This window comes from Cynocephalus volans, chromosome 8, assembly GCF_027409185.1.
Source record: "Cynocephalus volans isolate mCynVol1 chromosome 8, mCynVol1.pri, whole genome shotgun sequence".
Classification (NCBI taxonomy): Eukaryota; Metazoa; Chordata; class Mammalia; order Dermoptera; family Cynocephalidae; genus Cynocephalus; species Cynocephalus volans.
The window spans coordinates 117,131,116-117,203,204 of NC_084467.1; the positions used below are offsets into that span (position 1 = coordinate 117,131,116).

At 36.7% G+C, this 72,089-nt stretch overlaps 3 protein-coding genes and 1 pseudogene across 3 annotated transcripts; 3 read left to right on the forward strand and 1 right to left on the reverse strand.

Annotated features, from left to right (window-relative positions):
* Positions 1-775: 775 nt before the first annotated feature.
* FCER1A (Fc epsilon receptor Ia) lies at positions 776-6,293 on the forward strand (the record flags this gene model as incomplete). Its single annotated transcript, XM_063105876.1, is given in 6 exon segments — positions 776-831; positions 1,258-1,278; positions 2,391-2,645; positions 4,212-4,469; positions 6,126-6,273; positions 6,275-6,293. Coding segments are annotated over 6 exon segments (756 nt in total), but the record flags the coding sequence as incomplete, so codon positions are not given.
* A 6,722-nt stretch (positions 6,294-13,015) lies between these two features.
* LOC134384339 (olfactory receptor 10J3-like) lies at positions 13,016-21,624 on the reverse strand. Its single transcript, XM_063105877.1, has 2 exons — positions 21,578-21,624; positions 13,016-13,967 (listed from the first exon to the last, which is right to left on the reverse strand). Exons 1-2 carry the CDS (start codon positions 21,622-21,624, stop codon positions 13,016-13,018), a joined length of 999 nt encoding a protein of 332 aa, XP_062961947.1.
* A 20,634-nt stretch (positions 21,625-42,258) lies between these two features.
* LOC134384761 (olfactory receptor 10J1-like) lies at positions 42,259-43,188 on the forward strand (annotated as a pseudogene).
* A 25,463-nt stretch (positions 43,189-68,651) lies between these two features.
* Positions 68,652-69,569, forward strand: LOC134384342 (olfactory receptor 10J1-like). Its single transcript, XM_063105878.1, has one exon. It carries the CDS (start codon positions 68,652-68,654, stop codon positions 69,567-69,569), a length of 918 nt encoding a protein of 305 aa, XP_062961948.1.
* The last annotated feature ends 2,520 nt before the right edge of the window (positions 69,570-72,089 follow it).

The following is a 72,089-nucleotide window of genomic DNA, read 5'->3' on the forward strand; positions in this document are numbered from 1 at the left end:
CTCTGAAAATGTCTCCAATTTGGCTGGTCAGATAGGGGAGCATCAGCGAATCAGATGAAAATTTGTAGATGTGTAGACTCGTAGATCAGCAGGAAATAAGTAACAAGAGGGTTGGTAGCTCAGGCTCATCCCAAAAGAATTTCAGCAATTGCTGGTTGTACTCCAGAACATGCACAAACAATATATCATAATGATGAAGAATTTGACTCTGGGGTTAGATTTTATGTGTTTGAACCCCAAATTAGCCATTTACTAGGGGGTACCTGAAGCCAAGTTACCTAACCTCTCTAAGATCCAGTTTTCCTATCTATAAAATGTAGATAGTGATAGTACCTACTTCATATGATTATTGTGAGAAATGAATACCAAATGTATTTAGCAGAGTACCTGGCATATACAAGGTATTCAATAATTAACTGTTGTTTTATTCTACTCTCCCCTGCATCCCGCTTTTCTAAGTCACAAACTAAATAGTTGTTCATTGATTGACAGTTTAAGAAAGTCTTGTGACTTCCTAGACCTATGCCTTTCTCCCACCCAGTTCCAGGTGTATGTATGTCAGTGATATGAGGAGAGGAGTAAGGGGGTTAATATAAAATTGCCCAATTTAATACCACCCAGAATATTATCTTCAGAGAAAGAGGCAAACCCAGGCACAGCTGATGAGTTAACCAGATATGATACAGAAAACATTTCCTTCTTCTTTTTGGTTTCAAGTCTGTTTGGGGGGCTGTAGATCTCTCTAGCTCAGTTGGTACTTGGAGGCCACAGAGAAGATGCCTATTCTGATGGGAGGGCCTGCCCTACTGTGGATAGCTTTTCTGCTCTTCTGTAAGTAGAGGTTCAGTTATCCCTTCTGGAGGGGCCAAAATGGATCTGTGGAGCAGCTGGGGTGGGAACTTTGACAGTATTGATGGTGGCCTTTTCTAGGTCATGTGCAAACCATGGGGCATTTCCCAGGGACTCTGTAGTGGAGACAAGTTGGAAAGCAGAGGAAACTGGGCTAAGCAACACCTAAGGGGAAAGCCAGACTGAAAACCTGCTTCCTTGTGATCAATTTCTCTGGCATCTCCTAGAGTGCAAAATTTCTCCTAAGGAAGGGAGGATACAAGCTCCGTCTGGGTCAGATTCCTGAGAAGATGGTTAGCCCTTAAAACTTCATGGATGTAGATCTCATCCCCATACCCAGACCCCAGTCCTACAGAGTCCCAGAAGTCTGAGGATAGACACTAACTTATCCTCTCTGGACTCTTGCAGCTCCGGATGGCATGTTAGCAGGTGAGTCCTCTGTCCTTGTTCCCTCAGCATGTCAAAATATCTGGGCATTGCTCTCCCCTCACTATTTGCCTTCATCCCATCACTTCTGTTTCCTAATGAGTATGAATCTGCTCCTCCCTGACCAAACTACTTCCTATCTCCATCTTACCTAGTCTTTTTTCATTTTCCCTATTCAAAAGCTTCTCACATACCATTGCATTCTCTCAAGTCATCCCCTCTGTTTAGGTCAACAACCATACCTGTTGCACACCAACATATCTCAGCCTCTCTCCCAGTTACTTTTACATAATCTCATTTAGTTCTTACATCATCATCACCATCATCATTATTGCTATTTTATAATTGAGGATGCTGAAACTCAGATTAAGTAATTTTCTGGAGGTTACACAGCTAACAAGGGACTGGATTCCAACATAAGTAATTTGGATCCAAGTCCAGTTTTCTTTTGACTATGTTACTCTTACATTACCGTCTAACTACTTCCTTGGCCTCCGTTCAAATTTGCACCACACCCCTTTGTTCCTGGAAGCCATTAAAGACTGACTTTCTCGGTGCTTCTCACTACCTTCCAGGATTGACATGTATTTTGCACTCCATACACACTCATAATTTAATAGGCATAAAAATTTAGAGGTTGGAAAGACCTTGTATTTCATCTAGTCCAACACCTTTTTCCATTGTACATGCATTTATTCACTCAATAAATGTTTAATGAACGTTTACTATGTAACAGCTATGGTGCTGAGCAATCATTGATCATGACAGATACTGTCTATGCCTGATAAAAGATTGCAGTCCTCATGTGCAGACACAAGAGAATTAGAATAATTATCCCAAATTACATAGTACGTTTGTTTGTTTGTTTGTTTTAAAAACTCCTGCGTTTGTGTCCTCTTTCTCCCCAGGCTGGGAGCTCCCTGGGGCCACAACACTATTTCCTGCATCCTTCAACTCTTTCCCTAGGAAGCAGGACAGAGTCTTATCACCATCAGTATAAGGGTAGACTGACCATTGACTGTCTGACTATTGGTATGTTTGTACTTTTGAGCCTAGACAGTTTTCAATAATTGTTTTCCCTCTATATCTCTTTCTATAATTTTATCTTCTTGAAGTCACCTGGAAATCTGTGATATCCTTGAGACCCCCATGGAATAGAATATTTAAAGGAGAGAATGTGACTCTTACATGCAATGGGAAAAATTTCCTTGAAGTCAACTCCACTAAGTGGACCCATAATGGCAACCTTTCAGTAGTGACAACTTCGAGTTGGGATATCTTGAATGCCAGCATCCAGGACAGTGGGAAATACAAATGTCAGAACCAAAATTTTAAAGAGAGTGAACCTGTGTACCTGGAAGTCATCAGCGGTAAGTTCCAGAGAAAAGAAAATATAGATTTTCCCATGTGAGGAATGGCCTATCTGAAGATGGGAAGAAAGGAGGTTATTTCAAGGCTTAGGGCAACAGGGTGGGACTCAGAATCTCTTATTCAAGACCCCTTCTTCTCTCTTCTTCTATTTCCATTCTTTCTGCCTACCCTTATGATTTCTTTCAATATTCTGGTCAACATTACTCCTCTATTTTCCTCTGACTATCTTTTCTGCATAGTTGCAGATGTATAATATATGGTCAAATGACATGATGGATATGTGGACATTGCAAAGAGCTGTGTATTTGGAATAGAATCAAAAGGTTTGATCTAAAGATTTTCTCTGCATGATCCATGTGCCCTGACTTGAATATTGTCATATTGTCAAGGTTGTACTGTTCCTGATGAAAGATATCTGTGTACATTCCTATGTTCTCTATTGTTATTTAAGATAAAATCTTATGTCTGTTTCATCTTAGTCACTCTCCTACCACCAATGATTTACATAACATGCTTAGGCATACGCGGGTACTTCAAAAAGTTCATGGAAAAATAGACTTAAAAGATAATGCTAATCTTTCTATGAACTTTTTGAAGTACCCTCATGGTGGGTTAATCAATAAATGTTGAGAGAACAAATGAAAGATTTCATTTGGACGGATAGGTCAATGTTATACTTTGTATTTTCCTCTTGAGTGAAAAGAGATGTTTCAACATTTCATGTTTCAGGATTTTATATGTAAATTCTAAATACAAATGAAAATAATGTAGAATAGCTTCTTTACTTCTTTGCAATAGATTCTAGATTGCTCCTAAATAAAATATGCTTGCACAAGCTAGCCATATTTCCATTTGATTTTTATAGTGACATTAGCCATAGAACCTATTCTTGTCTTATACTGTGTTATTATTGACAAATATCTGTTGAGTATCTACTGACTCCTACGTATTTTGTTAAGCACTGGGTATGTAATATAGAACCAGACATGGCCTCTGATCTCCTGGAGCATAAACCTAAATGGGGAAGAGGACATTAATTTAAAAATTATACAAATAATTCATTAAAATTTTGACACATTTTAAGGATGTTTGGGGGCCAACTATGATTAATAGTAGAACTGTGAAGTGCCTAGGAGGTAACAGAGGACAAAACAGGCACTCTCCTAGGCTAAAAGTCCCCAGATAGAACATTTTTATTTCCCTTAGTGATTAGAACTAGGAATAATTGTTCTGAAGGGAATTATGGGTCTTAGGCCTTCCATGCACGCACTCAACAGAAAGGTCTGAGAGACTTTATGGCCCCAGACTGGCTTTTCAGGAGGAGAGAGGATTTATCAATATAGAAGACAAGTTATAAGCACTATTTTGTGTTTCCTTTTTATTGGCCATATGAGCCAAGAAATGAGTTAATGATAATTCCTGGTTTCTGATACAAATTCTATGTGTGACCCCTTATTTTATCTATATACCTCCCTTCTCTCTCTCTCTCTCTCTCTCTCTCTCTCTCTCTCTCTCTCTCTCTCTCCATTCATTGTTAAGTAAATAACATAATGTATGTGCTTCAGACTGGCTGCTACTTCAAGCCTCTCCTGCGGTGGTGACCGAAGGCCAGTCTCTCCTCTTAAGGTGCCACGGTTGGAAGAACCGGGATGTCTATAAGGTGATCTACTATAAGAATGGCAAAGCTCTCAAATACTGGTATGAGAACCACAACATCTCAATTACAAGTGCCACAATTGAAGACAGTGGCACCTATTACTGCAAGGGCAATCTTTGGCAGTTGCCCTATACCTCTGAGCCCCTCAACATTACTGTAATAAAAGGTGAGTTAGTAAAGGAAAGGGATGGAGTCCATAGCAGGGGAGGGAGGAGAGGACATCTGAGCCTGAAGTGGTTGCAACTTGTAGAATGGAAGTAGCTGTGATATCTTGGAAAGGCTACTAGACTTGCAATGAGGAGACCTTGGTTATAGTATACATCTCAGTCTCCGTTGTAGATTTCTTATTTGTTAAATGGTGATAATAATGCCTGCTCACACTATGGAATTTTTGTGAAGATTAATGTGGTAATATTTATGAAATGGCTTTGTAAACTGTTAAGTACTACCCAAGCATAACAGATTGTGATTGCTATTTTGATCTCAAAGTCATCTCTTGCTCCTGGGGAGAGCACTTAAATTTATCAAATTGAAAGGGAGTTTCAAAGTTGAAGAAACAAAGGATGAGACAAACTTGAAGAGTCCATTCCGGCTTAGGCAGGCCAGGAAAGGAAGCCAATGAGTCAGTAAACTGTGTGCCTATGTGTTGTGGGATGAGGGAATGGGCTGATGAGAGAGAGGGTAGGCAGCTGAGCTGTCTCCATGACACAGATGGAACTGGAAACCATCATGTTAAGTGAAGTAAGTCATGCACCCAAAGAAAAATGCTGCATGGTCTCACTCATATATGGAAACTAAAAATAAAGCAAAATAAAATAAAAAGTGGCTCCCACAGAAATAGAGAGTAGAATATTGGTTACCAGAGCCTGGAAGGAGAGAGGAGTTGGGGGATGACAACTGGTGAACTAACAGGTACAAAACTATGTTATCTATCCTATGTGAATCATTGTGCAGTGTGTACATGTATTGCAAAAACACACTGTACTCCACAAAAATAAACAAATAAAATGGAAAAAAAAGAAATTTCCATTAAAAGAGAGAGAGAGAGAAATATTTGCTATTTAATTGTTTCTGGGCTTCCAGTATCTGCATCTGCAAAGTAGAAGGTTTAGTCTAGACTTCATTTGGATCACTTAAGGAACTTAAAAAAATATTATTGTCCCTTGTTCATCTCTTGGGATTCCTATTTAATTGGTTTGGAGTGAGGCTTGGGCATCAGTATTTTTAAAAGCTGTTTCAGGTTATGGTAATTAGTGTTGATGACCACTTGTCTAGGTGATCTCTAAGTGATTTCTAGCTATAACATTCTGGAGCTCTATAATTCTAGAATAATCACAAAAACCAATACCATATAAATAGAATAACAGAGTCACAAAGTAGTAGAATCAAAAGGCAACTTCATTTCACCCAACAGGCATGTATGAAATGATTGATTGATTGATTGATTGAGAAATAAGGCATTGGTGACCCCCTGGCCTCATTCTGTCTCCTTTCCTCCATGAAATTATATAAGTATGTGGATGCTGGTTTTGTCAACTCCAAGAAAGGTGCCATCTTTCCTGTGACTGTCCCCCTTGGACACACTGGCTAGAGGAACTGACAGGGTTATCAGGAAATACTCAGGATTCCCTAGGGCCTCAGGTAGTACAGACTGAGGAACCCAATATCCCATGAGTTTTTTTCTCTCTCCTCCTGCATGCCATGTTATGCTAAAGATGGAGGATTACAGTTGGCCCTTCTCTTAGGGAGGGTAAAGCTCTGAACCTCATTTTTCAGTTCCTAATATAAATTGTGTTTTTCTTGCATCTATGTTCCACTGTAGCTCACCAAAGCAAGTACTACTGGCTACAATTTTTTATCCCATTGTTGGTGGTGATTCTGTTTGCTGTGAACACAGGATTATATATCTCAACCCAGCAGCAGTTCCTATTTCTCTTGAAGAGCCAGAGGACCAGGAAAGGCAACAAACTTCCCAGATCCTAAGCCAGACTTAAAAAAAAAAAAAAAAAAAGTGATGTCTCTGCTCAAGAAATATTTAAAACAGCAATATTTTTCCAGCATCAGCAATTGCTTCTCAATTGTCAAACATAACTCACAACATAGAAAAGTCTGTGTTCAAGGCTTTATAGAACTGCTGCATTAAACCAACTGAAACTGGTTAACTGGCATGTACTAGTAAGTCCTCAATAAACATTGGTTGAATAAATGAAAGAATGAATAGATTTATTTGTTAGCAGTTGTAAAAGAGAAGTACAATGTGAATAAAATAATGATGAAACTATGTAACATGATGTTTCTAAGTATTCAAGACTTGCTAGTTTGTTTTCTTCTAGAGGCAAGAACCATGAAGTTCTAGATTATAAATGTCCTCTCTTGACCATTGTAAGTATGAACTAGAAATGAGAAGAGGGGTTGATAATTTTTATACTCTCTCCAACTTATTATCTATGAGCTTCTGGTTCTTGGCCAAATCTGGAGCAGTCTTGGGCCATAGGATTTTTTAAAAATTTTATTTTATTTTGTCAATATACAATGTGGTTGATTATTGTAGCCCATCACCGAAACCTCCCTCCCTCGTCCCTCTCCCCCCTCCCTCCCAACAACCTCCTTTCTGTTTGCTTGTGTATCAACTTCAAGGAATTGTAATTAAGTGGGATTCATCTCAGGGATGCAAGGTTAGTTCAACATATGCAAATCAATAAATGTGACACACTGTATCGATAAAATCAAACACAAGGACCATATGATCATCTCTACAGATGCTGAAAAAAGCATTTGATAAAATTCAACACTCATTCATGACAAAGACCCTCTATAAGTTAGGTATAGATGGAAATTATCTCAGCATAATTAAAGCCATATATGATAAACCCACTGCCAATATCATCTTAAATGGGGAAAAGCTGAAAGTTTTTCCTTTAAGAACAGAAACTAGACAAGGATGCCCACTCTCACCACTCCTATTCAACATAGTGTTGGAAGTACTACCTAGAGCAATCAGAGAAGAGAAGGAAATAAAGGGCATCCAGATTGGAAAAGATGAAGTCAAACTGTCCCTCTTTGCAGATGACATGATCCTATATATCAAACAGCCTAAAGCCTCTACAAAAATACTCTTGGAGTTGATAAAAGATTTCAGCAAAGTAGCAGGATACAAAATCAACACACAAAAATCAGTAGCATTTCTATTCTCCAATAGTGAACATACAGAAAGAGAAATCAAGAATGCTTGCCCATTTACAATAGCCACCAAAACAATAAAATACTTAGGAATTGAGTTAACCAAGGAGGTGAAAAATCTCTATAATGAGAACTACAAACCACTGCTGAGAGAAATTAAAGAGGACACAAGAAGATGGAAAGATCCCATGCTCTTGGATTGGAAGAATCAACATTGTGAAAATTTCCATACTACCCAGTGATATACAAATTCAATGCAATTCCCATCAGAATTCCAATGACATTTTTCTCAGAAATGGGAAAAACTATCCTGACATTTATATGGAATAACAAAAGACCACACATAGCCAAAGCAATTCTTAGCAAAAATAAATAAATAAATAAATAACAGCTGGAGAAATAACACTACCTGGCTTTAAACTATACTACAAAGCTATAATAACCAAAACAGCATGATACTGGAATAAAAACAGACACACTGATCAATGGAATAGAACAGAGAATCTAGAAATAAACCCCCACATCTACAGCCATCTGATCTCTGACAAAGGCACCAAGCCTATACACTGGGGAAGAGATTGCCTCTTCAGCAAATGGTACTGGGATAACTGGATATCCATATGCAGGGGAATGAAACTTGAACCATAGGATTCTGAGAATGAATTACAGTCTAGGATTCTTCTGTGATTGTTTTACCCTCTAATAACTACCAAATTATATCTTGAGTTTACATATCTTAATTTCTATATAACACCTGAACTAAGCATTTTGGAGAAATTGTAGCAAAAAATATCAATCAGTACACTCAGCTCTGAAAACAGCCCAGTACTGAAAAAGTTCTTAGGCAAAGGAACTACTCAGTTTTAGTTTGTTTATTTTCCCTTTCATTTTGTGTCCTCACAACATTCACTGGAGGTTCAGACTTTTCTCATGGCGTAAATGGAATTAATTTTCTACCTCTTATAATGCTACCCATTAGAAAGTGTGTGAACCAGACAGGAGAAGGCATTGATCAAAATCCTGACTCTTCTACTTTCTAGGTTTGTGATTTGAGAGAATCTTTTTACATATCCATGGGCCTTAGTATTTCATTTGGAAAATAATACTAATTATAGTCATCCCATCTACCTCTTAGGGTTCTTCTGAGAATCAAGTAAGAGGCTATATCTGGAACTTCTTTGTAAATTACAAAGAATTATAAAAACTTAGGAATTTTTTGTATCAATACAAGACCCAGTCATTGCAAACACTACCCCACACTCTGTCCATGGAGGTAGTTATATACTGTGGGCTTAAGGAAAGCACTAGCAAGAGAGGCAGCATATTGTCAATACTCACCCTGAGCTCATAGCCATCAGTGAGAGATCAGAATGCCTATAGTTTACCCATGCTTTAGAACATCAGGATGTGCATTCAATAACATGAAGTGTATTTGGGGGGAAAATTTGTAACTATCCATAAGACCAAAAAGTCCTATTTTCTCTAAAGAATGTCTTTGGGCCACAAAACAAAGAAGAGCTTCCCCCCCCCACCACCACCCTTTGTGTATTTATTTATTTATTTACTTACTTACTTAAACAGGTATCTAGTACGCACCTCCTTCACACTCTTCTCCACTTTAAAAAAAAATCATTTCAGAGAGGTAAGAAATAACCAGATTATCAGTGAATGGCCTGTCACTTGGTTTTATGTAAGAAAATTGATGAATGGAGAAGAGATTTATCTTGCCACAATAGGCCAGAAAAAGTTTCTGTAGGAGGATCCCTGGTGTTGCTCTAGTACACTTCTGCCTATTTTAGGTTATAGCCTTGGGACCAGTCTCGCCACCGCACTTATAAACAACACCTTGTTCCACAGTGTCCCATACAGTGCATCAGCATCATAGACATCAGGCTAGAGAGCAATCACTCTTTTATTTCAGAAAAAGGTCTGAGGCCAAACAACTCAGTTGGTAACTGAGAGGTACTTGGCATGTGTAGAAAGTTTAGACTTGATCGACTTGAGATACATCTTCTGAGAGATTTTCTAGGTTCTTGAGTGTCACAATTTACTTTTTCCTGCCCTTTTATCTTCACTTTAAGTTTGAAGGGCTATGGATAGATCACAGGTCTGGAAGATCAAGCTGCTGCTGACCAGCCGTGTGACTGGGCCAAGTTACTTGCCAGTCTCTGAGATTCTATTTTCTCTGTGTAAAAAGAGAGGTTTAGACTAGGTGGTTTCTAAGGTCCCTTTGATCCCAGGAATGTTGTCAGTCATTCCTTTGTCATTCAGTTCTTATGTAGTGATCATATAGGCACAAAGGCTCTGAATGTATTCCTCAGGAAGCTTTAGTGTGATTTTTTTCCTTCATCCTCCACACATTGGCCCCTTTCTTCACTGTGTTCTTCCATGTGTCTAAATTCTAGGTTTGCCTCAGACCTGTGTCTACCATTTATTTCTCTCCATTTTCTTCTTGATAGTCTTACATCTTCAGATCCAAAGGAAATGTGGAAGACAGAGTTAGTGATTGCATATTTTGTGGACTCCTAAATTACAGCATTTACAAAGGTGTCTTTTTACTTTAATATGCATGAAATATTTTCTATCTCTGCCAGAGAAGGAGTATATATGTTATAAAGATGATTGGAATAGAAATAATTTACCCTAAATTAACCTTTGCCCCCCCATCAACATCAATCTCTTACCAAATTGGTCTAGGCCAGTCCACAGAGCAAAATGTATTCTCTCATGATTGCTGTTCCAAATTGCAGACACAAATCATCTTGAATTTCTATAGTTAGAGGTTGGTTTTCTGAATACCAAGTCAGTAGCTCTCTACTGGTGGCCAACAGAAAACAAATTCCCTTGGCCACCTTCAAAGTAGAGACTCAGACAGAAATACGATCTTGTCAGTATGTTGGGGAATTAAGTACTTGAAGAAAGGTTCTGCTCTTATCCTCTTTTCATTAAATGTGAAACGGTGACAACAGGAGTGGTTCCTTAAACCCAGAGATGGAAGCTTTATGTTGAGTATGGTAGAAGCACCTGCCAGCCTAGGTTTCTAGATAATCCCAGAGAGTGGAGCTGTTTTCCTGCCATAGATTTTCTACCCAGCTTCGGAGAGTTACTTACCAAGCCCAAGTCCCCACCTGCATTTCATCAACCTCTGCAACATTCCCATCATAAATCATTTACTCTATAAATGTGCCCAGGATCACTATCAAGTTCACTTGTATATATTCCTTACAGCACTCGTACTCTTTCCCTTGGAAATTGGAATGACATAGACCTACTTTCCTGTTATTTTCAGTTTTTCAAATATCACTGACAGTGGTCAGCAATCTCACTGTAAGGTAGTGGCACCAGGATGTAATAAAACTGAAATTGCTCACAGAGAAATTTTAGAAGACAAAAGAATGACTTCTTGTGGATTCTGAGAAAAATTCAGATTTTTATTCTTTTTAATCAGTTTCCAAGAAGATAATACTATACTGCTGTAACTAAATTGAGTCACAGTAAATACAGTTCAATATATAGAATAAAACTATTTTTAAAATTAAAATATAGGAGCCACTGATCTGCCATTACTAAAATATATCAAGGCTAAAAATTTGGGTTCTCCACTTAGGCCAATTACTTTTCTAAAATAGGATCATAAAATTGTTGGAAACCCCAAGAAACAGACTTTGAGACAGAGGTTTGAATGCAGCAAGTTTATTAGAGAGCGCTTTCAACACCTACACCTGTGAAGGAGTGAAGAAAGCAGAACTAGGCAGAGAGAGAAGTTGAAATGTGATACAGTCACAACAAAAACCTCAGGCTACCTCACAGGGTGAAAGCTTTGGAGCTGGAAGATCCCCGCATAAGTATCTCAAAGTGAGGCAATATCCTGACATAGACAAATCACTGGAAGCAGTATACCCCTAGAAAGGGAGGTAACCATGGAGAAAGGAGCTCTTCAGCAAGGACAATTTCTGAAGAGGACCTCAATGGAGAGCTGACAGCCCAAAGCACTACCAGCTGCTGAGGGAATGCATGGTAGGGTACTTAGGGGTGCAACCTTGGACGGACACCACAGCACCCACCAAATACAACTTCAGGTAGAAGACAGTGTGGCATTGGACATCGGACCTTTCCCCAACAGCTTTTACCTAGATTAGGTAGAATTACTAAGCAGATTTTGTTTTTTCGTTTTTTGATGAAACTCACAGAAATGAACTGACTCTATCATTTCTAGAAATCTGGACACTAGCGCAAGGATTTCTTTTATCCCCAGTCAGGCTTCATGTGCCAGTATTTTTTGCAAAGCAACCCAAGTTAACTTAATTTAAAGGATTTTTCATTTCCACAGACTTGTCCCATCCTCAGCACCCACATACCCCATGACATTCTTACAAGTGATATCTTGCCCCAGCACGGTCACCCCATTTGATCAGATGGATTCTGGATACTATAGGAACTGTTTGAAACTCACTGTATGCTTGTTCCTCAGTATAGAAGACTATGGTGGAGTGGAAGGATGAGAGAGAGAGAAAGAGGATTCTTCCTTGCACCAGAGCATACACTGCTTTCACCTTCTGTGATGCGCAGACATGAAATGCTGTTTGTAACTCAGTTTTAAAGTTGGAAGTATTCAAGAAGAAAGTTCTAAAAATTTACCCCTGCAACCTTAGGAGCTCACTGGAAAACTTTTGGTCAAGTTTCAGCTTTCTGTTCATTAATAAATATTTTCAGAAGTTGAGGTTAAAGTACTTATGTTTATGACACTATTTCTGAAAGTTTAGGTCTATCTTCCAAAGGAAACTATGCTTTTGTTTGGCTCCTTCCAACCTCTATCCTCTTTATTCCTGTGTATTGAAAGTATGAAAAGTGTTGAATTTTTCAGCATATTCTAACATTCAATCTGAGTTTTTTCATCTGGGCATCTCAGGACTATGGACAATTCACCTCTGTGTTCTCCATAGCCAATGCTTTTTTGCTTTCCCACATTGGCACCACTTATTCCCAGGTCAGTTAGAGCAGTTCCATCTACATGGAAGTTGTGCCTCCAGCCTTTTGAAGCTTCCTCAGACTGAAAGCCATCAATATTTACAGAAATGTAGCTTTGTCTCTTCACTTACCTGTTTAAAAGGTTGCATAAATTATTTTGTGACACTGTTAACAACAACAAAAATGTATTTCTGAAGTGGTTTCCGAACTGTCTGCTTGTTAGCTTTTTAGAACCCTGCTGGACTTTGTGTCCTTTTAGGGTTGTGTAACTGCCCAGGGTGTGTGTAGCTTTGTGCATGTATGTATGAGGGCACCTGGGTATGAATGACCCAGGCATGTAAATATTTCCCCTACATTCTTAAGTGCATGCCAAGTCATTTTCTAACTGCTCTGGAGCAGAGCACAGAGAACCACAACTATCTTAAAAGGAAATTTCCAGTTTTAGCAACCAATTCAATTTAGTCTAGTCTTCTTGATCCCAAACTTAAAAGCATTATTGAAATAGCATTAAAAATTAATGCATACTTATAAACTCAATGAAAAGAACTTTACAACCTCTCCTCATTAAGGAGAGAGGGGCTTTTGCCCTATGGCTCTGCACAGAGCATCTCTGACCTCCTTGTTCCTTAGGCTGTACACGACAGGGTTCAGCAGGGGAGTGATGACAGTGTAGGTCACTGAGATGAGTCTGTCCTGCCCCAGGGAACTCTGAGACTTAGGCTTGAGGTAGATGATGGAGGCGCAGCCATAGTGGATAATGACCACTGTGAGGTGGGAGGCACAGGTGGCAAAGGCCTTCTTCCTACCTTCAGCAGAGGCAATCTTGAGGATGGTGGAGATGATGAGGACATAGGAGATGAAGACCAAGCCCATGGGTAGGACAAGGACACAGACACTGACTACAAAGTTGATGATCTCATTAACAGTGGTGTCTGTGCAGGCCAGCTTCAGCAGGGGCCTCACGTCACAGAAGAAGTGGGAGATGACAAAGACATCACAAAAGGGCAGGCCAAACACAGATGTCACCTGGACAATGGCCATGACCAGGCTAATTCCCAGTGACCCAGATGCCAACTGGACACAGGCTGTCTTACCCATGATGACTGAATATCGTAGGGGGTTGCAGATGGCCACATAGCGGTCATACCCCATGGTCATAAGCAAGAAGCAGTTGTTGATGCCAAAGGTGAGATAGAAGAAGAGCTGGGTGGCACAGCCTTGGATGGCAATGGGCTGGTGAGGATCCAGGAGGCCAGCGAGCATGCGAGGAATGATGGCCACAGTGTAGCAGGTTTCAGAGAGGGACAGCATGCTCAGGAAGAAGTACATGGGAGTATGGAGGTGACGGTCCAGGTGAATAATTGTCACAATAATCATGTTTCCAGAGAGAGTCAGCAGGTATAAAGTTAGAAAGACAACAAAGAAGACAAGCCTGTGCTGCCATCCAAAGCTGGAGAAGCCTTCAAAGAGGAACTCAGTCACAAAAGTAGAGTTTGGGTTTGGCAGTAAGGTAGATCTAGGTTTTTAAAGAGCGAAGTGAAGAAAAGAAAGGTGTGATGAGTTCACTGAGAAGTAGAATAGGCTGGATCCAGGCCTCAGTAAAGACTTTATTTGTTCTCTGAGCAATGCCCTGGACCTAGGGACATCAGTGTTCAGCTGCTGCCCAATTGCTCAGAATTATCCCCTTTGCCCACCCTCTTCTTTGGTACTAGAAAACTGTTACCCTAGGACTCTGGGACTGAGGGCAGAGATAGAGATGAGAGACAAAGTAGAAACAAATTAAAAGAGATTTGTAAAAACAACTACCTGATTTTATTTTATTTTATTTTATTTTTGATTATGTACCCAGAAGTGAGATTGCTGGATCATTTGATAGTTCTATTTTTAATTTTTTTGAGTAGCATTCATACTGATTTCCACAGTGCCTGTTCCAGTTTACATTCCCACCAATAGTGTGCAAGGGTTCCAATTTCTACACATCCTTGTCAACACTTGTTATGTTTTAATGATAATTATTTCAGTAGTAACCATTCTAACTGTTGTGAAGTGATATCTCATTGAGGTTTTGACCTGCATCTCCCTGATGATTAGTGATGTTGAGCAACTTCACACTCCTAAATTGAAATCAGGATCGCAAAGAGATATTTGCACTCCCATGTTCATTGTACATTATTCACAATAGCAAAGTTATAAAAACAACTCGGATGTCCATTGACAGATGAATGAATAAAGAAAATGTGGTGTATGTATATAGAAAATGAAACATTACTTAGCCTTAAAAAAGAAAAAAAGATTCTGTCATTTGCAACAGTATGGATGAACCTGGAGGGCATTATGCTAAGTGAAATGAACCAGTCACAGGAGGACAAATACTGCATGCTTCCAATTATATGAGTTACCTAAAATAGTTAAACTCATAAAAGCAGAGAATAGAATAGCAGTTACTAGGTGAAACAAGCCAGGCACAGAAAGAGAAATACCACATGTTCTCACTTATTTGTGGGAGCTAAAAATAAATAAATAAATAAATAAATAAACGCACAAACAAAGGGGGGGAGGAGAAGACACAACAATTCCTTGATCTTTTTAAGACAAGTAAACAGATATGACGTAGGGGGAAGAAGAGTGAGGGAGGGGGGAAGAAGAACAGGTAAGGGGTCATGAAAATCAACTACAATGTGTATTGAGAAGTTAAAATAAATGAAAAAAGAAAAAAAGAAGAATCGTGGTTAGTAAGGCCAGGGAAGGGGAATGGGGCACTGTTGGACAATTGGTATAAAGTTTTAGTTATACAAGATGAATTAGCTCTAGAGACCTGCTGTACAGTACAATGCATATAGTCAATAATTGTTAAGAGGGTAGATTTTATCTTAAGTATCTTACCACAAAACAAAACAAAAAATGAAGGGACTCAAAGAAACTTTTGAAGGTGATAGATATGTGTATTATCTTGATTGTGGTCATCATTTCATAGGTACATACCTTTGTCTAAACTTATTAAACTGTATAGATTAATTACATGCAGTTTATTGCATATCGATTATTACCTGGCCATTGAAGAGGTGGGTCTAGGTCAAGAAAGAAGTAAGTGATACATCAAATGTCCCCAGTTCCATAGATCCTTCTCAACGCACTTTTAAATTAGTCTTCCAAAGATCCATTGAGGAACAGTGACCTAGTGAAAGACAAAAGATACTTGAGACTAATATCCTTTCAACACTGTCAGCAGCATTCAAAACCAAATGCCCTGTGAGAGTCCCTAGAATGACTTCTCCTCTGCAGAATCCTAGGTCCTAGTCTTTACTACGCTAAGCCTTGCACTGAAAATCCCCTGTGATCATAAAAAGCTAGAAAAGGGAGCACTTATACTGCTCTTCTTTCTGGAGACTGTGCAACAAATATCCTCTAAGATCATGAAAAATTATTTGATAAAGTACTGCAGGTATTTAGCTTATCTCCTTGAATTCTAGCCACGGGCAGGGAAGAGGATGAAATGAATCTGAGGATGACCCTTCAAAACAGGAATGGGTTTTCCTAGTGTGAGAGCAAAGATAAATTTTACTTAATCAGGGAAGGACCAGGTGTCCTCCTCTTCCCTTTAATTATACAAATTTCAGGCTGTGTTGGGGATAGAAATGAGCTAGCCCACCTTCTCTTTGTCTTACTCCAAGTGAACCCAGCATGGGAAGATTGCAATGGGGCAGATTTAATGTTGCCCCTGAAAGCCATATCTACTACTGATAAAGCCCATCATGTTTAAACATTACCTCCATTCAGAAGGCTAAGAACCATACTAATTACCTCCCTTCTTTTTTTCACCCCGAAGACAAAGACAGTAACTCCTAAAATTCGCACCTCTCTGTTCCCTCCTCTTCATGCTTACTACTAATGCCCAGCTTCTGACTGTCATCATCATTCTCTATGGTTACTGCAATGGTCCCCTAACTATTCTTCCTCAGTTGACTAAGTCTTTCCCCTGAAGTTGTCACTATGCTTTAAAAAAAATCTTCTCACAGTGCTCTCCTGCATAAATTACTCTAATAGCTCCTCAAAATTTTAAGCATAACATTCAAACTCATTTGTAAATTGTGCATGGTGATACTCCATAGAGTTGCAATGAGAATTAAATGGGTAATATATGTGAAGAATTTTACCTAGCACTTAACACATATGATGGCCTTAATAAATAGTAGTTTTATTAATAATTATTCCTTTTAATTTTCCACAAATAAGCCAGTTTAAATTTCTAAGAGGAGCAGGATAGGAGTGGGGCTTGAAGTGTGGAATATACTATAAAGCATATGTACTTCACAGGGCCTGGTTTTCCAAAGTCTTGCAGTTTCAAATATTGACCTTGCAGAGGACTGGAAATTATCCTCAGGCTATAAGTCTCTGGTATAAGATAAAAATTTGTGGCACAGTTAGGTTGCTGGCTCAAGGACAGACTAGTTACTGATTGTTGTGTAAAGATACTGAGAAATTGCTGTAAGATCACTTAATTGTCTACTGGAATGTCATCTGGCTTGTTTCACTGAAAGTTACCAGCCTATATTGTTAAACTATAACCCCACCTTTGTTCTCTTCCTGTAACTTCCTGGTCTGGAAAATAAATGCAGGAAGAGAACCCCAATTTGGCATTGATTTCTCAAGGAAGGGTTGCCTCTTGCTGGAGGGCCCCAGGGAAGTTAACCACTTTAGGGCTTCTCACTGCTCAGAAGAGATGGGCTTTGAGTAATCCTTTGCATCTCCATCACCCAGGGGAAGATGGGTGACAAATCCGGGGGGGGGGGCAAAGCAACACAAAGCAACAAGGGAGGGCTTCAGTCTAAGATTCCTAGATTTGTAGATAAGCCTTGGATTACTCCAGCCTTGACTTTATAAGTTTTATCACTTCCCTTCCAATTGCTCATGTGAACCTTTTTAGTCTTAATTTTTTTCTTGAGGTGTGTTTACCACATCCATGCACTGCCTCATGTACTATCCTAATACAGGTATGGATTAGGTAGACTACAATTTTTGATTTTGCCTCTAATCCCCTTCCTGAAGATGTCCAACATTTTACTTCTCCCTTGGGTTATAGTAGCCCATCTAACTAATATATCCGGAAACAATCTGCAGTGACAGCTAGATCCCTTGCCTGCATTATAATTGATAGTTTGGAGTCTATCACTGTGAAATCACGGTTTCCATTACACTTTCACACATTGAAATTTATCCACATTATTCTTATAACTTAATTCAATTCTATTGTTGCAAAGATCTTATGCATGCCTGTAGCCTAGAGTATTTCTGTTTTCTTCCTCCTCCAGACCATTAGTCAGCTCCAAATTGCTAATGCCCTAAAAGATTCTTTCCTAGCACCATTATATGAGAAAGTCTAACAGAAAGAATAATGAGTAAAGGGTGCAGAGTGAGTAGCAGAAATTTAAAATGTTGGCAAGAATAGGATGACTCATCTAGGGTCTAGGAAATGAGGAAGGAAATATAAAAGATAAAAAAGTAGAGAGGGTATGGATGGAAAGAAACCTCAAAATTTGGATATCTTTGACATTGGAATTTTCACTGCCTTTCCTTTCTTTCAAATAGATTACAAAAAAAAAGTGAAACAAGTCCTGTTCTACCCAATCCTAGACGAGTGTACTGTTTACAGTTTTCTCTAAAGAAGGGAATGTACTTATCCTGTTGTTTCCTGAAATTTGTTTTAATGTCCTGTGCATTTTGGGTTTCTCAAACCAGAATTTTGCTTGGTTTTACCAAATAAAACCATTTCTTTGGTAGTTCAGTGTGTTAGGTAGTCACAAAGTGTTAAGTACCGTCTAGTGTTAGGAAAACAACAATGATCAAGATGGTCTTTGCTCTCATGGAGCATAGATTCTTGAACAGCCTTCAGTATATGACCCAGTTAAAAGCCCTTCAAGTGTTCTATGTCCCTCTTCTCTACATTAGTCTATTCGTCTACCTTCTCAAAATCTTAGAAATCACACTATTTCCTATGAGAGACTATGTTACCCCTTCTTCTATAGACTATCACTGGTTATGTGTTAAATAGGTATATGCTATAATAATCAGTTTTCATCCTAACACATAAGAAAATAAAACTCACCAAGCAGCCTGTTTCTTGGGTTTTCTAAAGAGTTGTGCTTATGCCTGAGTCACATCCATCACCCTGGAAAATTGACTGCCTGCAATAAAAGATTATGAACTTTTACTACTGGTTATAAAATGTTTTCCCAATTTTTGCCAATACTTTTCTTAAAATTATTTAAAACCTATCAGTTTTTTAGTTGTAGATCACTTTGTAGAACTATGCTATTTTACCAAATCATCTATGAATTTCCTTATCAGACGGTTGCTAATTTTGTATTGAGCAGAGCTATGGTTTAATAGAAATTCCCTCTTTGCTGGCAAATTTAGACACTGCCCAGAATGTGATACCTAAAAGAAATGACTTAGAAAGGAAGGAAATAATGCCTATCTTAGTCTTCTAGTGTTGAAGACGAGGAGTGAAGGACAGAAATAGTCACGCTGACTTTCTTTAGATTCCCATAGCCCCACCCACTGGAAGAAGCTCATCTTTGGGTAACAAAGAAGTAACTCTAGTTTGAGGTTCTTAATAATAAACTGTTTTTCCCAAATGCTGGATCTCTCTCCTCAAAACAGCCCTTACTACTCCCAAATGATCAATGGCAAAATACACAACGCAAACAGCAGAGTGCCTGGAGACCTCATTACTGAGGCAGCTCATTTTCTAACAACACTGAGAATAACACTTTGGAGAACAGAGCTGGCTTGGCTATTAGGGACAATCTCTGGGATACAAAGGCTGAATTCCCTTGTTAGGGTGGTCCTGCTGAGATCCATGTCACATTTTCTGTCCATTTCTCCGGTGACAAGAGAGGGGAGTTAAGGCCTTAGGGAATGACTCTGCACACTTGAGAGAATGAAAGCAATCTTTACCAAGTAGGGTTTAACGTGGGTCCCTGCTTCCAGCACACAGAGAGCAGACCTTCAGAAACTCTGACCCTTGAAACCAGTTTAAAGTTTCTGGGTGGATTCATCAATCCTGTCCCCAAAATCTGTTGTATGAACTTGTATACTTTAAAATTGATCTGTATCATGTCTACTATGCTCACTACACACCTCACATTCATTGTGGAGCTCTCAGCTCAGTTTGGCACAAGGCCTTAGCCTTGCTAGGTCATCCTCCATATGCTTATCCATATCCCAAATAGATGTTAATGAGTGTCGATAAAAATATGTAAAAGTTGGCATTCAATTATACACATTTTTAACTCTAATCATTTCTTTGCATTGATCTTCTATTCCTCACTCGATTGTGAGCACTTTTAGATAGACTCTGTCTCATTCACCTTTTGTTCTCTCAGTGTACCTACAGCTGCTACTTCTAGAAAAATAATTGCCAACATTATTCTATGTTTTTATTATATGCTAGGTACTAAACTAAGCAATGTATGTATATTAACTCATTTAATCCTAACAGTAAACCCATAATCTAGCATTCTTACATTCTTTTTTCAGAAGAGAAAATAGGCACAGAGATGTTTTATAATTTTCTTTAATATACTGATCTGATAAATGAGAAAACAGGACTTGAACACAGGAAATCTAGCCTCATAAGTTATGCTTTACTGGTTAGGTTAAACTTAACTTGAAATTGTTTTCAATGATGGTACTGCTAGTGGTAATAACCTAAGAAGGCACCTTAGTGATAGTGAAAAAAGCATTAGACTAGTAATTCGGTTTACCCAAGTTTTAGTCACATATATACCACTTACTTGATGAGTGTTAGGATGGGCACTTATCTTTCATGGGCCTCTGTTTATTCATCTATGAGTAATGATATAACAATACGGTGGTGCTAGTGATGATGATAATCCATCAAATTTTGTATTCTCCACATTGTATTCTCCATCATTGTTTTATGTCAACATGATGAAGTAGATATATGTGTAAATATGATTATCCCCACTGTACAAATGAAGAAACTGAGGGAAAGTGAGAGAACTGGAATGAGTGACTCCTTACCAGGGTTCTTTCTACCCTACTACTCTTCATATTCATATAAAGTAGAAAGGTAGAATTACTTGTATTTCTCCTACATCTCTATAATGATGCTGCAATGACTATAATATATGGGTATAGCTACTAAGTCAATGAATAGTTCAGGAACCAAGATTCCAGAGAGAAAGTATATGCAGAAATGTTAGCCTGACACTCACTTCATTGCAGTTTCCCTGAAGAACAGAAATTTGTTTGTGGTCTTTGGTCCAAAGAACTAACAAACTGAGCATAGCATCTGGCACTCTCCATATGCTTAAGGGCTATAGCCTATATGAAAGAGTGAAGTGAAAATGAATTAACCTTCACCGGACTAAAATCAGCTTCAAATTAGCTTAATCCCTAGTTCGGTTTATATGATCTTGCCGCTAGTCTAACAATCTGCCAGGAAGCAAAACAAAATCTTCTTTGGAGACAGATAATAGAATCTAGAGCCTCAGTTTGTCTTTATAATTGTCTTCATATAGAACAAGGGTAGGCAAACTATAGCCTGCCCACCCACGAGCCCACCACCTATTTCTGTACAGCCTGTAAGCTGTATAATAGTTTTTATATTTTTAAATGGTTAAAAACAAATTAAAAAATGAATAGTATTTTATGATGTAAAAATTATATGAAATTCAAATTTCAGTAACCACAAATAAAGAGGATTTTTTCTGAACCATAGCCATGCTCACTCACTCACATATTATCTATGGCTGTTTCTGTGTTATTATGGCAGAATTTAACAGTTGCAACAGAGACTTAAGCCCACAAATCCTAAATTATTTATTATGTGGCCCTTTTCAGGAAAATTTTGAGGACTCTTGATGCAGAGTGACCAGGATGCAATAAAAAATGCACCAGACAAACCAAGAGAAAAGAGCAAAGGGCTAAAAATCAAGGAAAAAAAGTGCTCAATATAAACATACCCATAAAAATAATCATATTAAAGTTATAATATACAACTTTAAGATAAACATGATTGTGGCAATATAAGGTGACCCACAAAGAGTGACACCCATGTATAATTCCTTTTCTTTGAGAGTGGGAAGAACTGAGACCTACCTTCCAACCAACAGAATATAGCAGAGGTGATGAGATGCCACTACCATGCTTACATTACATTATATTATCTTAGTGGACTGGAGCAAGAGATACTTCCTTGTAGGCTTTGAAGAAGTAAGCCTCCATGTTTTAAGAGGGCTTGGGAGAGAACCATGTGGCAAAAAATGTGGACACCCTCTAGAAACTGAGAGCAGTTTCAGTTGGCAGTCAGTAAGGAAACAAAACCTCAAACTTATAATCACAAGAAACTAAATTCTGGCAACAACCACGTGAGTTTGAGAGCCAAGACCCCAGAAGGAATACAGTTCAACGGACACTTTGATTGCAGGTTTGTAAGCCCCTGAGCAGAGGACCTAGCTAAATCATGCCCAGAACACCTGACCAACAGAAATTTTGACATAATAAATTTGTGTTTTTTTAAGCTACTAAACTTGTGATAACTTGTTATGCTGTAATAGAAAACTAATGTAATCATTATTCTGAAGAAAATAGATGACAAATTTTGGAATCACCATAGAGAATTAAAATATATACCAATGAAACAAACAAATTACAAAGTGAAAACACCAGAAGTAAAAAATACAGTAACTGAAACTAAGAATCTAATAGAATGTTTTAACAGCACATTAAAAACAACTGGATATAAAAATCAATGAATCACAAGACACGTCAGTAGAAACTATCCATACTGAAGCACAGAGAGAAAAAAGTAATGCAATATGTATAGAAGAGCATAAGATGCATAGAGAATCCTGTGAAAATGTCTAGCATATATGTAATTAGAGTAATAGATTGATAGGAGAGAGAAAATATATCAGAAGCAATATATGAACAAATTACAGCCATGAATTTTCCAAACTTGAGGAAAACATCAAGATACAGATTCAAGAATCAAGCTGAGTTACAAGCAGGATAAATATGCATAAGCCACACAAAAGATGCATGCAAGCATACAATATAGAAGAGCTAAAAAACAAAGTTGAAAAAAAAAGTTTTAAAAGCAGTTAGAAAGAGATATATTATTTTCAAGAAATAACAATAAGGTGGACCCTTAGCAATAAAGGAAAACAGAAATCAGTGAAATGGTATCTTCAAAGTGCTGAAGGAAAATAACTGTCAAGCTAGAATTCTATACTCAGGGAACACATCCTTTAAACATAAAAGCAAAGCAAAAACAGTTTCAGAAATGCAAAAAAAAAAAAAAAAAGAGAGAGAGAATTCATCAGCAGCAGATCTGAATTAAAAGAAACATAAAAAATAGTTTTTCAGGTAGAAAGAAAATTCATCTTAGAAACGAAAAATAACCAAAGTGAATTTTTTTAAAAAACAGAAAAGGTAAATAAATACACGATCAAGTGTAAATTAATATTTATTGTACACAATAAAAAGTGTAATGTAATGTTTTATGGATTTAAAAATATTTACAGAATTAAAATACGTGACATTTAACCATCAAAATGGACAGTATTTAAATGAAGATTTTATATAGTCTTTACATTGTGCTTGAATTATAATCTCTAAAGTAACCACTAAAATGATGTGTAAGTAACAAATTAACAAAAGGGAAAGAAATAATAAAAACATGATTTAATCCAAAATAAGCAAAAAATAAGACAAATGTATATATAAAATATGGAAAAATATGAAACGAATACTGGTAAATTTAAACCCAAATATATCAGCAATTTTATTAAATGTGAAATAAATAATAGTCTAATTACTAGACAAAGATTGTCAGACTGGATAAGAAGATAAACTTTTATTTACATGACACGCCTTAATTATCAGCATATAGAAAGACTGAATACAAAAGAATAAATATATTATGCAAACACTAAGCAAGAGAAAGCATTGTTTTAAGTATTTATTGAGGTTTATTTTGTGGCATGACATACGGTGTTGCCTGAAGAATATTCCATATGTATTTGAAAAGAGTGTGTGTTATCTCTTTTTGTATGGAGTGTTCCATAAGTGTCATATCAAGTTGGTTGATAGTGTTTATTCAAGTATTCTATCTCCTAACAAATTTTCTGTTGTCCTGTAAATTACTGAAATAAAAACCACCAAATTCTCCAACTACAATTTTTTTTTTTTTTGTAGGTGGCCAGTACACGGATTGAACCCTAGACTTTGGTGTTATCAGCACCACACTCTAACCAATTCAACCTAGCTAACGGGCCAGGCTCCAACGATAATTGTTTAATTGTCTATTTCTCCTTACTCGTTTTTCTTTATGAATATTAGGACTCTATTGTCAGGTGTACATACATTTACAATTTTATATCTTCCTAACATATTGACTGTTTTATCATAATAAAATATATTACTTTGTCTCACTATTCGATTTCTGAAAGTCTATTTTTGTTTGATATTAATAAAGCTATTTCAATTCTCTCGTGTTTACTGTTTGTGTGATATATCTATTTATAACCCATTACTTTCAAAGTATTATGAGTTTGATTCTAACGTGTATCTCCTGTAAATAGCATATAGCTGGATCTTGCTTTTTTAAAACTTAATCTGACATTATTTTTCTTTTTTCTTTTTAAAATTTTTATACTTCATTATTAGCATAGTCATTAAAAATCATGATTTTTCTTTATGCCCTTTACTCTGCCTATCACTCCCCAAACCTCTTCCCTCCCTCCCCCATCTCTAGTATCCTTAGGTTTGTTCTCTCCTTCCGAAAGTTCAACATACTGTTGTTGTCTTTTCTTTCTTTCCTTCTGTCCTTCCTTCTTCCTTCCTTCTTTGCACCCAGTAATGAGTGAGAAAACGTGGTATTTCTCTTTCATTGCCTGGCTTATTTCACTTAACATAATTTTCTCCAGAATCATCCATTTTGTGGCAAATGACAGAATTTCATCCTTTTTTTTTTTTTTTTTTTTTTTTGGCTGAGTAATATTTCACTGTGTATATATAACATATTTTCCTTATCCAGTCATCCATTGTTAGACACTTAGGTTGGTTCCATATTTTGGCTATTGTAAATAGAGCTGTGATGAACATGGGAGTGCAGGTATTCCTTAGACATGATGATTTCCATTCCTTTGGGTATATACCCAGTAGTGGGATTGCTGGATCATATGGTAGTTCTATCTGGAGTTGTTTGAGGAACCTCCATACTGTTTTCTATAATGGCTGTGCTAATTTATAGTCTCACCAAAAGTGAAGAGTTCCCCTTTCCCTGCATCCTCACCCACATTTGTTATTCTCAGTATTTTCAATAATGGCCAGTCTAACTGGGGTCAGGTGATATCTCAATGTGGTTTTGATTTGCATTTTTCTGATGATTAGTGATGCCAAACATTTTTTCATGTACCTGCTGGCCATTTGTATGTCTTCCTTTGAAGAATGTCTATTCATCTCCTTTGCCCATTTTTTAAGTAGATTATTTGTTTTTTTACTGTAGAGTTGTTTGAGTTCTTTATGTATTCTGGATATTAATACCTTGTTGGGTGTATAGTTTGCAAATATTTTCTCCCATTTTGTAGGTTGTCTTTCCACTCTGGCGATTGTTTCCTTTGCTGTGCAGAAGAATATTAGTTTGATATAATCCCATTTGTTTACTTTTTCTTTTGTTGCTTATGCTTTGGGGATGTTATTCATGAAGTCTTTGCACAGTCTTACTTCCAGGAGTGTTTTCCCTTAGTAATTGAATGAGTTGGGGTATATATTGAAGTCTTTAATTCATTTTGAGTTGATTTTGGTATATGGTGAGAGGTACAGGATCAGTTTCATTCTGCATATGGATATCCAATTTTCCCAGCACCATTTATTGAAGAGGCAGTCTTTTCTCCAATGTATGTTCTTGTTGCCATTGTCAAAGATCAGTTGGCTGTAAGTATGTGGGTTGATTCCCAGATTTTCTGTTCTGTTCCATTGACCCAAGTTTCTGTTTTCATGCTAGTACCATGCTGTTTTGGTTACAATGGCTTTGTAATATAATTTGAAGTTGGGTAGTGTAATGCCTCCAGCTTTATATTTTTGCTCAGTATTGCTTTGACTATTTGTGGTCTTTTGGTGTTCCATATGAATGTTAGAATTGCTTTTTCTATTTCTGTGAGGAATGTCATTGGTATTTTGATGGGGATTGCATTGAATCTGTAGATTTCTTTTGGGTAGAATGGACATTTTCATGATGTCAGTTCTTCCTATCCAAGAGCATGGTATGCCTTTCCAGCATTTAGTGTCCTCTTCAATGTCTTTCAGTAATGTTTTGTAGTTTTCATTGTAGAAATTTTAACCTCCTTGGTTATATTGATATCAAGGTACTTTATATTTTTGTGATTATTGTAAATGGGGTTGCTTTCTTGATTTCTTTTTCTGCTAGTTGATTACTGGAGTATAAGAATGCTACTGATTTTTGAGTGTTAATTTTGTATCCTGCAACATTAATGAAATTGTTAATCAGCTCTAAGCATTATTTGGTAGAGTCTTTAGGTTTTTCTATATATAAGATCATGTCATCTGCAAACAGGGACAGTTTGACTTCATCCTTTCCTATCTGGATGCCCTTTATTTCTTCTTTGTGGCTGATTACTCTGGCTAGTACTTCTAATACTATGTTAATAGGAGTGGTGCAAGTGGGCATACTTGTTCCTGTTCTTAAGAAAAGCTGGAAGCTTTTCCCCATTCAGGATGATATTGGTGATTTGTTTGTCATACATGACTTTTATTGTGTTGAGATTATTTCCTTCTATACCTAACTTGCTGAGAGGATTTATCATGAAGGATGTTAAATTTTGTCAAATGCTTTTTCTGCATCCATTGAAATAATCATATGGCTTTTGTCCTTGATTTGGTCGATGTGGTGTATCAGAATTATTGACTCATGTATGTTGATCCATCCTTGCATCCCTGGGATGAATTCCACTTGATCATGATCTGTATATATATATATATATATATATTTTTTTTTTTTTTGATATGTTGCTATATTCTGATTGCTAATATTTTATTGAAGATTTTTGTGTCTATGTTCATGATGGATATTGGCCTGTAATTTTCTTTCTTTCTTTTTTTTTTTTTTTTGTATCATTGCTTGGTTTTGGTATCATAGGATGAGTTTGGGAGAATGGCATCTATTTCAACTTTTTTGGAATAGTTTGAAGAGAAGTAGTATTAATTCTTCTTTACAGGTTTGATAGAATTCAGTTGTAAATTCATCTGATCCTGTACCTTTCTTTGTTGGAAGATTGTTGATTACCACTTCAATCTCATTGCTTGTTATTGGTCTGTTCTGGTTTTCTCTTCTTGGTTCAGTCTTTGTAGTTTGTACGTGTGTAGAAACTTATCCATCTTCTCCAGGTTTTTTGTTTGTTGGCATACAGTTGTTTATAATAATCTCTGATTTTTTGTGTTTCTGTGGTATCAATTGTAATCTCTCCCTTTTCATTTCTGATTCTTCTAATTTGGGACTTCTCTGTTCTTTTTGTTGTTGTTGTTAACCTAGTCTTGGTTTGTCTATTTTATTTATCTTCTCAAAAAAACAACTTTTTGTTTCAGTGATCTTTTATATCATTTTGGGGTTTCTCTATTCCATTTAGTCCTGCCCTGATTTTAATTGTTTCTTTCCATCTACTACTTTTAAGACTGGCTTATTGTTGTTTTTCTAGTTCTTTGAGGCATAGTGTTAGGTCATTTATTTGAAGTCTTTCCATTATTTTAATGTAAGCATTTATTGCAATAAGCTTCCCTCTTAGTACTGCTTTTGCAGTATTTCACAGTTTTTGGTACCTTTATTTTTGTTAGTTTAAAGAAATTTTTTATTTCCTCTTTAATTTCTTCTTGGACCAGTGGGTTATTCAGGAGTCTGTTGTTTAGTTTCCAGGCATTTTTATAGTTTCTAGAGTTCTGTTTGTGATTGATTTCCAGTTTTAATCCATCATGGTCTGAAAAGATACTTGGAATGATTTCACTTTTTAAAAAATTTGCTAAGACTTGATTTGTGACTTAACATTTGGTCTATCCTGGAGAATGTTGCATGTGCTGATGAGAAGGATGTGTATTCTACAGTTTTTGGATGAAATGTTTTGTAGATGTGGGCCAGGTCCATTGGTCTAAGGTGTAGTTTAAATCCTGTGTTTCTTTGTTGATTTGTTGCCTGAAAGATGTGCACAATATTGAGAGAGGGGTTTTCAGGTCACTGACTATTATTGTATTAGGGTCTATCTCTTTTTTTTAGGTCTAAGATTGTTTGTTTTACATATCTGGTACCCCAGTGTTGGGTGCATATATATTTATGACTGTTATGTCTTTTAACTGGATAGATCCTTTTATCTTTATATAATGGTCTTGTTGTCTCTTTTTATGGTTTTTGGTTTGAAGTCTATTTTATCCAATATAAGAATACCTTCTTCTGCTTGTTTTTGTTTCTATTTGCATGGTAAATCTTTTTCCATCTCTTCACTTTTAGTATGTGTGTGCCTTCATAGGTGAGGTGAGTCTCTTGAAGACAGCATATAGTTTGGTCTAGCTTTTTAATCCAATCATTCAGTCTGTGTCTTTTGAATGCAGAGATTCATCGATTTACATTTAGGGTTGTTATTGACAAGTATTGTTTTACTCCTGTCATATATTATTGCTTTTTGTTTAGATGTTTTTAAAATATCATTTGTCCCTTTCTTCCCCTTTTATTTTTCATCTTCAATGTTAGTTGGATTTTTGAGGTGGCATGATTCGCTTCTTTCTCTTTCTCCTTTAAATTTTGGTTTTAATGATGGGTTTTGCTCCTTTTTGTGAATCCATGATAGTGATTGTTGTTTTTCAGATTCTGGATGCATGACTCCTTTGAGAATTTCTTGCAGGGTTGGTCATGTGGTAGTGAACGCCCATAATATTTGTTTGTCTGGGAAATACAATCATTCTCCCTCATTTTTGAAGGATAACTGTGCTGGATATTGTATTCTTGGCTAGCAATTTTTTCCTTTTAGTATTTTGAGTATATCATCCCATTTTCTTTTGGCCTGTAAGGTTTCAGTTGAGAAGTCTGCTGTTAGTGTGTTGGGGGCTCCCTTATAGGTGACGATACATTCCTCTTACTGCTTTTAGAATTCTCTCTTTGTCTTTGAGTTTTGCCAGTTTGACTGTAATGTGTCTTGGAGAGGAACTTTATGGATTGAATCTGTTTGGGAATCTTTGGGCTTGCTGGATCTGAAGGTCTGCATCTCTCCCTATACCTGGGAATTTTTCTGTAGTTATTTCCTTGAAAAGATTTTCAATGTCTATTCCTCTCTCCTCGCCTTCTGGAATACCCATGAATTGAAAGTTTAAGTGCTTGAGGTTGTCTGCTAACTCTCTTAGATTTTCTTCATTTTTTAAAATTCTTTTTCCTTTTTCTGTCTGCCTGCATTATTTCCAAAAGACCATCTTTGAGGTCTGAAATTCTTTCTTCTGCTTGCTCTAGCCTGCTGCTTGAGCTTTCTGTTCTGTTTTTTATTTCATTGAGAAAATCCTTCAGTTCTAAGAGTTCTGCTACATTCTTTTTTAGGTATTAATCTCTTTGCAAATTTCCACCTTCATATCCTGGATATTTTTTCTTGTTTCATTATGCTTTCTAATTGATTCTTCTCTTATCTCTTTGAGTTTTCTTAAGATCAATGCTCAGAATTCTTTTCCAGAAATTTCAAGGGATTTCTGCTCTGTGGGATCTGGTTCTTGAGAATTACCATATTTTTTCGATGATGTCATATCTTCTTGTTTATTTGTAGTTCTAGTATTTTTTTGTTGATGTTTGGTCATCTGATACAACACATGTTTCTTCTATTACTCTGGAGTGGGCTATGAGGGGAAAGACTTCCTCCTGTACGTAGGCTCTGCTGGTGAGTCTTCTTGTATCAATGAAGTTGAGTATGTGTTGGGCTACCTTAGCTCCTGCTCTGGTTGTGGGTGGCCCTCTCTGGGGCTTGGATGTGGGCCTGTGGTGGTGGCAGCAGCAAGGTGTGGGACAGTGCTCAACTGGGCCCCCATTCAGGCAGTGGGCTGGCCTCTCTGGGGCTCAGGAATGGGTCAGCAGTGGTGGCAGCAGTTCACAGGATTGGCATGCACCTGGTCTCCTGCATGGGCAGTAGGAAGGCCTCTTTGGGGCTTGGGCGTGTGCCAGTAGTGGTAGCAGTGGCAGTAGCCCAATCCTTTTCTTTTGATAACATGATTTAATCCTTTACTTTTAACGTAATTACTGAATGATTGCATTAATGTCTTCTATTTTGCTATTTGTTTTCTGTTTTATATCTTTTCTATTTCTCTGTTCTTCCTTTACAGATTTCTTTTCTGTTAAAAAAAATTATCATACTATATTAATTCTTCTCTTGATGTTATAGCTAGATTTTCTAGTGGTTGTTCTAGAAACATATGCATATTTTATATATTATCACAATATAATTCAGGTTAACACTGATTCAATTTCACCTAAATAGACAAACTTTACCCCTAATATGACTTCATTTCTTCCTCTTCCTCCTTTTACTATTATTGTCATATATATTACATCTTTATTTTTATAAATTCAAAACTACTGTATTATATTTATATAATAGTTTAATCAATTTTTTGTTATTTAAATGAAATTAAGTGAATAAAATAAAATGTAGATACACACACATTTCTGTATAATTACCTACCTATGTTACATAGGTAGTGTGATAGTTAATTTTATGTGTCAACTTGACTGGGCTAAGGGATGCCCAGATAACTAGTAAAACATTATTTCTGGGTATTTCTGTGAAGGTATTTCTGGAAGAGATTAGCGGTTAAGTCGATAGACTGAATAAAGAAAACTGCCCTCAGTAATGTGGGTGGGCATCATACAATCCACTGAGGGCCTGAAAAGAACAAAAAGACAGAGGAAGGGTGAATTCCTTCTCAGGTTCAGCTGGAACATTCATCTTCTCCTGCTCTCAGACATCAGTGCCTCTGATTCTTGGACTTCTAGACTCAGAATTTATACATTGGCTCTCCAAATCTCAGGCCTTTGAACTTAGACTGAATTATACCACCAGCTCTCCTGCAGGTGCCAGATCGTGGGACTTCTCAGTCTCCATAACTGTGTGCACTAATTCATATAAGAAATCTTTTCTATATATGTATATCCACACACACACACACACACACACACACACACACACACACACACACACACACGTTGGTTCAGTTTATCTGGAAAACCCTGACTAATACAGGCAAAATTTCTGTTTTTTTTTCATTCTTTCCTGTGGATATGAGCAACGGCCAGCTGTTATTTCCTTTAAGTTTGAAGGATTTCTCTAGTTTTCTTGAAGGAAAGTTCTGCTGAAAACAAATTCTCTCAATCTTTATTTATCTGGATACACATCTATTTTGCTTTGATTTTTGAAGAATATTGATGCTAAATGTAGAATTTTCTTAAAAACAAGAACTTTGTTTAAAAGTTCTTGGGGGTTTTTTTAGTAGTCTGAATACCATTTCACTATCTTCTGCTGTTACATCAGCTGTTAACCATATCTTTTTTTTTTTTTTTTTCTGTACACAGTAAGCCATTTTTTCTGGTTGTTTTCAAGATTTTATCTTTGTATTTGGCTTTTATCAGTTTGGCTCTGATATATCTACATATGTCTATATAAGGTTTTCTTTACATCAGGATTCATTGAGCTTCTTCAATCTATTAAGTTAATGTTTTTTTTTTTTTTAATCAAATTTAGGATGTTTTCAGCCATTATTTATTCAAATTTTTTCTACTCCTTTATTCTTCTTCTACTGAGAATCTCACTACACCTACATCATAATGTTTGACTTTGTCCTCCAGATCTTGAGACTCTTCATTTTTCTTCATTTTTTTTCTCTTTTCTTTGGACTGAACAATTTTTATTTATTAACTTTCAAGTTCACTGATTCTTTCTTCTGCCATTTCATACCTGCCATTGATATCAAAGTGAAATTTTATTTGTTATTATTTTTTTAACTCTAGAATCTGTGTTTATTTCTTTTTTTATAGCTTCTGTTTCTCATTTAAGATTCCCCATTTTTTGGATCATTGCCATTATACTTTTAATTTTTTTTAACATAGTTTCCTTTAATTCTATGAACATATTTATAAGATTTATTTTTCTCTTTGCTAAATCCAATATATGGGCCCATTCAGAACCAATTTCTATTTACAGCTTTTTTCCTCTTAAGTGTGAGTCACATTTTTTTTTTCTTTACATATTTGGTTGAAAACTGAACACACTGTAGCAACTTTGGATTTTGTTTTATATTTCCAAGTGTTGTTGTTGGTGTTTTCCTTTTTTAGTTACTTTCTTCAACTTAAATGCAGAACCCGCGGTATGTTAGTGCTGATGTCCTCTCAGTATTTTAATTATTTTTACTTTTTAACCCTGGCTTCCCAGGGTTTTCCCTATGACTGCATAGCTTAGTGGTTAGCCAATGATTTGGGCAGAGATTGTACACAAATACTTAAAGCCCATAAGGCTCCACTATATGCCAATCAACATGTGTGCAGGTTGTGGCATGCATTTAAAGCTCCAGTGGGTTCTCATATCTCACTTGGATTTCACTTTAGAAAATCTTTTGAGAGTTAGGATCTCTCGTGTTTCCTTTGCACATTCAAAGTTTCTATGCTGCCAGAAATGTGTGAACTTATCTCAGCCTGTCTATGACTCTATTATTTTCATGATCTTCCAGTTAAATTTATTGTTTATTTGTTGCTTGCCCAGAACAAAGATCATATCAGAGTAGCAGAGCTGCGAGTTTTCCCTATCCATTCCTGAATGAGTTTGCCACATTGAAACAGGAAAGCTACATGTTTTCACCTAACCTCCACCCCAAGAATAGACTGACTTCTCAGTGTATTCTTATAAGCAACAGCCAACTCTAAGCAGATAAAATTTAAGTTTCTACCCACTGAACTGAGGGAATGAGGAGAAGGTTGGGAGAACCCCCAGACAAAAAGGCTACAGACTCTTGCTATTCTAACCTGAATCTCTAACTATTTTTTAAGCATAATTTTTGGAAAAATTTATGTGCCTTTGTTCAATTTCCAGTGTCCTAAAACAATTGTTTATGATAATTTCATTCAGTTTTAGACTTATTTATTTATTTCTTTGGAAAGGAATTTGTTTGCCTCTTCCTGCTACCGTCAGTAGAAGTTTTGTCTTCTCTACCCTCTTTCATTGCCTCCTGATCCATAATTAGTGGCAGATCCCAGAAGACCCCTAATTCATAACATCAGGAACCTGGGAAATGTGGTAGAACTTGATTCTAAATTTGTTAAATAGAGAAGGAAGAAACACAGATGTTCAGAAAGGCAACATGTATTGATGTTAACCAGAGATTCTGCAGTTAACCAGAGATTCCAAGCTCAGTGTATTTGCTCAAGAAGATCAGAGCAGTTTTTAGTTTGCTCATTTGGTTAACTGAAATATGGACTCAAAAGTGGATCTTAATAGTTAACGTTCTCTAAAGATCGTGGTTGAATATGTGAGACGTTGCCACTGAATGGCTCCCTGATTCTATAGGGAGAGTGAGATCCCAGTGAGTCAAGAACCAAGCAGCACCACATACCAAACAGATGTAAAGAGTACATGTGGTCCGTGAAATGGGTAGTGGTAGTAATGAGAATTGTTTGCTTGCTGAGTTCTTTGATGCTGCCTGATTAATTATGGTATTCCTAAGGCTGAAATAGAATGAAACGGATCTATATAACACAGTAATATGCTTTCTAAAATTTCTAGAACTGGTGAGCATAGTCCTGATTTAGTCACCATAATGGTGAACATGACCTCTCACCCATTTCCCAGACTGGTGCCAGTTCATGTCTAGAACCCTATGACATTGCTGCAAATGCATATTATAAATTTTCTCTGTAGCCTTTCCTAAAGGAACCTGCATCCATTTACCAGGGTGACTGATTATAAGGGATATACCTACACTTCAGGAAAATTATTGGTTACTGCCTCTGAACTGACACTTATCCATGAATAACAAACACAATTTAGCTCATAAAGATCAACTAAAAAATGGAATTTGGGCCTGAACTTATTTCATAGTGGGTCCCTTGATTCCTAAACATATCCCGGTTTATTTCCCCATTTCCAAAAGTATTATTTGAAATAGACACACTTGGAAATATTTTACACATCACCTACTTCAACACATTTCCTGGGTAATCCATGATACTGCCAGTTTTGAGTAGGGCCCCAAACAAGAGAAGGCTCTGAAGTTAGTCCAGGATACAGAGTAAGAATCTCCACCACTAAAGCTTTATGACTCAGTAGATCCAACATACTGAGAGTTCATTTTATGTGGTGATTGATATTTATAAGTCTTCAATATGCATTTGTGGTGATGTCACAGGGTCTGTTCTCAAGGGGACATGGCCACCTCTTCATTCAAAGGCTCTAATCTGGGAATTGGGTGAGAGGCTTTGATGATTCTCTGTTATGGTGAATCAACTCAGTATCCTGTCAAGCTACAATAGGACGACCACAGTTCAAACCCTTCACATTTCTGTAAAGAGCTGCACTTTCTTTCTCTATTAGATAAATATCTTCTGAGAAATGACTCCTGCCTGAATCACTGCTGGGGCTGATAAAGGCAGGTCCCCTAACCATTACCCTAGGAAGCCTATCATTAATTGTTTGTGTGTCTCAAAAAGCCAAAGTCATCTCCATGTCTACCACCCTAGTCCCAGCTCCCATCATGTTGCCATTGAAGAACTGCAGTAGCTCCTAATCAACTTTTCTGTTTCCAAATTTCCTCTTCTCTAACTCATTTTTTACATTTTAACTAGACCTTTGGAAATGCACATCTGGTTGTGCTATTCACCTTTTTAAAGGCTTTGCTGGCTCCATATCAGCCTTACAATAAGCCTGAAGTAGTACAATACCCTGCATGATCTCACTCCCCACAACCTTCTAACATCCTCTCTCCCTCTCTGTGCACAAGTTGGCTTTCTTTTACTTCTTGGAACAAGTTAATGTTAATTTATCAAGTCTATCATTCATATTTTTCTCTCTAGCTTAAATTTTCTTCCCCAACCTCACCTAGTTGACATACATACATCTTAAAGATTTCAGCTTAAACATCACTCCTCAGAAAAATATTTAAAGACTTCTCAGACTAGCACAACCTGCCCCCTCTATTACATGCTCTCATAGCACCCTGAATAGCTTTTTCTCATAGAATTCATTTTTCTTCGTAATAATGTATTTATTTGTAAGATTATTTGTTTGAAATATGCCTGGCTGGCTGCACACTGCACAAGGACACCTAATCAGAGAGAGAGTGAGGGATAAAATCCTGCCCAGAAGACATGCATCCTGGTATAGAGCTCTACCTATCTAAAATAAGGGACACCCTTTTACTGATTGTATAAGTACACTGTCTCCTCACCAAGCAGTGTGCACATGGGCTGCATATATCTAGAAGAGTCTCCTTTTTAAAATTCGCACAAAGATAACAATGGATTCGCTACAGCACTGCATTCCTCCCTCCTTGATAAGCTCTGTGAGAACAAACACCATGACTTTCTGTCATGCTTGTACCCCCACTACTCAGCATACTGCCTGGCACATAAGTAGATGTTCATTAATATTTCTTAATTCACTAAATCAAGGAATGGTTCTCAGACATAGAATAATAGATAATTATTTTATTTTGCATATTTCTTCTGGGTTCATTGATTTGTTAACAGAACACATTTTAGTTTCTAAGATGGAAGCTTCCCCTGTGAGCCAGTAGCCAAAGGCAAACAGTTCTGTTCTATAATTGCCCAAATTCCTCATCCGGCCCCTGGGATAGAGCCTCAGACTCTTTCTCTACCCTCCCTTGTGCCATGGATTGATTCTCAAGGGAAAGTCCCAGAGAGTTCTGCAGCAAATGGATCTTGTTCTCTTTCAGGAGTGAACAGGAGTTCCTGGATCTGGGATTTCGAGAGATTTCAACTTGCAGGAAGACTCTCCCATGCCAGAAGAGTAAATGTTCTGGGCCTAGAATTAGTCACCACACTGAGTTTCCTTCTGACACTCAGGAAATGCTGACTTTCTAGGTTCAGGGTTTTCAATTTTTCCCACACAAGCCTCTCAGAGAGAGTCCTGTCTCAGTTTTTTTTTTTCCCTCCAAGTTCAGATATACAAGCTTGTGAAAGAATTTCTCTTATCTCTTTTGCCAAGTTTTCAAGAAGTAAGTGTTTATTGGTAGAAAAAGAGGAGAGAATTGCTTTTAAATTTTCTAATATTTTTCCTTTTCCCATCCTCAGTTTCTTGACATTAGAAATTTCATACTTTCTCTGTATCTTGCATGATGGTTGAATGAGACTTGTTGCCTATATAGTACAGTATTCTCCTAAGTTTTATTTTTAAATAATGGAAATATAGTATTCTCATGTTTTATTTTTAAACAATGGAAGAATCTGCTGAAAGTCATGGAGGAAAGAGCAAATAAGACAATCTTATAATCCCAGAATTATAATCTACTACTAAGGTCCCTGGTATCTTTTGAGTCAATAAGGCTGAGAGTTAGGTAGTTTTCCTATAGCTGTTGTCTCTTTTCCCACTCACCTGGGCACCTTGCCTGAATATTTATTCAGTAGAGTTTTGATTCAATGGAAATGTATGGGATTTGGAGTCCAACATACCTGTCCTTCATATCTGTCTTTGCCAATTACTAAATATAAGTCTGACAAGTAGCTTATCCCACTGGGCCTCAAATTCTCCATCTAGAAAATAGGAGTATTTTATTTCCTTGCAAAGTAATTGCTAAAGTTTAAAATCTATAGCCTATCTAAATAGGCTAGCATATAATATATTTTATACAAATGTTAGTTTCTGCGTTTTGTTTTTTAACTACTTCAGCCATTTGGAGTATAAGGACCAACTTCATTGTTCCATCAGCTTTTAAGGTCTGTATGCTACTTTGATTCCCCTTATTTAGTATGCTCACTTGTGTGTCAGATTATTTGCCCTGCCCTTATTCATCAATGTAACATGGAGGCATCCAGATCACTACTTTCAGAAAAATGTGCTTGGTATAATATAAGTGTGTAATGAGGATGTGAACTGGGCTGGAGTTAAGTATTCTACTTAGATACAAGCTAGACTTGCAGCAGGAGAAAACAAGTAAAGGGAACATCATTTTCCTCTGAGGCTCTCGAGCCTCGCCATCTCACCAGTTGTTAGTAGCTATGTTAGGAACTAAAAGGAAACTGGGTAACTCTTATCAGGTCCATGTCCCTTTCTCTTCACAGAGACATCAAAACCAACCCCAGAGCAAGATAAAGTGATTTCCTCTGTTTTTAAAAATGTCTTCCTAAAGAAGGTTTACTTACTTCCAAGTATCAGTGTTACATGTATCAGTATCTCACTTGAAATAGAATGAATTTCTTCTTCCAGTATTGAGATTTTTCAGTAGCAAAGAACTCAGGGTACAAGGTCAAGACAGATGGGTTTCCAAGCTAGCTTGACCATGAACTTAACATAATATTGGGCAACTCCTTTATCCTTTTTGGAATTAGATTTCCTCACATTTCTACTACATAGTTATTTTTGAGTAGCAGATATTTGAAGAATAAAGGAAACTGCAAAATTCCAAAAAAAAAAAAAGTTATATAAGTTTCTACCATCTTTATAGAAAAAAGAGCTGTTCACCAAAACTAAGAATGAGGATTAGAAAACTAGAAGTCAAGATTAATCATCTGTGTCCCTTCTTCATGATAATGGTTTGCCAACATTTAGTTTCATCCATCTATCTTTTCCTATATTGTCCTTCAATGTCTTTTCTCTCTAGCAGACTCTCAAGTTCTGCAACTTAATGAGCTCTGTAGACTTTATCCTTTCCTATCTATTTGTATGCCAGTTTTTCTGTCTCTCTCTTGCTTGGGTGTTTCATATGCTCTATATGTTGGCAATGTCCCTAAAGGAAGAGACCATTTTCTCTACCTCTCACTGCCCTGTAGCTCTGTAGCCTAGATTCTTACTTAAATGCTTTGTCTTGGTTTCTGTGTGCCCAAGGCAGTGCTTCTGTGTGTATCTGGCAGTGCTGCGGGTCTCCTCCTTCAGACTAGAAGTACCTCAGGAACATTTCTTTATTCATTGGTTTATTTAACACATACTTATCACTTAAGCAAAAATTGGACTAGGTTCTGAGGGTGTGGAATTGAGTATGACTTCTGTTATCAAAAGCTTAGAATGCAGTTGAAAAGTCAGATAATAAATAATTTCAGTTGAATGTGACAAGTGCTGTCATAGAATGAATGAAATGCCAAGAGAACCAAGATGAGAGAAATATCTAGATGGAAAGATGGTTGTGAGAATGGACTCAAAGGAGCCTTGAAAAAAAATTGAACCCATCTCTCTCCCATTGCATAAGTAATACATATTCATCATGAACACGTTGGAAAATTCAGTAGACAGTAGAAATTTACCATAATTATACCATGTAGAATCATGTTCTAATATTTTGATGATTTCCATTCAGCCTTTTTTCTATGCACATTTTCATGTAATTGAGATCACTCCATATATACTATATCATGCTCTGCGTTTTCACTTATTTCCTACTAAATTATAAAACTTTCATATGCATAATTTTTAAACTGAAAATACACATTTTTACAATAATATTGTATTAGTTTCTTTCCACACATCACATATATTCATTTGTGAATTCTTATAGTCTTTTTTCTATGACTACATATTCACATTTACATGGATATATATCTTTGTTTTCTTTACAGTATTGGGATCATATGGCCTTCAATGTTTTATAATCTCTCTTCCATTTAACAATATCACTAATAGTTTTCTAGATATATAACATTAATAATTTTATTGTAAAATATGGTATATATTTAAAAGAGTGTAAAAAAATGTACATTTTAAGAAGACTAATAAATAAACACCTAGATATGTTCTAGCCAGGCTAAGAAGTAGAACATTAACATAAGTCTAGAAGCCTTATACATTCTCCTTTCAAATACTTCAGATATATGCCAAATAGTCAGTATTATAAATTTTAGATTAAAGCATTTCCATATTTTATTAAAAACTAGATTTTCCTAAACAATGCATTATTTAATCTTGAATAAACACTCACACACACGCAAATATATTTACATATATATTATTTGCTTCTATTATTAAATATAGTAAGTTTGAAATCCATCCATGTTGATTTGTAAAAATGTAATTAGTCCCTTTAATGATTTTTTAACAGAAGTCAGCAAACTTTTTCTGTATAGGACCAGTTAGTAAACATTTTATTTAGTCTTTACAGACCATGCAGTCTCTGTTGCAACTACCCAACCCTACTGTCGTAATGCGAAAGCAGCCACACACAATACGTAAACAAACGGATGTGATTATGTTTCAATAAAACTTTATTTATAAAAACAGATGACTGAGCTGTAGGCTGTAGTTTGCCCACCTTGCTCTATATTAATTTATTCAATGCTCTATAATACTTCACTGTGAGTTTACTTCAATTTAAATATTCTTTCTACTTCTAAAGAATATTTGGTTTGTTTCATTTCCACCACCCCTTCCCCCCCTTTTTTTTTAATAAACAAAGCCACTATAAAGTTCTTGTATTTGTCTTTTTAGTTTTTCTGGATTGGATATCTAATGATGGAATTGCTGGTTCTTAGGACGTACTAGTTTTCAACTTTCGCAGGTAATGTCAAACTGTTTTCCAAAATGATTGTGTCAATTCACTTTCCCTCCAGTAGGGAACTGGAGTTTCCATTACTCTATGTCTGTGATAGTTTTCATTTTTTTGCAGTCTAATGGGTGTGAAATGGTCTGTGATTTTAATTCGTGGTTTGTGATCTTATTTTTTCCTGGCTACTAATGATATTGATATGTCATTTGTGCTTCCTCTCTTATGAAATTCCTATTCATTTCTCTTATCTATCATCATATCAAATTGATGACTTTCTTTTTGATTTTCAGAATCCATTAGGTACTCAAGATACTAGTATTTTATGTGTTATATTTGCTGCAAATATCTTTTTCCTCTTTCTGCCTTGTTTTTTTTTTTCTTTTTTTGTGATTTATCTTTAAACATAGAAGTTAATTTTATGTGATAGAAATTATTATTTCCTTTTATGTTTTGTACCTTGTTTAAATTTTTTAAGGTATTTAATCCATTTGTGATAGACTTTTTTATGATACAAGTTAATCTAATTTTTCACCCTATGAATCACCAACTATTTCAGGAAAATGAATTGATTAGTCTGTGTTTTCCACCAATCTGCAATACCAGCTCTATTGTGAAGAATTTTAATATTCAGAACTCCATTTTTTTTTCTGTTGGTGTGATTGCTTATCCCTGTGTAAATACACATCTTCTTAATAACTATAGCCTTATGATAAGCAATGATATTTGAAAAATGAATGCTCTCCTTTTGTTTCTCTTCTTCAAGAGTGCTTGGCTTTTCTTGGATCTTTGTACTACCATATAAATTTAAGTATTAGTTTTCAATCCAGCAAACAAATGATCAAAAACAGTACATGTGGGGTTCTGATTGAATTGCATTGAATCCATAGATCAATTTTGGATTAACTGGAATCTTCATAACATTAGATCTTCCAGTTCATAAGCATAACCATATTTGTCTTCTTCAGTATTCTTCATTAAGGTTTTATAATTTTCTCCATATTCTTTATTTGTGGGTACTTTATGTTTTTGAAGCTATTATAAATGGTAGCCCCTCTAAATTTAATTTGATGTCAGTTTGTTGAGGAACGGAAATGCCATAAATTTGTATGTATACACTTTGTACCAGAAAGCTTGCTAAACTCTCTTATTAATTCTAATAATTTACCAGTAGTTTCTTTTGGATTTCCTTTGTATACAATCACATCATCTGTAAAGAATTTCAGTTTTATTTTTTCCTTCTCAATCCTTACACCTTTAATTTCTTTCGTTGCCTTAATGGACTGGCTAGAATCTTCAATACAATATTAAAGAGAGATGGCTAAAGCAGTCACCGTTATCTTGTTTTTAATCTTAAAGCGAATCCTTCAATATTTTACTACTAAGTATGATGTTGGCTACAGAATTGCTGTATGCATGCTTTATCAACTTAAAGAAAATCTTTTATTCCTAGTTTACTAAGGATTCTTCTCAAATCTTGAATTTAAAAAATGCTCTTTTGGCAGTTATTGAAATAATCATATGCCTTTTTCGGTTAAATAGTTTATTTGACGAAATATATAACTGGAATGTTTTAATGTTAAAAAAAACTTGCATTCCGAAATAAAACTAACTTGGTTATGTATCCATTTTATATACCGCTGAATTTGGTTTGATAATATTTTGTTTAAGAATTTTAGATCTATATTGGTGAGTGAGATTGGCCTTTTAAGTTGAGTCAAGATAATTCTAGCTTCAGAAAAGGAGTGTAGGATATTTTATTTTTTTCTATTACGTAAAATAGTTTGTATAATATTGGAATTAATTTTAACCTTGAATGTTTTATAATGCATACTGGTAAAATTGTATTGGCCTGGAGGTTTATTTATAGTTTTTAACAACTGTCTTTTTTTCTTAAAATAGTTATATGGCTTCCTATGTTTTCTAATTCTTGGTTCAATATTGGTAAGTGATTGTTCTCTATAAATGTATCCATTTCACTGAAATTAAAAAATGTATTGGAATAAATTTGTTCATAATGTTACTTTTCATCTTTTTGGATCTAATCCTCTGTTTTTGTGTTTATTAATTTATAATAGAGTTCATGTATGCTCTCACGTGTTTTGGTTCAATTTCACTACCAATTTACCTAAGGTTTATTAACTTTTATGTTTGTGGATCTTCTCTATTTTATCCTTTTTGAAATATTATTAGCATCTGTTTCATCATCTATTAGTTTTTTATTTTTCTTCTACTTTCTTTTTGGTCTTGTTTTTCTAACTACTTAGGATAGATGCCCAACTCATTAATTTTCACCCTCTTCTTTTCTAACAAACAAGCCATTTAAACTATAAATTTCTCTCTAATGATGTTCTAAAGGCATTGTAGATGTTCTGGTACATGATTCTTTTATTATTGTTTAGTTCTCTTTGAACTGTGGCTTAGATTATCAAACATTTGCAATTTGTCAAGTTCCCATTATTTGTGAAAATTTCTAATTTAATCACACTAAATGGTCTGGGAATGTGGTTATATTTTTAAAAAGTTAGTTTTAAGAAATTTTTGAGATCATCTTCATGGACCATACGTGTTCATTTGATTAAAATTAACATTTTCCCTTATAAAAATTGTGTACTGATTAATATCAACTTATTTTAAATAGTGTATAAAGTTTTGTTACTACATAACTCCAAATCCTCCTTTTCTCATTTGTTCTCTTATTGTTATCCAAATTAAAAATTTATCCCATCAACAATAAATGAATGAATGAATGAATGAATGAATAAATAAATAAATAAATAAATAAATAAAATAGCCTAGGTGTACTTGAAAAGTACACCAACTTTTTTTTTTTTTTAAGTTTTACATCAAACTTTAAATAATGTTGCTCAAATTTGGGGTATCTTTATTTGTGGGCCAAGGACATAGACTGCCATGTCCCTGAAGAAGAAACTTAGTTCATTGAGTTTTGAACTGGTCTGTGCTGTAGTGCATCTTTGCTCCAGGTCAGGGCAGCTTCTGGTGCAAAGAGGTGGTATTGACCTTCTCTTCATCTTTCAGATCTGAGATACTCAATGAAGAGAACCAACCACACAGAGATAAGAGAGTTTGTTTTCCAGGATTTCTGCAGTTTTTAAGAACATCGGGGGACACTCTTTGTGGTCTTTCTCACCCCGTACATCCTAACACTGAAGAGCAATGTGATCATTGTGATTATTATCTGCACTGACCATCACCTTCACACCCCCACGTCTTTCTTTTTAAGTGTCCTCTCCACTTCAGAGACTTTCTACACCCTGGTCATTATCCCATGCATGCTTTCTAGCCTTGCAGGCCTGAACCTGTCCATCTCCCTGGAGGGCTGTGGAACCCAGCTCTTCTTTATCCTTGGCTTTGCCATTACCAACTGCCTCCTGCTAGCAGTAATGGGGTATGATTGCTATGTGGCCCTCTGAAACCCCCTTCCCTACTCAATCTTCATAAATTGGAGGATCTATGCCACGCTGGCATCCTTGGTCTGTGCCACAAGATTTTCACTCTCACTGGTTCAGGCTGTGGTCATTTTCAGACTGCCCTTCTACAACTCACTGACTGAGCATTTCTTCTATGATGTTCGACCTGTGTTGGGCCTGGCCTGCCCTGTCCCAATCATCAATGGTATTCTGACCTTAGTTATCAGCCTCCTGGTGCTCACAGCCCCTGCCACCTTCCTCTTCATCACGTATGTTCTCATTATTTCCACAATTCTCAAGATTGCTTCAGCTGAAGGCCGAAACACCTTTGCCACATGCACCTCCCACCTCACTGTGGTCATTGTCCACTAGGGCTGTGCCTCCATTGCCTACTTTAAGCCCAAATCAGAGAACACCAAAGATCAGGATCATTTAATCTCGGTAATCTACACTATTATAACACCTTTGCTGAACTCTGTGGTCTACAGTCTGAGAAATAAAGAAGTCCAGAATGCTCTGTGTAGAGTGGTAGATAGGAAATTCATTTCCTAAGATGATAATCCCTACCCCAATATTTGTGTATACATTCTAGATGGAAGCTTGTAGGTAAAGTTATAGAGCCAGAGTTTCATGTAGCCAGTCAAGTCTCTTAAATCACAGCCAGGGCCAGGGCAAAAGTGAAGCTGGGAGCTAGCCTCTAATAATTGAGTCTCCCTTTCTCAACCTCTTGTTAACATAATAAAAACATAGGTCACTTGACAGACCTACACACAGACACACACGTTGGCTCTACTCTTAGAGACAATTACAAGGTCAAAGTGCGATATAGTGTTCAAATCAAGCTTAAGGTTAAGGACCCAGTCCATTTTGCTGAAGTATAAACCACATTACAAGCATCACTCAACTGAATCTTCTTTTAACATAAATTGAATGCTTGAACAAGTGGTTACTGGAAAGGATATCTGCAGAAATATAATTGGCTTGGTTTGTAATAAGACAAGAGCAAAACAAAAATATAGATATCCTTTAAGAAATGGGTCTGAAATGAGCTAAGATCTTTCTAGAACCCCACTGTACATTTCCTGTAACCGACAGGTGGGACTCCAAATGAAAGGGAACTAGGGGTGGAGGTGGACAGTAGTAGGGGAGTTGAGTGGAGAAGACTCCTAATCAGCATTCAAAAGCGATGGGACTCTGGCCATGTGAACAGAGTTCAGGGAACTTGGTCTGATTCTTCACTTCTTCTGCCTGAAGATAAGCCACATGAAGGAGAAGGCTTTGTGGGACTGAAAAGGGTTCCTTTCTCATGGACAAGATGAACAACAAGCTCAAAGAAAGAGGAGGCTGCTCAGGAAACAGACTGCCAAAAACATGCTATAAAACTAGCTAAGGAAAAAAAAGTAGGAACAGGTCCAGATTGGAGCCTCCAGTGACAGCAGAGTAGGGGAAGGGGAAGGCAGAAGGACAGGTAAGGGTCAAGAAGAGCAAGAATAATTTAGAAAAAGTCCTTCAGATTGGGTTCTCTCCTTCCCTTTGTAAGCCAATTCACAAAGGCAAGGAAAGAAAATTAAATGGAAATATGAAAAAGCCAACATAGCACCTTCCTGAAAAATTAGGTAATTTCATGACTCCTGAAAACCTGAACAAAGTCGATAGCAAGGGACTTTGATGTAAAATTTTGATATGGGTAAAGCAACTTGAGTTAGAATGGAATACTAAAAGACTACTGTTTCTCACCTCAAAAAAATCAAAGTAGACTCGATTTGTGAGACAAAATAGGTGATGAATAAAACTATAATGATTAACAGTTGCAATTACTGAGCAAATCAAAATTATTATATTGAGATATTTACAAGAAGATGCACAAGAAATATATGAGTACACAGTATTCTCATTGTGTGTGAACTGATTGTGAATTTTATGCATGTAGGTGCATAAAAAGCTAACTTTAATAAAGTTCTGCAACTCAACCTACTATGTAATTCTGAGCTGCCAATCTGCTTGCTGGCAATTAAATATTGATAAGTCATGCTCTGAGTAAAAACGATAAAGTTCAAGGTTCTGCTCCTCCTCTTTCTTCCACCTCTTCTCGATTATCCTTGGGGTGAATCAAGTGCTGGTCAAGGCTTTTAGTTTTCTTAACATGTAGGAAGAGGAACCTGATTCATGGTCATTTCCAGCTCCCCATGTTCGATTCTATGGAGATACATGACCCCCAATGGTCATCCTTGTTGGCACCTATTGAAATGACTTTGGTCTTATGTTCTTTAATCAGTGAGGTCCCTGCTCTTCATATCTTTCTTCTAACTACCTTGAAGCTATTCTAGGTCCACTGACCCTCTCTCAGCGACTTCTTAAGGGCACCTGGACATTCGACTGCACCCTTGTTGCCATAGTGGAGTGAATAGGACTTGGTAAGGGGTAAGTAACCAAGCCATCTACCTGATGCCTTACTCAGCCATTTCTGCTCTACAAGGATTCAAGCATTTTTTAAAAGTCTTTTCTGGGAAATGAGGGGCATAATCTCTTTTCTTTTATCAGTTTCCTTCCTTTGTTCCCTACATTGGGGTTTAGCTGGTGTAGGAGCAAGAGTAGACTTTCCACAATATCCATCTAACTGTGGTGTTGTCTCCCCCAAAGGCAGAATGGTTTTATTTTATTTTGGTAGAAAAACCTGAATTCTTCCCAGCTATATAGTTTACATTATACATTTCACATACAAAATACTTTAGTGCTTAGGCTTTTGATATTCACAATCATTCTTTAAAATCTAAAAGAGGTTTTCCTCCCTAGAAAAGTTTGCAAAACTTAAAAACTAATTCAGCTTTCAATACAAATGGCTTAGTTATGAGTTTGAAAAAAAAAAAAACTTTTTCAAATTCAATTTACTTTAAAAAAAATTCTTTTGGGTTTCTCCTTCCCTGGGGCAAATGAATATCCTTTGGCACAATGTAGAATAAGAATAACAATTTTAAAAAGAGGGGAAGCAGTAGATTACTATCTTATAACATCATTCCGCAATATTTCTTCCTAGAGTATATTTTTTGAGGAAATTTTAAAACATTTACTTTTCATTTGGTAATTCAAAAAAGAAAAACCCATATCGTAAATCGATTTCCCCAGAATAGAAAATTTTATTTAAAAAGTATGGCTCTCCCATAATAGGCAAGTCTCTATGAGGGATGGAATATTCACTTCTCTAGATTGGAGAATATTTATGTCTGCCCTAGCATCTCTCTCTTACATGTTGGGTGAAGTTTTTACCTCCTCCTAGGGGCCTCTTCTACTTCTTACACAGGCCCAGCTCTGCAGAATGGCCAATGCAGCCATTGGGTAGAGCAAGATTCTTATGAGCCTTGCTTAAAAATTGAAGAGGGATAAGCAAAGGTCTATAGTGAAAGCAGCAAGCAGTGCCAGTGGGCTGCCAAGCAGCACCTCTACCCTCATGCTCATTCTCATATAAAACACTCTCTTTATGCTTGTTTCACACCAATATAAATCCACTTGTAGAGACAAATCAATTTGTGTGCCTTTTGGCAAGCAACTAGTTTTTTGGCCTTGCCAGCCTGGATCTGTGTATTTGGAATATTCTCATCTTCTCCAAGGAAAGGCTTAAGTTTAGAAACACCAAATAAAAAATTGGCACATTTAAGGTCATTTGTCCCTTGCTTCCCAGCTCTTCTATAAACTGGGCAATTTAAGCACGTCAGCAAACTGAGAGACTTCATCTGCCCCCTCTTTCTTCTTTCTATAAAATGTCCTATTTGTATCCAGAAAACTTAAAGCATTCTCTAGTACTTTTAATTTTAAACTCAGACTTATTTCAGTTGATTTTTGCACCATTGGTTCCTATTTGCTTCTAAATTTTATTTCTTAGGACTCAACCCTTTTTTTTAAATGGCATTTTTTCAGTGATATTTTTTAAAAACCATTCTTTTCCATTCCAAATAAAAATGATAGTAATATTATATACTATATTCTCTAGAGAATTTTTGTATACTCATGGAATTTATGTTTCATCACATTTATATACTTATTCCATGTGTCAATGACATTACTTATCAGTTTTTAAAGCTTTATCATCAAATAGAGTTTGTTATCTGTCTCTATTCCTCAGAACTTTTTGAATATTTTTGCTCATTTACATTTTTCATATAAATTTTAGAAGCAGCTTGTTTAATATTTACCTCTTCTCATGACAGTTACTCACATGTAAACAAACTAAACTCTGGTGGTATTTTATTATGATCCCATTTCATTTATAAATTAATTTATGAAAATTTGACATCTTAACGATCTTGAGTCTCCCTATTTTAAAACATAGTATTAGACTTCTGGTCAAGATGGCAGAATAGATGGTCCCCAGCATCACTCTCTCCCCCAAATCAACTAGTTTACAACTATAAAATAGCAATGGCAGCCAAGCTGGGGCCACTAGAGCTCAGGGGAAGAGGAGGAGAGAACTATGGAGTGCATGAAGGCAGAAGAAGCCACAATGAGAGAAAAAAAAACTGCTCAGAACATTTCAAATACTGGCCATTTCCAGGCTGGAGATGCTGAGCATAAGGAGCAGGAGCTGGCAAAAGCCACAGCTGTGCCTTTTGGATGAAATTGCTTGGAGGCAGCAGGGGAGAAGAGTTCCTTGGTGGCCCCCATGCCAGCAAGACCACTAATGGGTTCCCATGGACCCACATAGAAGGGAGGAGATACAACAACTAAAAAAAAAGTAGCCACTCAGAGGCCAGTGAGTCATCACAAGGGACCAGCACATGCCTGGCCCATGGGAAGTGTTTGGAGCATGGGTAGTGGGGGAGACGGGCCACCAGGTAAACACTGGGACACAGTAAGGACAGCTGATCTGCTCCCCAATCAGTGTAGGACCACTCAGAGGAGACTGGTCAGGAATATAGAATTTCATGGGGTGCAGTTTGATAAAAAGCCTAAGGCCCAGACCATAGTTTCTACATTACCCAGGTGCACTGGATCTTAATAGATCTGGAATTACCTATAAAGTCAACCATTAAAATGTGAGGTGCACAAAAAGCCTTCCTCGGGGAGTCAGCAGCAAAGCAACAATTTCAGTCAACCACAGAGCTCAAGTACTGGTCCCCACAAGAAGTTCCTCCATTTTAGAGTAAGCAAAGGATAACAAATTAGTTCCAGCTCAGAGTTTAAGTGGTGGGAACAGCAAATAATCCAACACAGAACTGAAAGGAAAGACAAGGTACCCACAACTAGACAGGGGGCCTCAGGCCTTGGCCACACCACCCAGACATGTGCACCCACCCCAGCAATGACCACCAAGCCGTTGCAGGAAGTGCTCCATGCGCTTCTGAGCTGGTGCAGTGGAGGGCCTTGGTCCTCAGCCATGACCTTTGACACCTGCAACCAGCCCAGCGATGACCACCGAGGCACTGCAGGAAGCATCCTAGGCTCTCCTGAACTGGGGTGGTGGGGGCAAGGGCTTTTGCCACACCCCACGACATCTGCACCTAGCCCAGCAATGACCAAGCCACCGCTGGAAGCCCCCTGGCCTCCCCTGTGGGAATGAGGAGGGTGCCACAGGCCTCAATCCCACCCTCCTCCTTCCTCCTTCTTCCGTATCATTTACTTCCCCTTTCCCCTCTCCCCCTCCCTCCCAACTCCTCAGCAAAATCATTGAATGTAAAAAAATAATAATATTAATTTTAAAAATAAGTGGAAAATAAAAAAATAAAAGATAAAACATGGTATTAGTTGCCATTGGTTCAAGTCTCCTTTTGAATCAAGCATTTTTACATTTTTCTGTAAAATGTTTCTAAAATTTTAGTTTTATGTTTTATATTTAAGTCCACAATTCATTTTGAATTAGTTTTGTATAAGATGTAAATTTAGGACAAAGTTCAATTTTTATTTATAAATGTCCAACTGCTTTAGCCCAATCTTTATAAAATATTATCATCCTCCATTGAATTGCATTCGCACCTCTGAGCATTTTTCTGTGCATCTGTTTTCGGTTTTTATTTTGTTCCAGTAATCTATGTGCCTATTATTCCACCAATACTATCCTCTCTTAATTCATGTAGGTATATAATAAGGCTTAAGTAGTGATGTTTCTCACTTTATTCTTTTTTGTCAAAATTATTTTAGTTATTGTAAGGCCTGTGATTTTTCATGTAAATTTTAGAATAAGTCTGTCTATGAGGGGTCTTTAAAAAGTTCAGGAAAGATTCGTATTATCTTTTAGTTCTATTTTTTCCTCATATGTCTACAAAACTATTGCTTGGATTTTGATAAGAATTGCAATTACCTATCAAAGTATATCTACAAAACTATTTTGTAGTACCCTCATATGTCTACAAAAGTACTCTAATATGTTTACAAAACTATTGCTTAGATTTTGATAGGAATGGCATTAAATCTACATATCAATTTGAAGAATTGACATCTTTACTGTATTGAGACTTCCAATCCATGAATATGGTATGTCTCTTTATTTATTTAGGTCTTCTTTGATTTTTTTATGAGCGTTTTTAAATTTTCAGTAAACAAATATTATACATGTTTTGTTAAGGGTATACCTAAGTATTATTTCATTTTTTTGGAGAATTGCAAATAATAATACTGTTTTTAATTTTGATTTCCTCATGTTTGTTGTTAGCACATAGAAATGTAATTGATTTTCATTTGTTGATATTGTATGTTGTGACCTTGCTTAAATTACTTATCTAGGAGTTTTGTTTGCTTTTATAGATATCTTCAGATTTTTCTATGCAGATAATCAAATCATCTGTAAATAAAAACAGTTTTATTTCTTCTTTTTTGATATATGTGCCTTTTAAAATTTTTTTTTCTGATTGCAGTGGCTAGAACTTTCAGTACTATGTTAAATAAGTATGATGCTAGCTGTAGGATTTTTCTATATGCTCTTTATCAAATTGAGATAATTCCCCTTTATTTTTATCTCACTGTCATGAATGGGCATTGGGTTTTGTTAAATCTTTGTTCTGTGTCAATTGATATAACCATATGATCTTTCTCATTTAGCCTATTAATACGGTGGATAGTATTGCTTGATTTCTGAGTATTGATCTAGCTTTGCACTCCTGGGATAAATCCAAATTGGTCATGGTGTGTAATTCTTTTTACACATTGTTGGACTTGGTTTGCTAATATTTTGTTGAGGATTTTTGCATCTAAGTTCATGAGAGATATCAGTCTGTATCTTTCTATTTCTCCTGCCTTTGTCTGATTGGGGCATCAGAGTAATACTGGTTTTATAAAATGAGTTAAGCATTCTCTCCTCTTCTATTTTCTGAAAGAGATTTTATAAACTTGGTGCAAACTCTTCCTTAAGTGTTTGAGAGAATTCTCAAGTGAAGCCATCTGGACCTGGAGATTTCTTTTTCAGGAGTTTTTAAATTGTGAATTTTACTTATTTAATAGCTAAACTCCTATTTTAATTATTATCTATCTAATAATTATAGGATTATTCAGATTATCTAGCTGAGTTTTGGTACTTTTAAGTTTTCTAAGAAATTGGTTCATTTCTTTCAAGTTGTTGAATTTATGAGAGTAAAGATGCTCATACTGTTTCCTTATGAAACAGCTGCAGAATCTGTGGAGATAACCTCTATCTCATTTCTGATATTGGTGATTTGTGACTCCTCTCCTTTCAATTGTATACTGATTTTTTTTTACAGAACCTGGTTCATTACATTGATTTTCTCTATGATTTTTCTATTTTCAACTTCGACTTCTGCTCTTAAGGTTTTTTTTCTTTTAGCTTGTTTGAATTTATTTTTCTATTCTATTTCTAGTTTCTTGAGGTAGGAACTCAGATTATTAGTTTGAGATGTTTCTTCCTTTCCAATAAACCCATTTAATGCTATAAATTTCTCTTTCAGCACTGTTTTAGTTGTATTCACACATTATATGTTGTGCATTTATTTTCATTCCTTTGTATCTATTCTTTTATTTCTTTTGAGACTTGGTCTTTGACCCATGGATTCTTTAGAAGTGTATTGCTTAATTTTCATATCCAGAGGTTTTCCTGTTGTCTTTTTGTTATTAATTTTTGTTTTATATTCTGGATAATTGTCTATTATGTTAGAAGACACTGGGTTATATTCAAATCTTTTAATTTAGCAGATAGTTGTCCAGTTTTCCTGACCTGCTATTGTGAACTGTGGTTCCAGTGACAGTTTAATTTTTGGAGCATTTGCAGTGTTATTTTGGTCTGCTTGGTTTTCCTGATGCTGTTGGGTCTCCCACTGGTCCCTGCTGGTGCTACCTGTGTCCTTATAAGAGTTTCTCCAAGCGGGGTTGCCCAAGGGGAGGGAAGACTCAGCCTAAAGGGACAAAGAGGCTTCTCTGACCAAGTGCTTGCTAGGATCATATGCCCCCTACATGTGTAGAATGGAGGATCTTTCCTGACCCAGGGCTAGTTATGTCAGAATCCCCCTGCTGTTACCCCCACACCCACCACACCCCACTTCAACATGGCCCTGTGTCTCTTGGCAGGGGATGAAAGTATCAGTCCCACAGAATTAAAGAGGCTTCCAGAGCATGTTTTGTTGGTGACTTCTCTCTTGCCAGTGCCAGCCAGTTGCCCAGGTATTTCTGGTGAGGGAGGAAAATCTCTGGCCAACAAGGACAAAGAGACTTCCTGGACCAGGTTACTAGTGTGGGTGCAACACAGTTGCCCAGGTATCTCTCTGTGGAAAAGAGGAATTGGAGGCACTGCGGGAAGGAAAAGCTCTTTCCCTGGCCTCTTATTGTTAGCAAGGTTCTGAAATCGGTTCCCCTTGCTGGTGGTGCTGGGCTCACTGGTGTTGTGGGAAGGACTCTGGTGCAATCTGGGATAAAAATGAGCCTACCTGGGCTGCCTTCTTTTGCTAGGCTAAGGGTCAGGAAACACTGGGCCTGGGTGACTTTTTTCTGTTGGGTAGGGGGAGGTTAGATGCCCTGCTACTATGCTTTTCCTCCAGTCCTGGGGCCCCAAACACGTGTGCCTTCCTCTCACCATGTTTCAGAGTTCTTTGGTTGCTTCTTGGGTTATTTTCACAGTTTAAAGTTGTACTTAAGGGGGAAGAGTAGGGAGAAGCAAGTCTATGCCATCTTGCCTGTACCAGAAGTTCATTTTTCTATAAATTTTGCATTCTTTAAATTCATTCTTTGAAATTTCTTATAATTTTGCTATTGAAAATAATGTCTCTTCTTTCATTACATTATTAATTGACTTTTATTTCTATGTAGCTAAGATAATGATCAATTTGAACCAGACGTGTTATGAAATCCTTTTAAGGTATGTAATAGTTTTCAGTGGATTCTTCTGGGTTTTCCAAGCATTCTCTTATGTCATCTGGAAATTATTATCATTCTATGTCTTCCTTCCCAATTTTTATATCTTTCAATTTTCTCCTTTTAATTATGTTGTTCAGTACATGGAAAAATTTAAACAATAATGGTTATAGTGATTGTTTTGTTATATTATTTAATGAGTTTCTCATTTTCCCCTATAAAACATACTAGATTTTTTTGTTGAGATACACTAATTTTTAAAATGTTAAGGAGTTATTTATCTAATCCTATTTAATTGGGTATTTTAAATGAGGAATGGGTGTAACATTTTATCATGTATCGTTTTCAGCAGCTGGGGAGAAAGGCATGTAATTTCTTTTTATCTACTTACATAAAATTTATTAATAAATTTAAAAATTCAGAACTATTCTTGTATTATGGGAGTAGTAGCTAGCATGTATTGAATGTTTACTATGTGTCACACATTTTTCTAAGGATGTATGCTAATTAGTTCATTTTATCTTTAGAACAATCCTATGAGTTAGACACTATTATTATCTCTTCTTCGTAGGTATGGATACTGTTATTACATTCAGTTTATGGTAAAGGAAACTGAGGCACCTGAAAGTTAAACAACAGGCCTAGGGTTCCATACCTCATAGGTGGTGAAGCAGGGATTCAAACCCCAAGAGTCTGGATTCAAGATATTTCCTCTTGATCACATGTAATACTACATTACATTTTGCCATAATGTACTATTATTTCAGTGTACTGCTGGTTTCTTTTATGTACCTTAATTAAATTTTTTGGTTTTGTGTGTGTGTGTGTGCGTGTGCGTGCTAACCAAATTAGATTTTGTTTTTAATGCTGTTTGCTCCATAAAATAATTTGAAAAGTTTTATTTTATTTTATATCATATCATTTTATAGTCTAGAATTATCTGGAGCTGAGACATTTGCTGTAAAGGGGTAGCTCTTTGTGAGCTTTTTTTATGACTTCTCCTAAAAGAAAGACTGCATTAGGTTGGTTCTAGTAGCTTTTGCTGAGGGGAAGAAGGGAAAATCCTAAATTTGTAATTCCAGCTGTGCTTATCTCTGGATCTCGGCCTGTCTAACTAGCTGAATACTTTTCTTTTCTTTTTTCTTTTCCTTGCGTTGGCCAGTACCTGGATCTGAACCCTTGACTTTGGTGTTTCAAGGCTGCACTCTAACCACCTGAGCTAAATGGCCAACTTAGCTGCCTACTTTTGTTTTTTTTTTTAATTTTATTATGTCGATATACATTGTGGCTGATTATTGTTGCCCATCACTAAACCTCCCTCCCTCCTCCCCCCCCGCAACAATGTCCTTTATGTTTGCTTGTCATATCAACTTCAAGTAATTGTGGTTGTTATATCTTCTTCCCCCCCCGCCCTGGTTTTTTTTTTTTTTTTTTTTTTTTTTTTGTGTGTGTGTGTGTGTGTGTGTGTGAATTTTATATTAATTTTTAGCTCCCACCAATAAGTGAGAACATGTGGTATTTCTCTTTCTGTGCCTGACTTCTTTCACTTAATATAATTCTCTCAAGGTCCATCCATGTTGTTGCAAATGGCAGTATTTCATTCGTTTATATAGCTGAGTAGTATTCCATTGTGTAGATGTACCACATTTTCCGTATCCACTCATCTGATGATGGACATTTGGGCTGGTTCCAACTCTTGGCTATTGTAAAGAGTGCTGCGATGAACATTGGGGAACAGGTATACCTTCGACTTGATGATTTCCATTCCTCTGGGTATATTCCCAACAGTGGGATAGCTAATCCTATATATTGAACAGCCTAAAACCTCTACAAAAAACCTCTTGGAATTGATAAATGATTTCAGCACAGTAGCAGGATACAAAATCAACACACAAAAATCAATAGCATTTCTTTTCCCCAATAGTGAACATGCAGAAAGAGAAATCAAGAAAGCCTGCCCATTTACAATAGCCACCAAAAAAATAAAATACTTAGGAATTGAGTTAACCAAGGAGGTGAAAAATCTCTATAATGAGAACTACAAACCACTGCTGAGAGAAATTAGAGAGGATACAAGAAGATGGAAAGATATCCCATGCTCTTGGATTGGAAGAATCAACATAGTGAAAATGTCCATACTACCCAAAATGATATACAAATTCAATGCAATCCCCATCAAAATTCCAAAGACATTTTTCTCAGAAATGGAAAATCTATCCAGATATTTATATGGAATAATAAAAGACCACGCATAGCCAAAGCAATGCTGAGCAAAAAAATAAAGCTGGAGGCATAACACTACCTTACTTTAAGCTATACTACAAAGCTATACTAACCAAAACAGTATGGTACTGGTATAAAAACAGACACACTGATCAATGGAATAGAATAGAGAATCCAGAAATCAACCCACACATTTACTGCCATGTGATCTTTGACAAAGGCACCAAGCTGCCTACTTTTGACACTTCCATTTAGATACCTAAGTTCATTCCAAACAAAACACGTTGAAAAAATTAGTATACATTTCTCAACTAGTTAATGTCACTTTTTCTATCCATTGCTCAAGCCAAAAGCCTGAATCTGTCTGGAATTTTTTCCCCAGTCCCTTCCCCACCATTAACTTTATCAGCATATTTTTATACAAAAAAGAGACAAAAAAAAAACCCCACACATACTTTTAAGACCACAGAATGTAAAGCAAAATCAGGTTATATGGGGAAAATCTTCAACCAGAAAAGTGCTGAAGTGCACACAATCCCGTAAACTCTCATTAAACTGCAATTTAGGCTGATTATACAAAAGTAATGGTGTATTTATAAAAAAAGAGGAACAGAGAACACCTAAGTGGTTACATAACAATAGGACCTTCCTAGATGAAGTAGCATTGTTAGAAAAAGGGAGCATCAAGAGCTCAGAAGCTGGTATCAGCCTGTTCTTCTATTGAACTAACATAGAGCCACTGGAATAGCCTAGAACTGTTTAATCAGCTGTTTCCCAAAGTACTGGAAGGAGAGAAAAAATAACACTTTGGGGACATCTATACTGCTATCTCTTGACAAATGTTGTCAACTCTACCTACAAAATGTATTGTGAATTTGTCCATTTTATTTCATCTCCACTGAAATTATCCTTGTCAGGAAATAGTCTTCTCTCACTACTCTCCTTGTTCATGCTTGTTCTTTTCCAATCAATATTTTACATAACAGCAAAGTTATCTTTTAAAAATGAAAATCAGATCATGCCTCTCCTCTAATTAAAATTATCCAGTGGGTTTTCATTATACTTGGAATAAAAATCCATTTTCCTTCCATTGGCCTATAAAGCCCTACCTATGCTTACTACGCCATGCTGTTAAGACTACTTCATCTTTGATAACTAACACCTTACTTATGACTCCAGTAATTATCAACATAGCAGGTTTATTCCAACTTGATAATTTTTTTTTGCTTTATTTTCTTTTTCTTTGTACCAACTTAGCATCTTTATGTTGCTATTCCTTCAGTTTAGAGTAATTTCTTTCTCCAGATTCTCATTTATTCATTCATTACCATTCATTATCATTCAGGCTTTAACAGAAAAGAAAATGAATCCTCAGAGAGTCCTTTCCTGACCACCTCCAGCTATCATAATGCCCACCAGTGTCATTCTCTATTGGATAACATTGTTTTATGGGTTTTACAGCACTTATCACTATGTGAAACAAAACAAAAAGTGTTTCAGTCCATTTTTGTGTTTCTATAACAGAGTATCTGAGACTGGGTAATTTATAAAGAAAAGAGGTCTATTTGGGTCATGATTCTGGAACAGCCGTATCTTGCACTGGCCTCAGGCTGCTTCTACTCATGTCAGGCAGCCAGTGGGTGTAAGATTACATAGCAAGAGGGCAAGCAAGAGAGAGAGGGTCGGGAAGTACCAGGCTCCTTTTGACAACCATCTCTCATGGGAACCAATAAAGTGAGAACTCTCTCACTATCCCCTCCCACAGGGAGGGCATTAATCTATTCAAGAGAGAGATTCACTCCAAAGACCTAAAAACCTCCTAACATTGCCACACTGGGGATCAGATTTCAACAAGAGCTTTAGGGGGACAAACATATACAAACTATATCATTCTTTCCCTGGCCCCCCAAAACTCATGTCCTTCTTACATAAATAATACAATCATTCCATCCCAGTAGTCCCCATGCAGCACAGGGTAGCAGCAACCTGGTCACAGAACAATGCAGTCCTACCAGGCCTCTAGGACTGTGATGGGAGGGGTGGCCCCAGAGACTTCTGAAATGACTTCAGGGCCCCATTGTCTGGCTATTAGCACCTGGCTGCCTCATAGCCATGCTAATGTCTTTAGCAACCAGTCCATCTGCAGCACCCTTGAATTTTTCTGCTGAAAATGCTCTCTCATTCTTTACTACTTGGCCAGGATGAAAATTTTCCAAATCTTTATGCTCTGCTTCCCTTTTAATTATAAATTCTGGCTTTACATCATGCCTATGCCACCATAACTGAGAATAGGCTGTTACAAGAAGCTGTGCAGCTGTCTGAATGCTTTGCAGCTTAGAAATTTCTTCAACCAAATATTCTGATTTATAACTCTTAAGCGCCCCCCATCCACAAAGTCCTAGGGCATGAACACAATGCAGCCAAGTTCCTTGCTATGGTATTTCAAGAGTGATATTTTGTCCAATTCAAATAATTTTCTTACTTCTATCTGAGACCTCAGCATGGCCTTTACTGTCTATGTTTCTATCAGCATTCTAGTTGCATTTAACTAATCTCTAAAGAAATTCCAAACTCTCCCTTGTCTTTTTGTCTTTTTCTGAGTACTCCAAACTCCTCCTGTCTTTGCCCATTAATCAATTCCAAAGCCACTTCCACATTTTCAGGTATCTGTATAGCAACACCCCACTTCTCATATCAATTTTCTGTATTAGGCCATTTTTGTGTTGCTATTATAAAATATCTGAGACTGTGTAATTTATAAAGAAAAGAGGTTTATTTGGCTCAGAATCCTGAGACAGCTGCACCTGGTATGGGCCTCAGGCTGCTTCTACTCATGGTGGAAAATTGCAGAGTAGCCAGCAGATACAAGCAGATCATATGGTGACAGGAAGCAAGAGAGAGACAGAGGAGTCCTTTAAACATGGGAACTAATAGAGCAAGTCACTCACTAACCCCTCCCCACCCAGGGAGGGCATTAATCTATTCATGAGGGATCTGCCCCCATTACCCAAACACCTCCCAACACTGTCACACTGGGAATCAGATGTCAATATGAACTTTGGAGGTGTAAACATATCCAAACTATATCAATAAGTTTGAAAATAAGGGGTGGAAAAATGTGTACCAGGAAACATAATAATAATTTTTAAAAGCACAAAAATTAGACACAGAAATAAAGGTGATGCCACAAGATGGTGGATAATTGATCTGAGCCCTCACCTCTGCACAAAGACAATGATAAAGTCAACTATCCATAGACAAGGAGCTCTGGGAGATACTTCGAGTACAGCTAGGAAGCGGTAGCAACTTTTGGAGTGCAGAAAATGAGAAAGGCCACATAGAAAGCATTCTACCTGCATCGACCCATCCCCAGGTTGGCACATTGTTGCCAGAAATCCTCTTGACTGCAAGTTACCTTTGTGGAGTGGGAGGGGAGTAAGAGACCTCAGCAGCCTTTGCTACCAAGAATCACACAGCCCTAGATACCACCACAAAGGACTCCTTTGGTCTTTACTAATGCAGATCCCAGCTTCTGGAGCTGCATGAAGACAGAGCTGCTGCATCTTCTGGAGCCAGAGACGCCAAACACTGCACTTCCATCCCTGGAGTTGGATTCTCCTCTTAACGACCCTACCCTCAGCTCTGGTGAGGCTGTGTGCAAGGATGTGCCCACCAAACCCAGGCCCTGCATATCTCCCTGAGATGGTGCTCCTGTGTGCCTCCAGAACTGGTGTCCCTACTCATCTCTAAGTATGGAACTGGACCCAGAGCTGCTGTGCACTTCACCCATCTGGTGTCCTCACACCCACATGTGGGAGGAAGTCTTTGCCTACCTATGCCAGTCTGTACAGAGTTTGGAAAGAGTGACTCCTTCTTCAATTGTGAAGACAACACCACAAGACTACAAGGAACACACACACACACACACACACACACAAATAGAGAAACATGACACGACCAAAGGAACAACCCTCTGGTAACCAGCCCAAAGACATGGAAAGCTATGACTTGCCTAATAAAAATTCAGAACAATTGTTTTAAAGAAACTCAGTGAGCTACAAGAGAACACAGACAACTCAATAAAATCAGGAAAACAATACATGAACAAAACTAAAAGTTCAACAAAGCAATAGAAATCATAAAAAATGAACCAAACAGAAATTCTGGAGCTAAAGAATACAATAGAAAGTATCAAGAGGAGATTAGATGAAGCAGAATAAAGAATAAGTAAACTCAAATACATCATTTGATGGAGCTTATGTTGAGAAATAAAGTTTATGTTTTTTATTTTTATCTTTTAATTCCATTTTCTTTTTTTCAGTTTTTTTTATTGAAAGATAATTGATTATATATATTTGTGGGGTACAGAATCGAATATCAATACATGTGTACAGTATGTGGTAATCAAATCAGGATAATTAGTATACTCATAAACATAAACATATAAACATAATCAATCTTTGTGACCCTTAACTAGTTTTACACCAAGCCCCTGCCCCTTTTCCAACCTTTAATAACCACAATTCTGTTCTCTCTCTCTCTTTTTTGAAAGTTCAAAGTATTATTATTATTCTTTCTTTCTTTTCTTTTCTTTTTCTTTATTTTAGCTCCCACTTATTATTTTTTTTTTTTTGTCGTTTTTTCGTGACCGGCACTCAGCCAGTGAGTGCACTGGTCAGTCCTATATAGGATCCGAACCCACGGCGGGAGCGTCGCCACGCTCCCAGCGCAGCACTCTACCAAGTGCGCCACGGTCTCGGCCCTAGCTCCCACTTATGAGTGAGGACGTGCAGTATTTTTTCTTTCTGTGCCTAGCTTATTTCACTTAACATAATTTTCTATAAGTTCATCCATGTAGCTGCAAATAGCAAAATTTCATTTTTTTTATGGCAGAGTAGTATTCCATTGAATACATATACATATATATATATATATACCAAATTTTTCTCATCCAGTCATCTGTCAATGCATATTTAGGTTGATTCCAGAACTTTTTGAAGTTTCCTTGTATAATGGATTGTTGTTCAGCCATAAACGTTTTTTAAAAATCCTATTACTTGTGACAACTTGAATAAACCTGGAGGACATTATGCTCAGGGGAAAAAGCCAGACATAGAAAGAAAAATATGGTATATTTTTCATAAGTTATGGTAAGGACTATGAATTTTATTCTAAGAGGGATGGAAAGTCATTACAGGGGACACCTGAGCAAGGGGATTACTTGAACGGATTTATGTATTAAAACATTTAACTTGGATATTAACAAAAGGAAAAATTAATCCCAGTAGCCAAGGGGAAAGCAGGGAGAGATGAGTCAGAACCTGCTGCTGTTGTCCACACTACCGGTGATGGCAACTTAAAACAAGGTTTACGTCTGATTGAGGAGTTGATTAGTTCAATATGGAACACGTTCTATTTGAGATGCCAAACAGACTTCCATGCAAAGATAACGGGCTGATTGTTGAACATACAACTTTGGAGTATGGTAAAGAAATGGACTGGAGATTTAAATTTAGTTATTGTTTAAAGTCACAAGAGGAAGAGACCACTAGGTTGTAAATGTGAATACAGGGGTAGTCTGTAGCTGACCATTTTCATACACCAATTTCAAGAGATTGAGGAAAACAGGAAAGGTAAAGAATATCAGGAGGGAAAAACAAGGTGAAGACTATAAGTAGGATGAGAGAGTATGTCCTGGAAGCCACATGAAAAAAGATGGTCAAGAAAGAGAAAGTGATCAACTCTGTCAAGTTCTGTGAATATGCCAACTACAATGAGTTAGAATTGACAATTAAATTTGGAAATATGGAGTGTTGAGACACCTTGAAAAATTCTACATTGGTAGAGTGATGGTAATAAAAACCATTCAAGAGGGAATAGAAGAGGAATTAAAGACAATACAATTCCTCTAAAGAGTTTTGCTAAAAAAAAAAAAAAAAAGGGGGGGGGGGGACAAATAAATGGTCCTATACCTGGGAAGGGATGTGATCAAAGAAGGTTGTTTTTCTTTATTTTTGTTTCTTGGCATGAGAGAAATTAGAACAAATAAGTCTATAAATGAAAGTGATCTAACACAAATTTGATGACTCAAAGGATATATAAGGGAGAGTTGCTGGAGCAATGACCTTTGTAAGCAAGAGGGATTGGTATCCCATGCAGGAGTGAGTAGATGGCCTTGTTGAAACTGCACAGAGCACTCACCCACAGTGAGAATACATAAATCTCAGTATCTGTGCACAGACGCTCATAGTTGGACAGACATGCTGGTGGGAATATGTGGAAGCTCTCTTCTAACCACTTTGAATTCTTAACGAAATAAAAAATAAAGTTATCTGCTAAAAATAAAGATAGGGAACAGCATTTAGAATTAGAGTATAGAAAAGAATATGTGAAAAGATGCAAAATAAGTTGAGAGAGAGAATAGCAGGCAAGAAATATAGTAGGATTACCCAACAACATTAATAACTCAATGCTAAATGTCAAGAATTCTAATTAAGACCAGTTATTGTAGTAATGCATTCTTTTGCCAGTGAAATTCAGCTGCATGGGTGCTCTGTGCAAGAGCAAAATTTGATTCCACCAAGGTTGGTATTAGGCCAAGTAAAATAAAAGTATGTGAATTAAATGTGAATGTAAGGCAATAATTAAAATGACAGTATATGGAATTTTAACAGGGTAGGAAGGAAAGTTAGAACAGAAGAGGGAAGCAGCATAAAAGACCCTAAAAATGATAGAAACAAGCACAGATATAGAATGTAAGACTTTGTCAGTTGAGGAAATATTTGTGATAGGATACCATTGAAATGAACTGGAAAGATAAGAAGTGATGAAAACAACAGCTCTTTAGAAAATATAACGAAAAAAGATATCCCATTTCCAAATGAAACACACAGATCAAATACTTGAGAATAAGCAATGTTCATTTTCTATATGAATATTTTATAACTATACTGGAACACATAAAATAAAAAACATTTTTCAGTTTTATAAAGACTAAAGATGATGACTCTTCCTAAATTTCTATGAATACAATGGAAAACCAATGAAAAGAAATTCCAAATAAAAATAATGTCAGAAAAATCTAGCATATGCTAGCACAGAGTAGTAAACATATCAGATATTTTCATTATTCAATATATGGTGTTGAGACAATGGGCTAGTTAATGGGAATAAAAAAGACATATATGATTTGGAATTAAGAATATACCTAACTTTCTTTCTTGCAGCCAGCAAAATTCCCAATGCACCAAATATTAAATCATAAGAAGCATAGAAGCTTCTTTTTAGCACAAGCACTTTTTAAAAATAATCTTGAAGTTACAAAGTACTTTTTAAACACTAATCAGACGAGATCAGGCATGTTCAGGGTGGCATGACTGTAGACTTTTTCAAGTACTAATCAAAATGCAAAAGCAGTAACAGTTGTTATCAAGAGATAAATACATAAATATAACACTGTCAAAACTTCAAGTCCGGTAAAAATGAAATGGAAGAAAATAATTTGCCACATATATGATAAAAGCATATTTTCTTATCATAGAACTCTTACTGTAAGAAAAGGACAAACAACACAGTATGAAAAATGAGCAAGATATGTAAGTAAACATTCACAGCAAACAAAGTACAAATGGCTAATAAGCATATGAAAAGATACTCAGCCTCATTCATAATTAAAGAAATTAAAATTCAAGGAAAAAAATAATAAACTATTTTTACCTATCAGTTTGCCAAATTTTTAGAGTTAGTAATATCCATGGTTGACAGAATTGTGGGTGAGGAAGCATTCTCAGTGTTGCTGAGTGTGTAAATGAATACATCCTATTTTGGTTTCAATTTGGCAATAGCTATTAAATTTTTAAACGCACATATCACAACAAGGAATTTTATTTTTATAAAGATATCCTATAAATATGCTCTCAGAAATGCACAATTACATATAAGCAGTGATTCATTTTTACAATACTCCTAATAAATGTCCCAAACTGCAAACAGCCTAAATATCCATCAATGGTTTGGATAGGTCAGATAAATTATGTTATAGTTTTATCCCATAATATGCAGATGTTCAAATGATTGATAAATTTTCATGCAGTGATTTGAAAAGATATCCAAAATGTATGGTTATGTGAAAAAGAAACTTAATAGTATAAAGAATACAGTCCGTTTGGATAACAAAAAAAGGAGACACACACATTCACATACATATATATACATAGAACGTTTCTAAATTTTATTTCATAGGTTTAGTTTTTGATGTGGCAGGGTTTGGCAATTTAGAAAGGAGTTATAAATATGGAAAGAAAGAACACTAGAATATACTCTGAGGTATTAATGTAGAATTGGAGATCCCTGTATGAACTCATGATTTTTAACATATGGATATCAATACACACACACAAATGCTGCACACTTTTTAATTTTTTCACTGAGAGATCCTAAAAGTAATTACATAACAGTAGCAATGAGGGCACATCACACCCAGATCTTCGTTTCTATATATCATTCCCCACTAAAAATGCCAGAGCTCCTTAGAAAAATAGTGGATTCCAGAGCCACTGCAGGGAAAGCACAAGAGTATTTTTGAGCTGTGTATTAGTCTCTTTCTGTTGCTTATAATGGAAATAACTGAAACTGGGTAATTTATAAGAATTAAAAAGTATTCCTCACAGTTTCAGAGGCTGGAAAGTCCAAAGTCCAGGGAACACATTTGGGAAGAGCCTTGTTGGTGGGTGGTGACTCTTCACAGCAATGCAGGTGTCACATGGCAAATAGTTTGAGCAAGAGAAAGAACTAACCTCTTCACTTACTCTTCTTTTAAGGCCATATAACCACACCCATGACTGTCCTTAAACCATTGATCATTATTCTGTTCACAAGGGCATGTTTCTTATAATTCTATTCACCTTTTCAAGGCCTCACCTTTCAATTACCATAGTAGGATTTCCTACCCTCTTAATACTGTCACAGTGGGGATTAAGTTTCCATACATGGAACTCTGGGGGACACATTGAATCCATATCAGGATGGAATATAAAGAAATGATTAAAGAATATAGAGACATGTCAGAAGTACATAGGAGCCAGGCTGAAGCAGTTCCCACTGGCCAATTCTGTGATGATTTGAACATCAACATACATAATTTTGATTGTATCTAACATTATCTAGTAGTATCTATATTATCTAAATCTACTACCATCTAAATAATACCTCTTCCTGACAGCAGAATGCCAACCTATGAGAGGAATAGCAGAGTTGAAAATTATTATGGAACCTGAATACTAGAGGATGAAAGATTGTTGAGAACAGGATATTAATCTCAACATAGCAGCCTACAAATTACTTACATAAAAAGGGAAAATAATAACATTACAATGGAGAAACTTGGTAGAGGCCACCTTAAACAAAAGATTACAGTTAACACCACTACTATTGGGACAAATTAATATCATGTGGCTCCACAATGCATTGAGAATAATACATCACTTTTGTGATATTCTTGCTAAAAATTAGCAATCATATAAAACCAAGGCAACTATAAACAATGGAAAAAGAGAAAAAGCACTGAAGATGAATATAAGGTGAAATTATAATTCACTCTTCGGACGAATCCAAACTGAGGCATTCAACAAAATATCTGGTTTTCAAAAGTACTAAGGTCAAGACAAAGAAAACAAAGATATTATTTCAGACTAAAGGACACTAAAGAGACAGGACAACAAAAATTATTGGGTAATCTTGAATTGGATCCTAGACTGGAAAACGTTTACTATAAAGTACATTATTAAAATAATTGGAGTAATTTAAATATGATTTGTGATTAGATAATAATATTATTGTATGTGATATTTGTATGTATATGTGTTTATCTATCTCTCTTGGCAAATATACAAATATACACTGATTTTTTAATAACTGTACTTCAGTCATATTAGAGAATGCTTCTCTTAGGGAATAGTCACTAAAGAATTTATAGATAAAGTGACACAATGGCTTCAACTTACTCAAAAGTGATTTGGAAAATGTATATATCTAAATGATGATAAATGATAGAAAGAAAAAACACAGAGAATGATAAAACAAGTGGGACAAAATGCAAATAATTGGTGTATCTGGATAAAAGAAGTTCAGGAGTTTTTGTACTATTCTTGAAACTCTTCTGTAAATTTTAAATGGCATCTTTAGGAAGTCCCCTTACCCCTCCAAAAATAAGATCAAAAACAAAGCTTAGGCTTGGGTTGGTCAAACCCTGCACATTCCCTAGAAGGTCTTGTCTTTAGGACTGGCCCTTGGTCGGGTCCTAGGAGTTGAGCTGTGAGCCATTGAATTATTCTGCTTAATGAGAGTGTTTTGTATGCTAGAGGCCTTGAGCCATGCAATACTTCTCTGATTAGATAGTTTAAGTTAACAATATGATTTATGATGAACATCTGGTTTTGCTCTGGGCAAATGGGGTCTGAATAGCTGAGGTCAGTCACACAGGTGTTGCATACCTATGTGACTGACCCCTAATAAAAACCCTGATGCCAAGAGTCAGGTGAGTTTCTTGGTTGGCAACACTTTGCAGATGTTGTCATGCATTGTTACTGGGAGAATTAAGCATGTCCACGTGACTCCACTGGGAAAGGACATCTAGAAGCTTATGCCCAGTTTCTCCCGGACTTTTCCCCGTGTACCTTTTCCTTTTGTTGATTCAATCTGTATGCTTTTTCTGTAATAAACCATAACCATGAACATAACCTGTCTGTCACCTAGTATGACAGTAGTCTTGAGGACCCCAGACAAAACTTTAAAGACATTTAAATAAATGGAGAGGCAGCCATATCAATTTATCCCAAATGGACTTTTAATTTAATGAAATTCCAAAAGCTAAGATTCTAAAATTTATATGAAAAATCAAAGATCTAGCTTCTGGAAAAAATATGGTAAGGAAATGTGATCTTCCTGATAACTAGGATTTATTATGAAGTTATAGTTGTAATAGTGTGATTTTGGTACAGGGAGTTAAAGTGACCAGTGAAACAGAATGGAGAGTGCTCAAACTAACCCATGCTTATATGGAAATGTAATATATGACAGAGATACAATTGTAGGCTCACAGAGAAAGAAGGGACTCTTCAAAGAAAGATGCTAGGGTAAAAAGGTGTTTGAATCTCTACCCTACTACATATACAGTAATCAATTCCAGAGGGATTTAAATATAAAAAGTAAAAGCATATGCAGGTTATAATGCATATGAAGATACTACTCAGCTACAAACAAGGAAAGAAGTTGGGGTGCTACTTACATCAATAATACCTTAATTAAAACTTTCTGAATTTCCTAAGAAACTGTATTTGCCTAGTATTTCCTTTTCTTATATCTCTGAAACTTATAGGAGTAAGAGCAAATGCTATTAACATTCTTGCAGTTGCTATAAATTTTTTTCTTTTATAATTTTCCAAATTTAAGAGTTACCACAACTTCAAAAGAAAAGCAAGAACGGGGAATGCAAAAATACAAACAAAAAGAATGAGTACAAGGGGCACTTTTCAAGTTTATCAAGATATGAATGCAAGTGCTTCATTTTTTGCCAAGTGTAGAAAAATTAACTTGGAGGAGAACTGGCAGGATCTGGTGATGAGATGGATATAAAAGAAAAAACTAGAATAAAATGATGGGGGGCAAGAGGGAGTGCATGAGGCTGGACAGGAAAACAAGTGTCAAAATAACCCTAGACTAGGCTCATGAAGCCCAGTGTATTTAATCATTTGCCTGGTGGTCCCTTAGGATGAAGTCCTGGCTCAGGTTTCTTTGCACACTCAGAGAGTCTCTTGGCCTTTCTGAGAGGTTTCCATGGTCTGTTGAGTTTTGATCTTCCATTTCTGACCACTACAGGACAAAAAGTATAGCCAGAATTGACTCTTTTAGTTTAGGAGGGCAAAGCAGCTTCTAATACTGAGCAGGGTTCTTGATTACAGGGACAGCTGCATAATTTCCTGGAATCCAAGTCAGTGGCTCTTAGCTAGAGCTCGCATGGGCTGTGTAACCATGGTTTTTCAAGGCTCAACTGTATAAAAATAGAATATTTATTTAAAAAATAAAACATGACAAATAAGCCACTGCTGTCTCTACTTGTGGTAAAAACTGCCTCAAGACTCCCAATGCACAAACCCATGTAATCTGTGTCCCACACATAACGAGGTCCCCTGGAGCTGGCTATCTGCTTCCTCCTAGTCCCAGGGTGACTCCCAGAGTACTCAGAGAGTGGCACTCAGAAACCCTGAAAGCTGTTCCTCCGGGAGCCTTTGTTTGTATCAAAAGCTCCTCCCTCAGGTGCAGGGAATATCTAGTATCCAAAGAGACACCCCATAACTTTCCTTCTACCTCCATCCCTGCACTGGTTCTACAGCAGGTGGAATGACCACATTCAGATGCCTTTTCTTCATGACCTTAATTTGTGAATACTTGTGATCAATGGGCCACATCTCTGACCTCTACCTCCATTTTTCTGTTGAGCCACAAATTTGCAGGGGGAGAAGTAAGTGATATTTGGATAAATACTTCAATGATTAACAAAGAGAGCATATGAGGAAGAAAATGCATGTATGGGTTGTATTGTAGTTAAAGGGTCAAATTATATAAAGCTGGAAAGGATCCTGTTGTCTATAAACATTTGTGTGTTTTACCCCTTGATTTATTACTTCCCAAAATTGGTGGCTCCACCATTTACCAGCTATGTTCCCTTGTACATTTTCTTATCTTCCAACAATTCATAGTCCACAGGCACACAGTTTATAAAGCTTAAGAAAGCATATTTATGGTTACTTACCATGTTACACACATCAAAAAACTTTCCCTGTCAAGAAATGGTCTCTGACATCTAACATAACATTTATTTTTTTGCAACCACATCTGATTTCCCTTCATATCATGTTCTGAGGAGTTGAAGCACAACTATGCACTGATCCCTTATAAGTACCTTTTCATACATTTTTTCTTTATGAAAAGTGGTCTATTTCTGAAAAATAGATAAATTTAATTTTAAAAGCAATAAGAAAGCTTACCTTCAAAATGTACTCAACAGTAAACCATTTTGTAATGTTGCTCATTTGCTTTACTTCCAGCAAAATGCACTTTTGAGGCAAGTCCATCTTTCTATTATTACTAAATTTACTTTGTTTTTTTTTACAACTAATCTGTTACATAATTATATGTTGGTTAGCAATAGGGTAAAGGTTACTAGAAAACTTGTACTACCGGTATATTTTCCAATTACGTGTTAATAATATTATAATTACATGTTAAAATTTAGCCTAATTATGTAGTTGTTTGTCACTGTCATCAGCATAGACACCAGGGAAAAGAGACAGAAGTTAAAAACATTTACGCCTTCTCTTTGAAGAAAATATCTCTGTGGTTCTCCAGCATTCTGCTTCCTAACAGGCAATTTGTGTGATGGAGCAACGACTTGTAATGGTTCTGCCTGCAGATATTTGCGCCCTCCATTGGAGTGGCCCCGCTGGGGTCATAAAGAGTGGGAACACATGGTCCCTGCCTAGCTGTGGTGGGGACAGCTGCAATGCAGTTTTGTGTAGTGGGACGAATATTGGACACAGGATCAGAAGACATGGGTTCCAGTTTTGGTATAGTTCTTTGACACCTGTGTGTCCATGGGCACTTCCCTAAGCAAAGTTGTTTCTCAGTCTTCATATCTAAAGAGAAACAATAATCCTTGTCCTTCCTGCTCCATTGGGTGTTAATGAAATTAAATAATGTATGTGAATATGTTTTGTAATCACAAGTACACTATAACATGTTTGAAATACACAAAAGCCAGTAAACAGTTCTGTGCTACCTACATGTGTAATGCCATGAAGGCTTTTGAAAGAGAGAATAAAAAGATTTCACAGGGGACATGGACTTCGTCTTGCTTTGAAAAAATGAGCAGTGTCTAGGGAAGAGGAGTGTGGAAGATAGTTGAGAGAAGCAGTGTCCCCAGAGTCAAAAGACTGGAACGAGAATGCAGTGTGTGAGTCACAGCAACAAGAGCTCAGCCCAGGTCCTGGAAGCTCGGGAACCAAAAGGCAGCTACAGAACCTGGAATTCCGCATGACACCACTAAACTTGAAGATGTCCAATATTTATTTTAATTCCAATATCAGTATTATACTTAACTGTGTAAAATTTTTCCATCAACAATTCTATGTTGTCATCACCACCACACCCATAAAAAGATGAAGAAACTGGTCTTAGAGATGTTAAATCCCTGCCTCAGGTAAGTTAACACATAATAGAACTAGGAAGTGAGTTTACAACTTTTGACTCGAAAAGCCATGTTCTTTCTTCTTACTAAAAAAGAACATTTCTCCACTTTCTACTTCCAAAAGAAATAAGTATGAATGTTAATATAAATAAGCAGAGACCAGAGGTAGATTAACCACAATAATTTGCCCAGCCTACTATTTGACAGAAATTATCCATGTAGATTCCTTATGTATTTTTTTTCTTTCTTAGATACTATATATGATTTAATGAGGAAAGAGAATCACACTTTGGTGAGTGAGTTTATTTTTCAAGGTTTCTCCAGCTTCCACGAGCACCAGCTCACCTTCTTTGTAGTGTTCCTTGCACTATACATATTAACCCTGGCAGGCAATGCCATCATTGTGACCATCATCGGTCTTGATCGTCACCTCCACACACCCATGTACTTCTTTCTCAGTATGCTGTCAGCATCAGAGACTCTGTACACACTTGTCATTATACCCAGGATGCTCTTTAACCTCATAGGTCTGAGTCAGCCCATTTCCTTGACAGGCTGTGCCACTCAAATGTTCTTCTTTATCAGTCTGGCCATCAACAACTGCTTCTTGCTCACAGCAATGGGGTACGACCGCTATGTGGCTATTTGCAACCCCTTGAGGTACTCAGTCATCATGAGCAAGAGGGTGTGTGCCCAGCTGGTGTGGGGGGCCTGCAGCATTGGGCTGATTGTAGCAGTGACACAGGTGTCAGCTGTGTTCAGGCTGCCCTTCTGTGCTACAAAGGTAGCCCACTTCTTCTGTGACATCCGACCTGTGATGAAGCTCTCCTGCATTGATACCACTGTCAATGAGATCCTTACTTTGATCATAAGTGTGCTGGTGATCCTGATTCCCATGGGCTTGGTCTTCATCTCCTACATCCTGATCATCTCTGCCATCCTCAAGATTGCCTCTGCTGAGGGCAGAAAGAAAGCCTTTGCCACCTGTGCCTCCCACCTCACCGTGGTCATTGTCCACTACGGCTGTGCCTCCATTGCCTACCTCAAGCCCAAGTCAGAGAACACCAGGGATCAAGACCAGCTGATCTCTGTGACCTACACTGTCATCACTCCCCTACTGAACCCTATGGTATACACCCTGAGGAACAAAGAGGTCAAAGCTGCTCTGTGCAGAGCTATCAGCTGAAAATTCTCCTGACGGAATGGACCCATTGCAAATAGGGCCTTAGAAGATTCCCTAGAGAGGAAAACGTGAAGCAGTGCCCACAGTCACTAGAATTATGGTTCTGGAGCTCATTAAACACTGGTTAGGCAAGAAAAGGAGGGAACAAAAAGACTATAAATTCAGCCACTTGAGAGATGGAGAAGGTGTTTCAAAGCACAAGCAAGCTTGCATCTCACAGAGAACAGGGATAGTATGGAATGTCAAATTCAGGAGAAAGAACGCAGTGGTGTTGGGATATACATAGGCTGTCTGGGCACCCTGGGTCAGAATGAGAGAAGGATAGCAGACAGAATTAACGAGAAGAGGCTACTCTATAGCAGGGCTAAAATTTTAAATATATTCTATAACACTCTTCTTTGGACATGGAATTTCCTCTTACCCATTTAGAGCTACATAGATTTAACACCTAACTAAAGTCATTCCCTTATGAATAATTCAAGTTCATTTGCATCTTAGACACCATAAATGAAATGGATATCAGAGATAATAAGCATTTATAAAATTCAGCAGCCTTTGAAGTCTGGATCTTGTTCGTATAAGTTCCAGGTCGGCCATATGGGAAAATGGTTATCTAAGTTCTCAGGATTATGTAAAAGAAATATTTTTGGAAAGTGCTTAAAATTCCTTGGTGATCTAGTTAAAGAAAGAGGCAGCATCAAGTAATCATGTCAGCAATTATATTGTGAATCTACATAAAGGTTGTTGGTGATATTATATGTGCACGTCTGGACCCAGGAAAAAAATTGTCATTGCCTTTAAAGAATCTTGTAGAATGGATAGAAGCAAGTTGTGAATGGGGGTCAAAGAGGAACTATAGAGCAGGAATGAATGGGGTGAGAGGGTTGGGAGGGTTTGGTAAGGAGAATGTGGCCATCTGGTAACACGGTGACTCAGCAAAAGAAAAAGACTCATCAAACCATCAGTCCTATCGTTTAAGATCTTCTAGGACTTGAATTAATATGTCATCTTTTACTAGTCATCTCCATTTCCAGCAACTCCCTCTCCTACAGTCTGTCATCCATTTCCATACAGCCTACAACTCAACAATATATTATGGCATATGGTTTCCCATTTCATGTCATACTCTCGTGCCAGTCTACAGCTTGTTGTCACTCAATGGAAATCCTTTACTGCTATTCTGACGAGGGTGTTCTCCTACTGATTTTGAAACAATAACCTGAAGTATCTCTCCTTTTATGAACTTTCTAATGAGCTATCCATGAAGAAAAAATCACTCTCTCCTTTTCCTCACACCCCAGCCTCTAAACTCACACATTCATACATGGCTGTAGTGAACATTGCCCATTATGTCTTTATGGATGAAAGCATGAAATGGGCAGTGAGTGATGCTGCAACTATGTGACGTCTTGGCTAGGTGGAGAGTTACACCCACTCTTTAATGCCTCACTTGTACCAAGTGATGTGGTTTACATAGGCCACATTCTCCTATATGATAATTTCAAAAGTCAGGACTATATAAAAATATTTTAATTTCTCAAATAACCATTACGGTTCAGTACAGTACAGTTCAACTGCATTTTTTTTAAAGTTTAAGTCAAAATCCAAGAGAACCCAAAATGAAGTTACCTTGTATTGCCAATGGTGATTTTTATTTTTACTCAGTAAATAAAATTATTTTATTTTTTTTAGACTGTAACTTCTAAAATGCTTCCCTGTTCCATCAACCTTCTCAGTAACAGATAATCTATATCTGCAAACATAGTCAGCTACTTAAAATGTTACGTAGCAGTTTTTAGAAATCAGCAGAATAAAGCTGAAAGAACATAAACGTTAAAAGAAAAGATTCCATTTTGAGTTCTGCCTCTACTTCTTATTCACCATGAATAATTTGAATGAATTATTTAATTTTTGTGAGCCTCAGTTTCCTCATTTGTAAAACTTACATCCAAAGTTTCTTGTCAAGGCAAGACAAGAAGTTTTTAAAATCCTTTGGAAATGACAAGATGGGGACAAGTATTGTTTATTTTCATTAGAGTAAGAAAATAGCTACATTACTCATAAACTTAAACTTTCCTTATCTGCAAAATGGGGTTATCAGTCTCTGATCTGTTTTGTTTTGGGTTGTTGTAAGAATCAACTCCAGTAGAATAAACACAGTAGAAATTGCTGTGATAACTGCAGGAAGTGCTAAGAGATATATTATTATCATTATCATCGTTATTATTAGCTAACATAATGCCAGTGTTTTAACCTCTCCAATTTTTCCTCGTCTTTTTATATTATTTTACTAATTAATTTTTGACTATTACCTTTCTCCCACATACTATTAAGTTCTAATTGCTATTGCAGCTTTCATTAAGTCTTCAGGTCATACACGAGTATTTTTGGTCTCTTACAAAAGAACATTTCCAAAACTCCGCATTACTATCTTTTGTTAGCAATTCCAGCAGTTAAGGCCTATCCTCCTGCTCCACACTGAGCATCTTTCCTCCTTCTAGTTCAGAGAATTTCAAACTCTAC

What these genes read in the sequence shown, in the direction of transcription:
- LOC134384342 (XM_063105878.1), top strand. Translation starts at nt 68,652, where the DNA reads ATGAGGAAAGAGAATCACACTTTGGTGAGTGAGTTTATTTTTCAAGGT.
- LOC134384339 (XM_063105877.1), bottom strand. Translation starts at nt 21,624, where the DNA reads ATGGTAGTGGCATCTCATCACCTCTGCTATATTCTGTTGGTTGGAAG. An exon ending in TATATTCTGTTGGTTGGAAG is followed by an intron (nt 13,968 to 21,577) that starts GTAGGTCTCAGT and finishes TTAAAAACCTAG; the next exon opens with ATCTACCTTACTGCCAAACC.